The 72,089-nt window shown below is 50.8% G+C and overlaps 2 protein-coding genes across 2 annotated transcripts; one reads left to right on the top strand and one right to left on the bottom strand.

Annotated features, from left to right (window-relative positions):
* Window positions 1-29,936: 29,936 nt before the first annotated feature.
* Window positions 29,937-37,033, top strand: TRNT1 (tRNA nucleotidyl transferase 1). The gene is made up of 7 exons (XM_075321607.1): window positions 29,937-30,111; window positions 31,280-31,473; window positions 31,621-31,759; window positions 31,872-31,998; window positions 32,357-32,550; window positions 32,664-32,917; window positions 35,637-37,033. Exons 1-7 carry the CDS (start codon window positions 30,009-30,011, stop codon window positions 35,895-35,897), a joined length of 1,272 nt encoding a protein of 423 aa, XP_075177722.1. The 5' UTR covers window positions 29,937-30,008; the 3' UTR covers window positions 35,898-37,033.
* Window positions 37,034-39,812: 2,779 nt separating this feature from the next.
* CRBN (cereblon) lies at window positions 39,813-64,657 on the bottom strand. Its single transcript, XM_075321605.1, has 11 exons — window positions 64,535-64,657; window positions 64,067-64,170; window positions 60,750-60,952; window positions 60,235-60,384; window positions 59,612-59,777; window positions 54,714-54,776; window positions 54,530-54,614; window positions 53,457-53,572; window positions 53,314-53,378; window positions 53,092-53,223; window positions 39,813-40,612 (listed from the first exon to the last, which is right to left on the bottom strand). Exons 1-11 carry the CDS (start codon window positions 64,602-64,604, stop codon window positions 40,426-40,428), a joined length of 1,341 nt encoding a protein of 446 aa, XP_075177720.1. The 5' UTR covers window positions 64,605-64,657; the 3' UTR covers window positions 39,813-40,425.
* Window positions 64,658-72,089: the final 7,432 nt, after the last annotated feature.

The following is a 72,089-nucleotide window of genomic DNA, read 5'->3' as shown; positions in this document are numbered from 1 at the left end:
ATTTTATTGTACACTTGGCCTCAGTGTGTACTTCTTTCATCATCATCATCATCATCATCATCATCGTCATCAGTATGATTAAGATGGCAGGGTTGCATTGGGTTCTTCTTGTATTATTTGTTTTCTGAGCTGAAGGAGTTTTTTCAGCTCAATAGCTTCTCGTTATTTGTTCTTGGAGAAGCTCTCCACAAAGAAAAACTGTTCCCCATATACTCTGTCAAGCAGCCAAATCAGGTCTCCTGCTTTGCACTGATGAGAGGCAAACATCCTGGAACCTGTGTCTGCAAATCACTGCCAAATCAGGTCTTCTGCTTTGCACTGATGAGAGGCAAACATCCTGGAACCTGTGTCTGCAAATCACCGCCAAATCAGGTCTTCTGCTTTGCACTGATGAGAGGCAAACATCCTGGAACCTGTGTCTGCAAATCACGCCAAATTAGGTCTTCTGCTTTGCACTGATGAGAGGCAAACATCCTGGAACCTGTGTCTGCAAATCACGCCAAATTAGGTCTTCTGCTTTGCACTGATGAGAAGCAAACATCCTGGAACCTGTGTCTGCAAATCACCACCAAATCAGGTCTTCTGTTTTGCACTGATGAGAGGCAAACATCCTGGAACCTGTTTCTGCAATTGGATTTCCTGGCTTGGCTTCTTATTCTAAGCACTTTAAAAGTTCCATATTGACTTTCAGGATTCCTCCTTCCAATAGAGAGCACTAAACTTCCCATCAGGAGGGTGTTTGTTACTTTGATGTTCAATGTGTACAAATTCCAAAAACATAAAACATTTCATTCCAGTCCCCTGTACCCAAGAATCCTCTCAAAATATGTTGTATGTGACTAGTATGTTGTTGTTATGTATTTGTTTCATGTGTAGTATTCATCTAAGATATGTGTTACTTTTTATTAGCTGAAAAATGGCCCCAGGGTGGCCTTAAATCAAAAAGAAACTAAGATATGCTCCTGGATCCCCGCCAGTCCTCAGCATTAGTGCTGGTGCCCAATGCCGGTCCCTTTATATTGTCTTTTGCTGGGAAGTCATGTAACCGCTGCAACCAATCACTGGCCACTGCTTGACTGCAGTTGTCACTATCCATCTAAGCTGGAAGAGAGAACTAGGAGACAGTTTCTTCTGGCTCAGATGGAACATGATTGTGTCATAGTAGGTACATGGAAGTACCAAGCGAACGGCGTAAGGGAAGGTGACCCCTGCATCTAGGGAAGGAGAAGATGGTGACCCCTGACCAAACCTACCACAGGTCTCTGGGCTCCCTCACCAACCTAGATAAGTTCCTCGCCTATGCACTGAGCCGGATATCTGACCCTAGGTATCTCTAGTGCTGGACCCTAAATAGGAAATGGATGGGATGATCTCGTTGTCAACCCCACTAAACAACTATAGCTGACACAAGGAGGACACACGGGGAAAGCGCATGAACTTCTTATATACAGATGACTCAGGTGAAAGTTCAGCAAAGTTTCAGCCATGATACTACATATGAGTGCAAGCCACCTGTTTGCATCTAGAGCTTGAATGAACTGAATATCATCACTAGCACCTGTCCAGGAAAGATGGGAGTAATTATGCACAAAGGGAATACTGCTAATTAGCAGCTGGACGGAAGGAGAGCTCCGCTGGGTCCTAAAAGGGAAGAGATAAAAACCAAGCAGGAAAGCTACCTAGTAGAATGAATACTGACAGCAGGAACAATAGAAAGTCAGGGAGCATTTTGTGCAGACAGACGCTGTGACGTTCTATTGCTAGAAACCACATGACTGTCTGTCACCCGTGACAGATTGATGTCACCGATTTGCTGCTGTGTGTACACAATGACACCCGTTGGTAGACTAATAAAAAGTAGTTGACAACCCCTTTAATAAGTGGTTTCTCTTTATTGCTTCTCTCTGCTCTTTCATCTGGTTCTGAGTTTGTGAGATCTTTTCGGTTTTGGGCTAAGGATAACCAGGACTATCGGAATTAGTAGACTTTGATCCTGATAATTTGCTGTTAACCTTTCCATCAGATTGAGGGTATATAAACATCAGTAATATCCACACGCCGTCTATATATATATTGGTCTGTTACATTCGTGATGATGTATCACACTCTGCTACAATGTACAGTATCTGTAGGTCGTATACATTGTATGTCTTTTCTGCCTACAAGGCATTGTGCAAGTCAAACGTCCGCTCTTATCTGAGCCGTTATCTCCGACCGCTGAGAAACATCTTATCTTGGAATCAAAAGGGATCTGCAAAGAGAAGAAAACAACTTGCACAAGTGGTGGCGTTACACACACCAGAGGCAGCGCACGTACAGTATACAGGGTCACAAAGGCTCCGGAGAGGACTTAGGAGGGTGGGGTGCAGTCACAGAGAAATGCAGAAGACCTCCCTTAATAATTGCCATGTATAATGGTAGCGCATATGTGCAGAAGGCCAGGAAAGTTGGGCGATAACTATTATGGAATCCAACATGGTGTCCAGTTTGTTGTCACCCACCTTGAGGTTCTTTGGGGAAACATTCTTGAAGTGCAGATGCAATAAATGAGAGGGTAACGCTTCTTCTGTACACCAGGAATTCCCTCCATGACTTATGTGGTTGCTGTTTTTACTTCTAATATTCGCCTTTGTGACTCATTAGTGACTGAGAAGTGAAAGAGGAAGATGAGTCGACATCGAGTTTTCATAAAAAATATCATTTATAAAACCGGGCTCTGAAAAGCAGTATTTCATATACAGTATATGGCCGCTATGGATGCCATGATGCGTATACATGAACCTTTATACATCCTCCTGCTCCCTACCTATATACAGTGTGTCCACCCATATCCTGTCCACCGCCATTAACTTGAGAACGGCAGCAGCTACAGGCATAGAAGTGGTGTCTAGGTATAGTAAAGTAGCCATGTGCTACGCTATGAAACCACCTATAGCGCTATCTGGTGGAAAACAACGGAGTTAGCATTTTTATCTCGAAAACAGAACGAGATAGAGAAAAAAAGTGAATTACAAAGTTGTAGAGCATCATCAATTCAATACGAATCGACACCTTGCATACAGAAATGCTATGATTAGAACTGGTAAAACTCACAAGGCTGCGGACGTGAAGCGATACCTCATGGAGACCTTCCTACAAATCATTGGGTATGGTGGCTGTGTGGAGTAGCCTCCGCTCACCTGACCTGACCCCATTGGACTTCTTTCTGTGAGGTCACATCAAACAGCAGGTGTATGCGACCCCTCCACCAACATTGCAGGACCTATGACGATGTATCACAGATGCTTGTACAAACATGTCCCCTACCATATTGCACAACGTGCAGCAAGATACAGTATGCCGTCCAGAGTCCAGATGTGCATTGCAGCTAACGGTGGCCACTTTGAGCATCAAAGTTAACTGAGTGCGATATGCGTGACCACAATGTTTTGGGGGGTCATGGGTTTCATATCATAGCATTTCTGTATGCAAGGTGTCGATTCATATTGAATTGATGATGCCTACAACTTTGTAATTCACTTTTTTTCTCTATCTCGTTCTGTTTTCGAGATAAAAATGCTAAATCCGTTGTTTTCCACCAGGTGGCGATATAGGTGGTTTCATTGCATAGCGCATGGCTACTTTACTATATCTAGACACCACTTCTATGTCTATAGCTGCCGCCGTTCTCAAGTTAATGGTGGTGGACAGGATATGGGTGGACATGTGACGCCCTGGCAAAACCAGGTAGTCACAGTTAGGCCCCTGCATAACACCTTCCCTCACAAGGAAACACAAAGCCGACCAGAAACCCTAGTCACCCCCCTTAGGGACAGATAGACACACCAGTGGGCGTGACCAGGCGGTTGGAACACGCCCACCCAGGAGTCTAGACAGCCCAGGGCGGGAAAACAAGCAGATCAGCTTAGAGTTCAGTTTGGAGGGGAGTGTGGGCTGGAGCTAGGGGTCGCTCCAGCAGTGAAGTTCAAGTTGAACGGTGCCAGGGTTGGAGCCCTGGTGCCACTGGCTAGGAGGCAGATGGTGGTCTCCGTCAGCAGGAAACGGGAAGACGGGTCGGCAGAACCGAGGAGGCCCGGGACAGGGTTGTAGCCCGCCAGTACCTACACCGGGGACCCGACCGGAAACCGTGCACAAAGGGGGGTACTCGGACCCTGAAGTCAGTGCCAGAACCTACTGGAACTGGTTAATTAACCGATTGAGGTCAGGACTAGAGGTCCTGTCCCACCCAAAGTCCCTAATAGAAGACAACAGCCCACCGAATAGGGATAAGCGGTCACCGCCAAGGCCCAGAGATCCCACGGGCCAGCGTCTGCGGGCACAGCTCCTTAGGCCACATCCAGCCGGGAGCGGACTCCCGAGTTCCATACCGGGGAAGTCCATTGAACACAAAAAGGTGCAGGAACAGGATAGAGACCACCAGCCGGGTGGGGGACCCCAAACGCAACCGGGCGCGGCACTGGCCACCACCATCTTGGTTACCAGAGACTTGTGTGTGTTACTAATCGTGAGTACTCCAGCACCCCCTGCGGTCGCCATCCCCTGCACCGAGCCACCGGGACCCGGGGCCACCATCCCTGCCCACGGAGGGGATAACAAATTGCTGCGCAACATCTCCCCCGGGTGCCCCATAACAGCAGCGGTGGTGTCCCACTTCACCACACACCGTGGGTGGCGTCACAAACTCGTTACGGCCTAGCCCGTACATCTACGTCCACCCCATTTATTCGGCATGTCTGCGAGACCCCCGGGTCCGGAGACCCTCGAGCCACCACCCCTGAAGGCTCGGACCCAAGCAGTGCCGGCTGCTGGCATGAGGGCGGCACAGACACACTGTAGAATTGCTGGAGGTCATCTGTGCACCGCATCGTCATCACAGGACATTGTGTCACAATCCAGGCACCCATAGCCGGGCACCAAATATGATTTTTGGCTCATGCTGAGGCTGCTGCTTGAATTTTCTATGTCCAGGACCTATTATGTATTGTCTCACCTGGTGAGGTGGATCCTCAAAGAGGTTAGTGTGGATTATCGGCGATAGTGTGGTACGGACAGATGATGATGACGCTGTGAGCTGGACAGGTGGGAGCAATGGAGGTCATAATGGCTCCTCCGTGACTCAAGGAGAAAAGTAATAAACTACAGGGAAGCCAGACACTCAGCAAAAGGTGAACAATGAGGCAGAGTCGGGATAACAACATAGCACTTAACGATGTGGCAAAGCTGAGTAGAACAAGAGACTGGCTGTAGTGATGTAGCAGAACCCAGTAAGTAAAGGCGTTGAGGGCAGGTGTCTACCTGTACAAGAGCCGAGTGATGTAGCAGAGTGCAGTGACTACCATAGTTGAGTAGATCAGGAGTCTGAGGGGTACTTTGCACGTTGCGACATCGCTACTGCGATATCGTCAGGGTCAAATAGAAAGTGACGCACATCCGGCACTGGTAACGACGTTGCAACGTGAAAAACCTAGATGCGCCGATAAACGATCGCAAAAGCGTCGTACATCGGTGATCTGTGTAGCGTCGGACATTTTCATAATGTCGCACCAATAGGAGATACGATGTTGTTCCTCGTTCCTGCGGCAGCACACATCGCTGTGTATGAAGCCGCAGGAGCGAGGAACATCTCCTTACCTGCCGCCACCGGCAATCCGGAAGGAAGGAGGTGGGCGGGATGTTTACGTCCCGCTCATCTCCACCCCTCCGCTTCTATTGGCGGGCTGCTGTGTGACGTCGCTGTGACGCTGCACAACCCGCCCCCTTAGGAAGGAGGTGGGTCGTCAGCCAGAGCGACGTCGGAAGGGCAGGTAAGTGCATGTGAAGCTGGCGTAGCGATAATGTTCGCTACGGCAGCTATCACAAGATATTGCATGTGCGACGGGGGTGGGGACTATCGCACCCGGCATCGCTAGCATCGGCTAGCGATGTCGCAACGTGCAATGTACCCCTAACTGTTGCAGAGCCCAGTGATTTAGCATGGTTGACGTCAGGAGATCCAATGTAGCAGAGCCCAGTGATGTAGCATAGTTAACTACGTCAGCAGAGTCACTGTAGTAGATCCCAGTGATGTAGCATAGTTGACTACTTCAGGAAAGCCCAGTAATGTAACAGAGATGTGACAGTCAGGAGATTCACTGTAGCAAAGCCCAGTAATGTAGCAAAGTTAACTACATCAGGCGAGTCACTGTAGCAGAGCCTAGTGATGTAGCATAGTTAACTACATCAGGAGAGTTACTGTAGCAGAGCTTAGTGATGTAGCATACATAACTACATCAGGAGAGTCACTGTAGTAGAGCCCAGTGATGTAGGTGATGTAGCATAGTTGACTACATCAGGAGAGTCATTGTAGCAGATCCCACTGATGTAGCATAGTTAACTATGTTAGGAGAGCCCAGTAATGTAAGAGATGTGAAAGTCAGGAGATTAACTGTAGCAGATCCCAGTAATGTAGCATAGTTGATGTCAGTACAGTCACTATAGCAGAGCCCAGTGATGTAGCATAGTTGACTATGTCAGGAGAGGCATGGTAGCAGAACCCAGTAATGTAACAGATGTGAAAGTCAGGAGACTCACTGTTGCAAAGGCCAGCAATATAGCTGAGATGAGATGGTCAAGTGACTCCCTGTATAACTGTACCAGAGTACAGTGATGTAGCAGAGTTAAAAGGTAAGGTGACTCCCTGTATAACTGTACTAGAGTACAGTGATGTAGCAGAGTTAAAAGGTAAGGTGACTCCCTGTAGAATACTTGAGCCCAGTCAGGAGATTCACTGTAGCAGAGCCCTGTGATGTAGCATATTTAAAGTACCACTCCAGCGCTTTTTTTTTTTTATCCATATTACCTCTGGAGTGGTGCTTTAGATCTGTCTTCTCGCCCTAGTCTTATACTCACTCTTCAGGGGTCTGTGACATTAGGTGACATTATGGTGTATTGGCGGCCATATTGGTTGTTACCCAATTTCCCTAAAAACCTCCCTAAAAATTCAGTTTGTTTCTTTTCACCGCTTTTCTTTACATTTTGGGGTACGCACCGTTTATGGTCCCCATAGTGATGAAGAAGGGTGCAAAGGACTGTGCCTCTAGTGTCTGGACCCCAGGGATCCGGCACGGTGTTTCGCCACCTCTTATTAGTCTCTTCCCCTTAATTAGCAGTTACTCATTTGCATACAATTATGCGGTAATCCTGCTGAGTTGAGAAGACGCACGCTGACTGCGAGGTCTCACCCCTAATGATATTTACAGTTTCCGAGCTCACCTCGTTAATGAATTCCCATATTACACCAGTGGATATTCCCCTGTGACTACGAGCGGGGGACGATTATAGCTGAAATCCCCCACATTATATAGATCACAGGACATGAGAACCTCTGCAGCTCCCCCTGGTGGAGGACTCTGGGAGCACAGCACTTGGTGTTTTTTAAGAATATATTATCTTTAAGATGAATAAGTGATAGGAAGTTCCCCGACCCCAGTGCGCAGTGCAGGAGTTCTGTCACTTTGCAATAACCTTTATCTTTAGATACATCACCATTTTCAATATCTCTGCTTACTGCCAGTGAATGGGAACACTCAATATTTACATCAGCAGGTAAAATCATATGCTGAATGATTCCCATTACTCAGATACAATGTAACAAATTATCAGGACAGCACAGATTTGTTGTGAGGTTAGTATAAGGCTGCTTTTAAACCTCCGGTTTTTGCTATGCGGCACAATCCGGCACTTTGCAGGAAAACGCAACCGTTTTTTTTTTGCCGCCGGTTGCGTTTTTCCTGCATAGACTTTAATTAGTGCCGCATTGTGCCGCATGGCCTTGCGTTCGGTCTGGTTTTTGCCGCATGCGGCAGATTTAGCCGATGCGGCGGCCGGATGGAACGTTGCCTGGCACGTTTTTTTGTGCGGCAAAAAAAAACGCATCGCGCCGCATCCAGCCGATGCGCCGCTTTTCTCAATGCATCCCTATGGATGCCGGATGCGGCAAAAACCGCATCCGGCCGCCGCATGCGTTTTTTGCCACTGCGCATGCTCAGTAGCATGCTGCAAGCGGCAAAAAACGGACAGGCCGCATGTAAAAAACTTATGCAAAGGATGCGGTGTTTTCACCGCATCCGTTGCATAGGTTTCACAGCCGGATTGAGCCGCAGAGCTCAAACCGGATGTGTGAAAGCAGCCTAAGAGATCTGATAGACAGAAATGATACAAAAAGCAAAGACAGTATATGGGAAAAATACACACAGTGATGTCACAGTACAGGGATAATACACACAGTGATGTCACAGTACAGGGATAATACACACAGTGATGTCACAGTACAGGGATAATACACACAGTGATGTCACAGTACAGGGATAATACACACAGTGATGTCACAGTACAGGGATAATACACACAGTGATGTCACAGTACAGGGGTAATACACACAGTGATGTCACTGTACAGGGGTAATACACACAGGGATGTCACAGTACAGGGATAATGCACACAGTGATGTCACAGTACAGGGATAATACACACAGTGATGTCACAGTACAGGGATAATACACACAGTGATGTCACAGTACAGGGATAATGCACAAAGTGATGTCACAGTACAGGGATAATACACACAGGGATGTCACAGTACAGGGATAATGCACACAGTGATGTCACAGTACAGGGGTAATACACACAGTGATGTCACAGTACAGGGATAATACACACAGTGATGTCACAGTACAGGGATAATACACACAGTGATGTCACAGTACAGGGATAATACACACAGTCATGTCACAGTACAGGGATAATACATGTCACAACCACCGGGGGGGTCACTCAGAAATCCCCCGCGCTGGCTACCCGTACGTCACAATCGGGGGGTAACAAGTGGGGGGTCACCCCTCCTTTATACCTCCCGACCGACAGACAGAGCACGTGACGCGCTCTCTAGCGCCCCTCTTATAGTCAGGCCAATTATGGAATTGCCCGACAATAAGCAAGGAGGCCGCTATACTACTTATGCCGATTATTGAAGGGTCCCCGGTGAGAGTAAGGTATATATTCCCCCGACCTCTGCGGGCGGAATATATAAAATCTCCCCGAATCTCACTGGCCTCCCCACAATAATCCTCGGCACAATTCGCTGCCACCAACCGATTTACGGTAACTATTAGCCGAACACACAGACGTGGGATTCAAGATCGAGATAACAGAACAGCCCAAGATTAATTATATAATTTAATCAGCCTAAAGCACACTAGAACTACAATATATACAATAGGGAATCTACAGAATATACATATGTCAGAGTACAGTTACAATCAAAGCATGGGTTACAAACAGGCATACACAGTTCCAGCAGTTACCTTGTTGCGTCTGGCCACAGGGGGGCGCTGTACCCAGGTTTCTAGGATCCTTCCCACAGATGTTTCCTACACGTGCCCCCAGCGAGAAGAACCCTGGAAAATGGCCGAAGTAGGGTTATCAACCTGGGCAGATCCAGGTCCCCTCCTACCTTAGTGACCTCACAGGGAGCACTGCTCCACCCCTGGCTTGAGTTATGGACAATATCCCAACATGGAATATGGGCCATAACTTTGCCTGGGAGCGTCGTAGGCGGACGCCAATGCTCTCATTGTGACAGTTATGAATTTAGCTACAGAACGAGGGGACTCATGACCTGTCTGCCAGTTCCCCATTGGCTGATATCACGCCTGGGGCATTTCCCAATGTCCTGCTCCCATAAAAAGGGTGTGCCGGCATCGTCCGCATGCAGAGACACCATTTTTATGGTTGCCATATTTATCGGAAATATGGCTTGCGAGATATGAACCATTTTTTACTGGAGTCGTTCTGTCTGGCTATTTCCATAGCCTTGCTAATGAGATACAGCTCTTGTTACAGGGTGACGGCAGGGAGTCATCCTGTGTCCATTGTTCCCACACCACCTCATTTCCATATCACAGGACATGGCCATGGAGGTGTAAGTGGAACACTGAGAAAAGAAGGGAGGGGGCACTGCCAGGGAGTGATGAGGGACTATGACTGGAGTCATAATTCATCTTCATATCCCGGGATCTGCCTCACACCTCCCCCCTTTTGAGGGCGCTAGGGGGCAGCACACTCCGGTGTTCCCCCGTGCGCCCGTCCGCGACCTCTCCTTGTCGGGACAGCCCGTCTGCGTTACCGTGGTCACGGCCCCTTTTGTGGCGAATGGTGAAGTTGTATTGCTGGAGCGCAAGGCTCCATCGCAACAATCGCCCATTCGTCCCAGAGACGGTGTGCAACCAGCTGAGGGGATTGTGGTCCGTCTCCACGATGAAGTGGCGCCCGTATAGATAGGGTTGCAGACGCTGCAGGGCCCACACTATGGCCAGGCACTCCTTTTCCATCGTGGAATAGGCAACTTCCCTTGGTAACAGCTTCCTGCTCAGGTACAAGACTGGGTGCTCTTGGCTCGCAGAGTCCACCTGGCTGAGCACCGCACCGAGGCCGAAGTCACTGGCGTCGGTCTGTACTACAAACGGCCGCGTGAAGTCGGCTGCCTGTAGCACGGGCGGGCTGGACAGGGCGTCCTTTAGGGCCCGGAAGGCTGTCTCGCAGTCCATTGTCCAATCGACTGCAGAGGGCAGCTTCTTCTTGGTGAGGTCCGTCAGGGGCTTTGCCAGGCTACTATAGCATGGAACAAACCTCCTATAGTACCCAGCGGTCCCCAAGAAGGACATCACCTGCTTCTTGGTCCTGGGGGTGGGCCAGGATGCGATGGCCTCCACTTTCTCAGGCTCGGGCTTCAGTGTTCCCCCGCCTACCCGGTGACCGAGGTACTGGACCTCGCTCATGGCCAGCTGACACTTTCCCGGCTTGATGGTCAAACCTGCCCGGTGGATCCGCCTGAGCACCTGTGCTAGATGCTCTAGGTGGTCCTCCCAGGTGGGACTGAAGACGGCAATGTCATCCAGGTACGCGGCCGCGTACCCTTCAAGTCCCTTGAGCAGGGTGTTGACCATCCGCTGGAAAGTGGCAGGGGCATTCCTCATCCCGAATGGCATCACCGTGGACTCGTACAGTCCAAATGGGGTAATAAAGGCAGAGCGTTCCCTGGCCTTGCGAGTCAGGGGGATCTGCCAATATCCCCGGCTCAGATCCATGATGGTCAGGTACTGAGCCCCGGCCAACTGATCGAGCAGGTCATCGATGCGTGGCATTGGGTACGCATCGGCGACCGTGACCGCATTGAGCCCCCTGTAGTCCACGCAGAACCGAGTGGTTCGGTCCTTCTTAGGGACGAGGACTACAGGCGAGGCCCAAGCGCTGTTGGATGCCTGGATCACCCCCAGCTTCAGCATCTCGTCAATCTCCTGGCGCATGTGTTGCTGCACCTCCAGGGAGACCCGATATGCTGAACGCCGGATCGGGGGATGATCCCCAGTGTCCACGTGATGGACAGCCAAGTCAGTCCTTCCGGGCTGGTTGGTAAACAACCCCCGGAAGGGGTGTAGGGTGGCCCACAGCTGGGACCGTTGGTCCTCCAAGAGCTGGTGGCCAACCTCCACATCCTCAATGGATCCGCCTGCCCTAACCTGGGCTAGCATATCCAAGAGGGTTTCCGCTTCTCCCTCCTCGGGCAGGTTGCACACGGGGAGCGCACATGCCTCCCGCTCATGATGTGCCTTCATCATGTTCACATGGAAGGGCTTCCGCCTTCCACGGGCAGGGTCCAGGGTGACCAGGTACGTCACAGGGTTGAGCTGCTGGTACACGAGGTATGGGCCTTCCCAGGCTGCCTGAAGCTTGTCCTGTGGTACGGGGACCAGTACCCACACCTTTTGACCCACTTGGTAGGTCCTCTCACAAGCGTTCTGGTCGTACCAACGCTTCTGATCGGCCTGGGCTTGAGCCATATTGTCGTGTACCAGTTGCGTCAAGGCCTGCATTTTGTCCCGGAAGCGCATGACATACTCGATAACCGACACTCCAGGGGTGGCCAAATCCCCTTCCCAAGCCTCTTTCACCAGAGCCAGGGGGCCCCGCACACGTCGCCCGTACAGGAGCTCAAACGGTGAGAATCCTGTTGAGGCCTGTGGAACCTCCCGGTAAGCAAATAACAGGTGTGGGAGATACCGCTCCCAGTCACGCCCATGGGAGTCGACCAACATCTTAAGCATCTGCTTTAAGGTGCCATTGAACCGCTCGCACAGGCCATTAGTCTGTGGATGGTACGGGCTGGCCACCAGATGTCGCACCTGGACTTCCTTACAGAGGGCCTCCATCAGCTGGGACATGAATTGGGTCCCCCGGTCAGTGAGCATTTCCTGGGGAAAACCCACTCGGGAGAAAATCTCCAGCAATGCGGTGGCCACCTTGTCAGCCCGAATGGACGACAAGGCCACTGCTTCTGGGTACCGGGTGGCATAGTCCACTACCGTCAGTATGAAGCGTTTCCCGAAGCTGCTGGGGATGGCCAGCGGGCCGACCAGATCCACAGCCACCCTCCTGAAAGGCTCATCGATGATTGGCAGAGATACTAGTGGGGCTTTGGGGCGTGGCCCCGCCTTCCCCACTCTCTGACAGGTTTCACACGAACGGCAGTAGGCAGCCACATCGGCCCCCATTTTTGGCCAGTAGAAACGCTGGTTTAACCTGGCCTTGGTCTTAGCGATCCCTAGGTGTCCGGCCATCGGAATCTCATGTGCGATCCGCAACAACTCCGTCCGGAACGGATAGGGTACCACCAACTGTCGGTCCCTGGGCCACGCCTCCGGTGAACCCTGCTGGACCGTGGCCCGGTACAGCCGTCCTTGGTCCCAGACCACTCGCTCCGGGTCCGAGTCCGAGGGAGGCTGTGCCGCCTGCTCCTTAAGAGCTTTCAGGCTGTCGTCAGCTTCTAACGCTGCCTGAAACCCCTGACTAGATGTGGCCAGAATCGACGAGACTGTCACATCTTCAGTCAGTACCCCGGGACCTGTGTCCTGGCCTCCACCTGACTCGGCTGCCACTTGGTCAGAAGGGGAAGAGCTATCGGACCTCCGGGAGGCCCCTTGGCTCCCAGCACTCCCACTGCGGGTGACAGCGGCCACAGCCGCTGCGACCGTGGGTCGTGCCTGCTCCTCCTCCGTTCCTGACCAAGTCGCCGGTTCAGGCAGACCTACCTGGCTTCCTGACACCCCGGTTGTGGGGGAACCATGCACCGAGATCTTACCTGGGAGCACTTCCGCTCCTGGACCGGCCCCAATCTCACCTGCCTGTTCCCCTCCTGCAGCAACAGAACCCCGCTGTGAAATCTCTGGGGACCCCACATTTGCTGTGGTAGCCCCCACCCCACACACTGGTCCTCCCCCTGCAGCACCCTGCTCTCTGCTTATCCCTGCAGAGGGCAACAGATCCCAGCTCACAGGCTGGTTACTTGTAGAGGCATTGTCACACCTTTCTCTGACCCCCTCCCCTCCTGTCACAGCTGCAGCTGCGTGTGTGTCTATGGTGTCTATGCAAGCAGAAATATCAGAGTTCACTCCCTCCTCCCTTACATCATTCATAGATAACACATTAACATTGTCAGGAGTCATGTCAGTACTGGCTGAAGGTTCAGCCCTTGGTTGGGGCCCAAACTGGGAGGTTATCTGCCCCAAATCTGTCCCAAGTAGCACGTTTGCAGGGATCCGATCAGTTACCCCCACCTCCCTCACCCCTCGCCCTGCGCCCCAGTCCACATAAATGTCAGCAACAGGCAGCGCCGGGTCAGTGCCTCCAATCCCGGAGACAGCGAGGGTTTTTCCAGGGATCAAGTCTTGGGGGGACACCATCTCAGGCCGCACCAGAGTCACCTCCGAGGCGCTGTCTCGCAGTCCTATGGTCACAGACCGGCCGACGGTGACAGGTTGGAAGCTGTCCAGGGACCTACCACCACCCCCACCCACACAATACACCTTGGGCGGCCCTTGGGACGGGGACGGAGCCGGGGCCTTGGGACGCTGAGGGCACATGGCCTTGAAGTGTCCAGGTAGGTTGCACTGGTGGCACCGTCTTGGTTCCGCCACGGGCCTGGAGAGGGGAGTTGAGGGGGACACCCCCTGCAGTCTAGGGGCAGGTGGGGCAGTCGCAGAATTCATCTTACCCCCTCTCCAGGTGCTGCTGGTGGCTGCTCTCCTGGCTTCAGGGGCCCGGTTGTTGGTGTAGTCATCGGCAAGGGCAGCTGTAGCCGTGGACCCCTTTGGCTTCTGGTCTCGGATGAACTGGCGGAGATCCTCAGGGCAGTTCCACAAAAGTTGCTTCGTGATGAACAAGTCCAGGATCTCCGGTCCGGTGGAAAGCTGCAGGCCTTGGGTCCAGTGGTCGGCAGCTCGGGCAAGTGCCCGCCGGTGGTCAGCCCAGGAGTCCTTTGGTCCCTTCTGTAGGCTCCGGAACTTCTTGCGGTAGGACTCTGGAGTGAGGTTGTACTGTTGGATCAGGGCCCGCTTGATGGTGTCGTAGCCCTGATCTGCCTCAGCAGGCAAGTCCCCAAGGACATCTAGGGCCTTACCCCTTAAACGGGGGGTCAGGTATTTGGCCCACTGGTCCTTGTCCAGATGGTGCTGCAAGCAAGTCCGTTCAAAAGCAGTCAAGAAAGAGTCCAAGTCTCCATCCTTCTCCAGCACTGGGAAGTCCTCAACACGGACCTTTGGAAGTTTGGTGTCTCGAAGGTCACGTGTGGCTGATGAGGGCCGGAGCTGAGCTAGCTGCAGCTGGTAGTCACGGTCTGCCTGTCGCTCTCGCTCTCGCTCTTCACGCGCTGCCTGCCGCTCTCGCTCCGCAGCCTCACGCTCTGCGTGCCGCTCCGCAGCCTCAGCGTCACGCGCTGCCTGCCGCTCTGCCCTGCGCTCTGCCAGGAGTTCCTTGTAGCCCTTCTGGTCTCCAGCCTGGAGAAGGGCCATAGCCATTTGAAGAAGGCTATCCGAGCCTCCCAGGCTCGGTGGAATGGCACGTGGTGATCTGCGGCACGCTGCAGAGCTAGGCGATTCACTGTCCCTTTCAGAGCGGAGGGCTGGCATCTGGCTCGTTGAGGAACCTTGGGTGAGCTCCTCCTCATCTTGTCCAGCAGTGCCAGGTTGTGCAATGTCCTCGGCAGAACGGTTTTCTGGCGTCGAGCTCCTGGAGGACTCGTGGGCAACCTCCTCATTGCTGTCCACAGCACCGTCCTCCCTCTCTTCGGCTCCTGCCTTAGCATTGGCCAGTTGCATAGCTCTGCTCCTGGTGCCATCAGCCATTCTTGCAGACTTTTGGTCACTGACACAGAACTGACACCTGATGCCTCCACACACCTTACAGTATCTGCACTCTGACACTCTAGTGTTGAGCTAGTCTGAAGACCCCAGCAGCCACAGCTGCTGCAGGCAGTCTTTAGTGTCTGGGAGTATGGGTCTCACACTCACACACACTATTATCTCGATCCCACCGCTATGCCACCAATATGTCACAACCACCGGGGGGGTCACTCAGAAATCCCCCGCGCTGGCTACCCGTACGTCACAATCGGGGGGTAACAAGTGGGGGGTCACCCCTCCTTTATACCTCCCGACCGACAGACAGAGCACGTGACGCGCTCTCTAGCGCCCCTCTTATAGTCAGGCCAATTATGGAATTGCCCGACAATAAGCAAGGAGGCCGCTATACTACTTATGCCGATTATTGAAGGGTCCCCGGTGAGAGTAAGGTATATATTCCCCCGACCTCCGCGGGCGGAATATATAAAATCTCCCCGAATCTCACTGGCCTCCCCACAATAATCCTCGGCACAATTCGCTGCCACCAACCGATTTACGGTAACTATTAGCCGAACACACAGACGTGGGATTCAAGATCGAGATAACAGAACAGCCCAAGATTAATTATATAATTTAATCAGCCTAAAGCACACTAGAACTACAATATATACAATAGGGAATCTACAGAATATACATATGTCAGAGTACAGTTACAATCAAAGCATGGGTTACAAACAGGCATACACAGTTCCAGCAGTTACCTTGTTGCGTCTGGCCACAGGGGGGCGCTGTACCCAGGTTTCTAGGATCCTTCCCACAGATGTTTCCTACACGTGCCCCCAGCGAGAAGAACCCTGGAAAATGGCCGAAGTAGGGTTATCAACCTGGGCCAATCCAGGTCCCCTCCTACCTTAGTGACCTCACAGGGAGCACTGCTCCACCCCTGGCTTGAGTTATGGACAATATCCCAACATGGAATATGGGCCATAACTTTGCCTGGGAGCGTCGTAGGCAGACGCCAATGCTCTCATTGTGACAGTTATGAATTTAGCTACAGAACGAGGGGACTCATGACCTGTCTGCCAGTTCCCCATTGGCTGATATCACGCCTGGGGCATTTCCCAATGTCCTGCTCCCATAAAAAGGGTGTGCCGGCATCGTCCGCATGCAGAGACACCATTTTTATGGTTGCCATATTTATCGGAAATATGGCTTGCGAGATATGAACCATTTTTTACTGGAGTCGTTCTGTCTGGCTATTTCCATAGCCTTGCTAATGAGATACAGCTCTTGTTACAGGGTGACGGCAGGGAGTCATCCTGTGTCCATTGTTCCCACACCACCTCATTTCCATATCACAGGACATGGCCATGGAGGTGTAAGTGGAACACTGAGAAAAGAAGGGAGGGGGCACTGCCAGGGAGTGATGAGGGACTATGACTGGAGTCATAATTCATCTTCATATCCCGGGATCTGCCTCACATACACATAGTGATGTCACAGTACAGGGATAATGCACACAGTGATGTCACAGTACAGGGATAATACACAGTGATGTCACAGTACAGGGATAATACACACAGTGACGTCACAGTACAGGGATAATATACACAGTGATGTCACAGTACAGGGATAATACACATAGTGATGTCACAGTACAGGGATAATACACACAGTGATGTCACAGTACAGGGATAATGCACACAGTGATGTCACAGTACAGGGATAATACACACAGTGACGTCACAGTACAGGGATAATATACACAGTGATGTCACAGTACAGGGATAATGCACACAGTGATGTCACAGTACAGGGATAATACACACAGTGATGTCACAGTACAGGGATAATACACACAGTGATGTCACAGTACAGGGATAATGCACACAGTGATGTCACAGTACAGGGATAATACACACAGTGATGTCACAGTACAGGGATAATACACATAGTGATGTCACAGTACAGGGATAATGCACAAAGTGATGTCACAGTACAGGGATAATACACAGTGATGTCACAGTACAGGGATAATACACACAGTGACGTCACAGTACAGGGATAATATACACAGTGATGTCACAGTACAGGGATAATACACATAGTGATGTCACAGTACAGGGATAATGCACACAGTGATGTCACAGCACAGGGATAACACACACCGCGATGTCACAGTACAGGGATAATGCACACAGTGATGTCACAGTACAGGGATAATACACACAGTGACGTCACAGTACAGGGATAATACACACAGTGATGTCACAGTACAGGGATAATACACACAGTGATGTCACAGTACAGGGGTAATACACATAGTGATGTCACAGTACAGGGATAATGCACACAGTGATGTCACAGTACAGGGATAATATACACAGTGATGTCACAGTACAGGGATAATACACATAGTGATGTCACAGTACAGGGATAATACACACAGTGATGTCACAGTACAGGGATAATACACACAGTGATGTCACAGTACAGGGATAATGCACACAGTGATGTCACAGTACAGGGATAATACACACAGTGATGTCACAGTACAGGGATAATACACATAGTGATGTCACAGTACAGGGATAATACACACAGTGATGTCACAGTACAGGGATAATGCACACAGTGATGTCACAGTACAGGGATAATACACACAGTGACGTCACAGTACAGGGATAATACACATAGTGATGTCACAGTACAGGGATAATACACACAGGGATGTCACAGTACAGGGGTAACACACACAGTGATGTCACAGTACAGGGATAATACACACAGTGATGTCACAGTACAGGGATAATACACACAGTGATGTCACAGTACAGGGATAATACACATAGTGATGTCACAGTACAGGGATAATACACACAGTGATGTCACAGTACAGGGATAATACACACAGTGATGTCACAGTACAGGGATAATGCACACAGTGATGTCACAGTACAGGGATAATACACACAGTGACGTCACAGTACAGGGATAATATACACAGTGATGTCACAGTACAGGGATAATACACATAGTGATGTCACAGTACAGGGATAATACACACAGTGATGTCACAGTACAGGGATAATGCACACAGTGATGTCACAGTACAGGGATAATGCACACAGTGATGTCACAGTACAGGGATAATGCACACAGTGATGTCACAGTACAGGGATAATACACACAGTGATGTCACAGTACAGGGATAATACACACAGTGATGTCACAGTACAGGGGTAATACACACAGTGATGTCACAGTACAGGGGTAATACACACAGTGATGTCACAGTACAGGGATAATGCACACAGTGATGTCACAGTACAGGGATAATACACACAGTGATGTCACAGTACAGGGGTAATACACACAGTGATGTCACAGTACAGGGGTAATACACATAGTGATGTCACAGTACAGGGATAATACACACAGTGATGTCACAGTACAGGGATAATACACACAGTGATGTCACAGTACAGGGGTAATACACACAGTGATGTCACAGTACAGGGATAATGCACACAGTGATGTCACAGTACAGGGATAATACACACAGTGATGTCACAGTACAGGGATAATGCACACAGTGATGTCACAGTACAGGGATAATACACACAGTGATGTCACAGTACAGGGGTAATACACACAGTGATGTCACAGTACAGGGATAATACACACAGTGATGTCACAGTACAGGAATAATGCACACAGTGATGTCACAGTACAGGGATAATACACACAGTGATGTCACAGTACAGGGGTAATACACACAGTGATGTCACAGTACAGGAATAATGCACACAGTGATGTCACAGTACAGGGGTAATACACACAGTGATGTCACAGTACAGGGATAATACACACAGTGATGTCACAGTACAGGGGTAATACACACAGTGATGTCACAGTACAGGGATAATACACACAGTGATGTCACAGTACAGGGATAATACACACAGTGATGTCACAGTACAGGGATAATACACACAGTGATGTCACAGTACAGGGATAATACACACAGTGATGTCACAGTACAGGGATAATACACACAGTGATGTCACAGTACAGGGATAATACACACAGTGATGTCACAGTACAGGGATAATGCACACAGTGATGTCACAGTACAGGGATAATACACACAGTGATGTCACAGTACAGGGATAATACACATAGTGATGTCACAGTACAGGGATAATGCACAAAGTGATGTCACAGTACAGGGATAATACACAGTGATGTCACAGTACAGGGATAATACACACAGTGACGTCACAGTACAGGGATAATATACACAGTGATGTCACAGTACAGGGATAATACACATAGTGATGTCACAGTACAGGGATAATGCACACAGTGATGTCACAGCACAGGGATAACACACACAGCGATGTCACAGTACAGGGATAATGCACACAGTGATGTCACAGTACAGGGATAATACACACAGTGATGTCACAGTACAGGGATAATACACACAGTGATGTCACAGCACAGGGATAACGCACACAGTGATGTCACAGCACAGGGATAACGCACACAGCGATGTCACAGTACAGGGGTAATACACATAGTGATGTCACAGTACAGGGATAATGCACACAGTGATGTCACAGTACAGGGATAATGCACACAGTGATGTCACAGCACAGGGATAACGCACACAGCGATGTCACAGTACAGGGGTAATACACATAGTGATGTCACAGTACAGGGATAATGCACACAGTGATGTCACAGTACAGGGATAATATACACAGTGATGTCACAGTACAGGGATAATACACATAGTGATGTCACAGTACAGGGATAATATACACAGTGATGTCACAGTACAGGGATAATACACATAGTGATGTCACAGTACAGGGATAATACACACAGTGATGTCACAGTACAGGGATAATACACACAGTGATGTCACAGTACAGGGATAATGCACACAGTGATGTCACAGTACAGGGATAATACACACAGTGATGTCACAGTACAGGGATAATACACATAGTGATGTCACAGTACAGGGATAATACACACAGTGATGTCACAGTACAGGGATAATGCACACAGTGATGTCACAGTACAGGGATAATACACACAGTGACGTCACAGTACAGGGATAATATACACAGTGATGTCACAGTACAGGGATAATACACATAGTGATGTCACAGTACAGGGATAATACACACAGTGATGTCACAGTACAGGGATAATACACAGTGATATCACAGTACAGGGATAATACACACAGTGATGTCACAGTACAGGGGTAATACACACAGTGATGTCACAGTACAGGGATAATACACACAGTGATGTCACAGTACAGGGATAATACACACAGTGATGTCACAGTACAGGGGTAATACACACAGTGATGTCACAGTACAGGGATAATACACACAGTGATGTCACAGTACAGGAATAATGCACACAGTGATGTCACAGTACAGGGGTAATACACACAGTGATGTCACAGTACAGGGATAATACACACAGTGATGTCACAGTACAGGGGTAATACACACAGTGATGTCACAGTACAGGGATAATACACACAGTGATGTCACAGTACAGGGATAATACACACAGTGATGTCACAGTACAGGGATAATACACACAGTGATGTCACAGTACAGGGATAATACACACAGTGATGTCACAGTACAGGGATAATACACACAGTGATGTCACAGTACAGGGATAATACACACAGTGATGTCACAGTACAGGGATAATGCACACAGTGATGTCACAGTACAGGGATAATGCACACAGTGATGTCACAGTACAGGGATAATACACACAGTGATGTCACAGTACAGGGATAATACACACAGTGATGTCACAGTACAGGGATAATACACACAGTGATGTCACAGTACAGGGGTAATACACACAGTGATGTCACAGTACAGGGGTAATACACACAGTGATGTCACAGTACAGGGATAATACACACAGTGATGTCACAGTACAGGGATAATACACACAGTGATGTCACAGTACAGGGGTAATACACACAGTGATGTCACAGTACAGGGATAATACACACAGTGATGTCACAGTACAGGAATAATGCACACAGTGATGTCACAGTACAGGGATAATACACACAGTGATGTCACAGTACAGGGGTAATACACACAGTGATGTCACAGTACAGGGATAATACACACAGTGATGTCACAGTACAGGGATAACACACACAGTGATGTCACAGTACAGGGATAACACACACAGTGATGTCACAGTACAGGGATAATACACACAGTGAAGTCACAGTACAGGTATAATACACACAGTGATGTCACAGTACAGGGGTAAATCACACAGTGATGTCACAGTACAGGGGTAAATCACACAGTGATGTCACAGTACAGGGGTAATACACACAGTGATGGCACAGTACAGGGGTAATACACACAGTGATGTCACAGTACAGGGGTAATACACACAGTGATGTCACAGTACAGGGGTAATACACACAGTGATGTCACAGTACAGGGGTAATACACACAGTGATGTCACAGTACAGGGGTAATACACACAGTGATGTCACAGTACAGGGGTAATACACACAGTGATGGCACAGTACAGGGGTAATACACACAGTGATGTCACAGTACAGGGGTAATACACACAGTGATGTCACAGTACAGGGGTAATACACACAGTGATGTCACAGTACAGGGATAATGCACACAGTGATGTCACAGTACAGGGGTAATACACACAGTGATGTCACAGTACAGGGATAATACACAAAGTGATGTCACAGTACAGGGATAATACACACAGTGATGTCACAGTACAGGGATAATACACACAGTGATGTCACAGTACAGGGATAACACACACAGTGATGTCACAGTACAGGGATAACACACACAGTGATGTCACAGTACAGGGATAATACACACAGTGAAGTCACAGTACAGGTATAATACACACAGTGATGTCACAGTACAGGGGTAAATCACACAGTGATGTCACAGTACAGGGGTAAATCACACAGTGATGTCACAGTACAGGGGTAATACACACAGTGATGGCACAGTACAGGGGTAATACACACAGTGATGTCACAGTACAGGGGTAATACACACAGTGATGTCAAAGTACAGGGGTAATACACACAGTGATGTCACAGTACAGGGGTAATACACACAGTGATGTCACAGTACAGGGGTAATACACACAGTGATGTCACAGTACAGGGATAATGCACACAGTGATGTCACAGTACAGGGGTAATACACACAGTGATGTCACAGTACAGGGATAATACACAAAGTGATGTCACAGTACAGGGATAATACACAGTGATGTCACAGTACAGGGATAATACACAGTGATGTCACAGTACATGATAATGCACACAGTGATGTCACAGTACAGGGATAATATACACAGTGACGTCACACTACAGGGATAATACACACAGTGATGTCACAGTACAGGGGTAATATACACAGTGATGTCACAGTATAGGGGTAATACACACAGAGATGTCACAGTACAGGGGTAATATACACAGTGATGTCACAAAAAGAAAAAAAAATGAGCCAGAGCGTAAGATGGTTCACATGAACGTTATAAGCTCATGTTCACACTGACCATAAGACAAAGAAAACCCAAGATGAAAATAATATGGATGTATACCCTGCTGTAACTAAATAAAAGCATAGTGCATACAAATAAACATAGGGTACTTAGACTTAGGCCGGCGTCACACGGTACTTTCTATCGAGCGATCGCACCCGCCCCCATCGTTTGTGCGTTACGGGCAATTAGTTGCCTGTGGCGCACAAAGTTGTTAACCTCCGTCACACGCACTTACCTCCCGGACAACCTCGCTGTGGGCGGCGAACATCCTCTTCCTGAAGGTAAGAGGGAGGTTCGGCGTCACAGCGACGTCACACAGTGGCCGGCCAATAGAAGCAGAGGGGCGGAGATGAGTGGGACGTAACATCCCGCCCACCTCCTTCCGCATTGCCAGCGGGACGCAGGTAAGCTGCAGTTCATTGTTCCCGGGGTGTCACACGGAGTGATGTGTGCTGCCTCGGGAACGATGAACAACCGGCACATAGAAGGAGGAACGACATTTTGAAAATGAGCGACGTGTCAACGAGCAACGATAAGATGAGTTTTTTTGCTTGTTAACAGTCGCTCGTAGCTGTCACACGCTACGATATGTCAAATGGCACCGGATGTGCGTCACTAACGACGAGACCCCGACGACATATCGCTCGATATATCGTACCGTGTGACGCCGCCTTAGTAAACACTATTTTTGATCAAAAAGTATAAAGCCATCCCACCGTGACAAGGTGTACCTAAATCGGGACGGTACCTACACTCTCTAATATTAAAAACATCACCATGGGTCAGAACAGATCTGAATCTGAATAAGGGCAGAGAGTGACTGGGTCCCGACTACCGACTATAGGCACACAGCCATGGGAAGCCCTAGATGAAATGTCCAGCTCACTGAGAAGGGGGGCCGCACCCTATTTGTACAAGACACTACAAAAATCTGATTCATACACTCGTGTGACCCCGGACGATTACAGTAGTACCAGATTTATATACCGTATTTTTCGGACTATAAGACGCACCCTGGTTTTAGAGGAGGAAAATAGGAAAATAAAATTTTAAGCAAAAAATGTGGTCATGACACACTTATGGGGCGAGGATCTGCTACTGACACTGTTATGTGGGTAATGTCCCCAAATTCTCTACTAAGGTACCCCATCCTGGTAATGATCCTTCTGCCTTGTATATACAGTATATGTCCCTCATCCTGGTATAGCCCCAATCCTGCTATATACCGTCATCCTGGCATATGGCCGCATCCTGCTGTACAGTGGCATATGGCTGCATCCTGCTATATACCCCATCCTGGCATATTGCCCCATCCTGCTATATACCTCCATCCTGCTATATACCCCTATCCTAATATATACCCCCATCCTGCTCATATACCCCCATCCTGTTCATATACCCCCATCCTGCTATATACCCCCATCCTGCTCATATACCCCCATCCTGCTCATATACCCCCATCCTGTTCATATACCCCCATCCTGCTATATACCCCCATCCTGCTCATATACCCCCATCCTGTTCATATACCCCCATCCTGCTATATACCCCCATCCTGCTATATACCCCCATCCTGCTCATATACCCCCATCCTGCTCATATACCCCCATCCTGTTCATATACCCCCATCCTGTTCATATACCCCCATCCTGCTATATACCCCCATCCTGCTCATATACCCCCATCCTGTTCATATACCCCCATCCTGTTCATATATCCCCATCCTGTTCATATACCCCCATCGTGCTACAGTGCCTACAAGAAGTATTCAACCCCCTGCAGATTTAGCAGGTTTACACATTCGGAATTAACTTGGCATTGTGACATTTGGACTGTAGATCAGCCTGGAAGTGTGAAATGCACTGCAGCAAAAAAGAATGTTATTCCTTTTTTTTTTATTTTTTTAAATTGTGAAAAGTTTATTCAGAGGGTCATTTATTATTCAACCCCTCAAACCACAAGAATTCTGTTTGGTCCCCCTAAAGTATTAAGAAGTATTTCAGGCACAAAGAACAATGAGCTTCACATGTTTGGATTAATTATCTATTTTTCCAGCCTTTTCTGACTAATTAAGACCCTCCCCAAACTTGTGAACAGCACTCATACTTGGTCAACATGGGAAAGACAAAGGAGCATTCCAAGGACATCAGAGACAAGATCGTGGAGGGTCACAAGGCTGGCAAGGGGTACAAAACCCTTTCCAAGGAGTTGGGCCTACCTGTCTCCACTGTTGGGAGCATCATCCGGAAGTGGAAGGCTTATGGAACTACTGTTAGCCTTCCACGGCCTGGACAGCCTTTGAAAGTTTCCACCCGTGCCGAGGCCAGGCTTGTCCGAAGAGTCAAGGCTAACCTAAGGACAACAAGGAAGGAGCTCCCGGGAGATCTCATGGCAGTGGGGACATTGGTTTCAGTCAATACCATAAGTAACGTACTCCACCGCAATGGTCTCCATTCCAGACGAGCCCGTAAGGTACCTTTACTTTCAAAGCGTCATGTCAAGGCTCATCTACTGTTTGCTCATGATCACTTGGAGGACTCTGAGACAGACTGGTTCAAGGTTCTCTGGTCTGATGAGACCAAGATCGAGATCTTTGGTGCCAACCACACACGTGACGTTTGGAGACTGGATGGCACTGAATACGACCCCAAGAATACAATCCCTACAGTCAAGCATGGTGGTGGCAGCATCATGCTGTGGGGTTGTTTCTCAGCCAAGGGGCCTGGCCATCTGGTCCGCATCCATGGGAAGATGGATAGCACGGCCTACCTGGAGATTTTGGCCAAGAACCTCCGCTCCTCCATCAAGGATCTTAAGATGGGTCGTCATTTCATCTTCCAACAAGACAACGACCCAAAGCACACAGCCAAGAAAATCAAGGCCTGGTTCAAGAGGGAAAAAATCAAGGTTTTGCAGTGGCCTAGTCAGTCTCCTGGCCTTAACCCAATTGAAAACTTGTGGAAGGAGCTCAAGATTAAAGTCCACATGAGACAGCCAAAGAACCTAGATAACTTGGGGAAGATCTGCATGGAGGAGTGGGCCAAGATAACTCCAGAGACCTGTGCCGGCCTGATCAGGTCTTATAAAAGACGATTATTAGCTGTAACTGCAAACAAGGGTTATTCCACAAAATATTAAACCTAGGGGTTGAATAATAATTGACCCACACTTTTATGTTGAAAATTTATTAAAATTTAACTGAGCAACATAACTTGTTGGTTTGTAAGATTTATGCATCTGTTAATAAATCCTGCTCTTGTTTGAAGTTTGCAGGCTCTAACTTATTTGCATCTTATCAAACCTGCTAAATCTGCAGGGGGTTGAATACTACTTGTAGGCACTGTATATACCTCCATCCTGCTATATACCCCCATCCTGCTCATATACCCCCATCCTGCTCATATACTCCCATCCTGCTATATACCCCCATCCTGCTCATATACCGCCATCCTGCTCATATACCCCCATCCTGCTCATATACCCCCATCCTGCTCATAATATACCCCCATCCTGCTCATAATATACCCCCATCCTGCTCATAATATACCCCCATCCTGCTATATGCCCTCATCCTGCTATATGCTCTCATCCTGCTATACACCCCCATCCTGCTATATACCCCTGTATATCCTGGTATACGGCCCGCATCATGTGGCACATAAAAAAAAATAAACGTTCATACTCACCTTACCTCACTCCCTGCAGCATCGCTCCTCCTCCGTCTGTGCCAGCAGCAGCGCTGGAGTGTGGAGCCATCCACGATCCCTGCAGCACCGCGATGTCCTCCTGTCTGTGACGGCGGCGGCTGCATGTGGACACGTGCGCACAGCGATGACATCATCGATGTGTGCACCGCTAGTCTGCACACAGCCGCCGGCGGCACAGATAGGACATCGCGGTGCTGCAGGGATCGCGGCCAGTGAGTGTACTGATTCACTGCACCCCTCGCTGATGATGATGCACGAGGGGCAGTGAATACAGCCACACATGATCACTCCAGGCTGTGGTTGCCAGGGGTGATCATGCGGGCAGGCTGTTTACTATGCGTGCCCCCCCGCCCACCTGTCAGCGCTGGCTTCAGTGCTAAGAGATGATGGGCGGGAGGATGGGCGTGCATATTAAATGAGCGGGTCCACGTGGTTATGGCAGGCGCTGCTACAGCCTGTTTATGCCGCCGATGACCAGCTCCACCGCAGCACCCTCCTTCCCCGCCGCCCTACATTCAGACTATAAGACGCACCCCCCACTTTCCCCCAACATTTGGGGGGGGGAAAGTGTGTCTTATAGTCCGAAAAATACGGTAGATCTTTTTATGTTTAGCTACTTTTACCGGATTTTGAAGGCTATAGGTTTTTTTTATTTTTTTGACGACAGTCATATAAGGGCTCTTTTTTTGCGGTATGAGTTGGAGTTTTAGGCCACATTTTTTATTGCTTTCTATTCCACTTTTTGTGAGGCAGAACCAAGAAGAAACAGCAATTCAGGAATTTTTTGTTTGTTTTTTTACCTAAACGTGATGACAGCTTTATTCTTTGGATCAGTATGAATACAGCGATACCACATTTATATAGTTTTATTTTGTTTTGCCCCTTTTAAACAATAAAATCAATTTTATAGAAAAAAAAAAATAGTCTTTGCATTGCTGTATTCTGATGGAGCTACAAGGCAATTTGTTTTTTTTGCAGGAAGAAATGACATTTTCAGTAGTACGGTACCATTTTTATTTACAGATGACTTTTTGATCTCGTTTTATTCCACTTTTTGTCCGTTCTAAGATAAATAGACATAATTCTTGCTATGATTTTTAGTTAGTTTTTTTACGGTGTTCACTGAAGGTGTTAACTTTGGGTGACAGTTTTATAGCATGGGTTGTTCCGGACACAGCAATACCAAATCTGTGCACTTTTTTGGCTTATTTTACATAAAATGTACATATTTATTGCTATAAAAAGGTTTTCATTTTTTTGGTTCTTTATTTTCTGATTTTTTTGTAATAATTTCAGACTTTTTTTTTTCACTTTTTAACTTAGTCCCTATGGGACAGTAACTTTTATCACTCTGATCGCCTGTGTAATATATTTCCATGCACAAGCCTGGCAATATATTATACATTATACTTGTCAGTGTAGAACGCCTATTAGACCATGCTCCTGACATGGTCTAACAGGGCACCGTAGCCTGGCAGACCTGGAAGTCATCATTTGACTTTGGGTTGACATGACTGAGCCCCCGTCATCACATTCCGGGAGTTGCAATCACTATTGATAGCGGCATTTACAGGGTAAAACAGCAGGGAAGGTGCATACTGTGATAGCCGAAGCTCGGCTATATCTAAGACCTCTTTCACATGTTCGTGAAAAACCACGCACGTTTTTCATGGACGTGTCAGAGGTGCGTTTTGCCCTCCGTGAGCCGTGTTTATGGCACACGTGTGTTCTCCGTGTGTTATCCATGATAACACAAGGAGAACGGGAACTCTCTACTCACCTGTCCCTGGCGTCGCTGTCCGTGGTGCTGATCTGCGGTCTCCGGTCCTGCCGACTCCCCGCTTCTACTGCTTCCGGCCGCAGTGAAGGGAATATTCAATGAGCGGCGGTCGGCAGCAAGTGACAGCAGTGGCAGAGACAGCAGGGCAGGAGAAGGTGAGTAAAGTTTTGTTTTTTATCTCTCGCAGACACGTCTTTTCTCCGGCGCGTGTCACACGGAACACATCCATGTGGTCCATTTGTGTTACGTGTGACCTGTTTGTGTTCCGTGTGACACCCGTGATGCCGGAGATAAAACGGACATGTTGCCGTGAGAAAAACACGGACACACGCAAGTACGGAACGGACACACGTTCCATGTGTAAATACATGTGTCCAACTCCATTTGAAAACATAGGTCTACGTGTGTACGTGTCTCCGGTACATGAGGAGACGCACCAGACACGTACCGGAGGCACGAACGTGTGAGAGAGGCCTGACACCGAGCTCCCAGCGGCAATTGTGCAGACACAGGCTTTGTGCCGGTCTGATCGCCATGACATAGGTTTACGTTAATTTCTGGAACCCTCTTTCTGCACTGGTCAGGTGGGCGATCTCCTCAGGAGGCCGGGGTCCTGGGAGCCGGACAGTGTAGAGCCCAATGTCCGCAGTAGTCAGGTGGGCGATCTCCTCAGGGGGTAGGGGTCCTGGGAGCCGGACAGTGTGGAGCCCAATGTCCGCAGTAGTCAGGTGGGCGATCTCCTCAGGGGGTAGGGGTCCTGGGAGCCGGACAGTGTGGAGCCCAATGTCCGCAGTAGTGAGGTGGGCGATCTCCTCAGGAGGCCGGGGTCCTGGGAGCCGGACAGTGTAGAGCCCAATGTCCGCAGTAGTCAGGTGGGCGATCTCCTCAGGGGGTAGGGGTCCTGGGAGCCAGACAGTGTGGAGCCCAATGTCCGCAGTAGTCAGGTGGGCGATCTCCTCAGGAGGCCGGGGTCCTGGGAGCCGGACAGTGTGGAGCCCAATGTCCGCAGTAGTCAGGTGGGCGATCTCCTCAGGAGGCCGGGGTCCTGGGAGCCGGACAGTGTAGAGCCCAATGTCCGCAGTAGTCAGGTGGGCGATCTCCTCAGGGGGTCGGGGTCCTGGGAGCCGGACAGTGTGGAGCCCAATGTCCGCAGTAGTCAGGTGGGCGATCTCCTCAGGAGGCCGGGGTCCTGGGAGCCGGACAGTATACAGCCCAATGTCCGCAGTAGTCAGGTGGGCGATCTCCTCAGGGGGTCGGGGTCCTGGGACGCAGCCTGGAACCGAAGCTGAAAACACAGCCGACCATTACTGAGGAGATGGAGAAAAAGATGGCAGTCAGGACAGACAGTGCGGAGGGTGACTGTCACACTCAGGTACCACACAGCCACGATAATAATCTGGAAAGGCCGGAAATAACGATACCAAATACCGCCCGGTGTGCACAAGGCTTGGGAGCAGCGCGCGAAAGTGCTGTCTGCACTTGTCCGTACAGCCGGACTCCTCCCACACACGTGGCTGATCACATGATGTCGACGTCATCTAAGGTCCTTCAGCTCAGGAGGTAAGTGACGGCCCGGTGTCCGGCTCCTCCCACATGTGAGGTTGATCACATGATCCTGACGTAATCAAAGGTCCTTGTGCTCACTAGGATGCAGCACCTAGAGCTCGGGAGACGGACGACTTCTTGATGCTCGGACGATTCATAGCACAGAGCCGCCGACTGTCCACTATGGCGGTGCAGAGCCCCCAGTTCAAGGCTCTCTTCACGGAAGGCCTCAAAACTCTGACAGGTGGGAACTAATGGGAGAGGGTGTGACATTGAACAGGTGAGGAGGCGACTGTACGCGCTGATGAAGATTAGGAGCAAGTGACTGTACACTGGGTGAGGAGGCGGAGACTGTACACAGGGTGAGGAGGATCAGGAGCAAGTGACTGTACACTGGGTGAGGAGGCGGAGACTGTACACAGGGTGAGGAGGATCAGGAGCAAGTGACTGTACACGGGGTGAGGAGGCGGCGACTGTACACGGGTGAGGAGGATCAGGAGCAAGTGACTGTACACTGGGTGAGGAGATGGCGACTGTACGCGGGTGAGGAGGATCAGGAGCAAGTGACTGTACACGGGGTGAGGAGGAGGCGACTGTACGCGCTGATGAGGATTAGGAGCAAGTGACTGTACACTGGGTGAGGAGATGGAGACTGTACGCGGGTGAGGAGGATCAGGAGCAAGTGACTGTACACAGGGTGAGGAGGATCAGGAGCAAGTGACTGTACACAGGGTGAGGAGGCGGTGACTGTTGAGGAGGCGTCGCCTGTACACGGGTAAGGAAGCACCTGTACATGGGTGAGGAGACGGCGACTGTACGCAGGTGAGGAAGATAAGGAGCAAGCGACTGGAGGATGAGGCGGCGAGTGTACTCGGGTGAGGAGGAAGAGGTGGTGACTACTCAGATAAGGAGCAAGCGGCTGTACACGGGTGAGGAGGAAGAGGCGGCGACTGTACTCAGATGAGGAAGATAAGCAAGCGACTGTGGAGGATGAGGCGGTGAATGTACTCAAATGAGGAGGATAAGGAGCAAGCGACTGTATGCGGGTGAGGAGGAAGAGGCAGTGACTACGCAGATGAGGAAGATAAGGAGCAAGCGACTGTATGCGGGTGAGGAGGAAGAGGCAGTGACTACGCAGATGAGGAAGATGAGGAGCAAGCGACTGTATGTGGGTGAGGAGGAAGAGGCAGTGACTACGCAGATGAGGAAGATAAGGAGCAAGCGACTGTAGGCGGGTGAGGAGGAAGAGGTGGCGACTGTACTGAGATGAGGATAAGGAGCAAGCGACTGTACGCAGATGAGGAGGGGGAAGAAGCGGCGACTGTACTTGTATATGCACTATACACAGGTCAGAGTTGTCTGTACACAAGCCTTATACGCAGGTAATGGCATTTTACATCCTGTTGCCGCAGGCTTATTTGCTCGGGAGAAGTATGAGTTGCGGATCGCGGGAGGAGCCGTCCGGGATCTTCTCGCTGGGAAGCAGCCGCACGACGTGGACTTTGCCACCACGGCCACCCCCGATCAGATGAAGGATCTGTTCCTAAAGGAGGGAATCCGGCTGATCAACAATAAAGGCGAGAAGCACGGCACGGTGACCGCGAGGGTGAGCCACTCACCAAGTTGTTTTCCTGACTGGACGGGCAGTCTCTCCTTACGGCTCCTTCACACTTGTCCTCAGATTTCTTGGGTCGGGGGAGGGTGGCTCGAGACCTCGGGATTATTTTGTGGTGTTTTACGATCTTTTCTTCAGATTAACGATCAGAACTTTGAAGTCACGACGCTGAGGGTCGACCTGCGGACGGACGGACGCCATGCGGAGGTGGAGTTCACTACAGACTGGGAGCAGGACGCCGAGCGGCGGGATCTCACCATCAACTCCATGTTTCTGGGTAACTGGGGGAAGGGGTCGGGGTCCGCACAGTGCTCACTGATGTAGGTCAGATGTTTGTGGAACTATGTGACAACTCTAGTTTGCATTATTATAGTTCTGTGTCTTCTCAGGATTTGACGGCACGCTCTACGATTATTTCAATGGTTACGAGGATTTGAAGAACCGATGCATCCGATTTGTGGGCGATCCGGCCAAGCGGATCCAGGAGGATTATCTGCGGATTCTGCGCTACCTCAGGTGAACGGAAATTCTCAAGAAGAGCTATGGAGTGTGTCGGGCGCCAGGACAAGAACTGCTGAACGAAAAGTGTTGGCTCTGAAGGACTCATTCCTGTAATACTTAGTATGTTCTGTAATATTCAGAGCTGCGTTCATACTTCTGCTGGTGCCTTGTCCTGCTGCGCTGCATTGTAGGAGATATAGTGTGCATAGCAAGCAATTTACAGCATTCTGGGGTAAACAAAGGCTTCATCTCCTGCAGTGCGGCACAATGTAGGATTTCTGCTGAGTGTTTGAATATTTCCACAGCTGAATTATGAGTTTAGCTCTGGAGGTGACTTAAGTATAAGACATGATGTAAATTCAATGCCCTACAGGTTTTATGGACGGATAGCAGAGAAATCCGGAGAACACAGTCCATCCACTCTGGACGCCATACGAGAGAATGCTCCTGGGTTGGGCGGAATCTCAGGGGAGAGAATCTGGGTGGAACTAAAGAAGATTCTGGAAGGAAATCACGTCAATCACCTGATCCAGCTGATCTACCAGCTGGGAGTCGCTCCCTATATTGGTGGGTGTCACAGGGATCAGACCCCCATAAGATGTCGGGTCCTTAGATCCTCCAGGAGCAGTTTTGTATTTGTGGATCGGTTTAGTTTTGATCCAATTCTGCATTTATTACAGGATTACCGGAAAATGGAAATCTGGAGGAGTTTACTCGTATCTGCTCCCAAGCCGGGCACTTGTCTCCTAAACCGATGACTCTTCTGTCTGCATTGTTCTCACGCCCAGATGGGGTCCAAAAACTGGATCTGAGGCTGAAGATTTCACGGGAGGAGAAGGGGCTGGCGTTATTCTTACTGAAAGAACGAAAGGAGCTGACCGCGGATCACACTGAGCACGAACCACTGAAGCCATACCAGGACTATGTGATCGATGTGAGCAACATGGGGTTAAACTCATAGATTGGATTATAGATCCTAGCTGACCGCAGACTCTACTGGGTCCCTTACCTGTCCCAACCTCAGATCTTACTGGGCCCCCTTGCCTGGCCCGACCTCGGGTGCCACGGGGCCCCCTTGCCTGGCCCCACCTCGGGTGCCCCTTGCCTGGCCCGACCTCGGGTGCTCCCTTGCCTGGCCCGACCTTCGGGTACCACGGGTCCCTTTGCCTGGCCCGACCTCGGGTGCCCCTTGCCTGGCCTGACCTTCGGGTGCCACGGGTCCCTTTGCCTGGCCCGACCTTCGGGTGCCACGGGTCCCTTTGCCTGGCCCGACCTTCGGGTGCCACGGGTCCCTTTGCCTGGCCCGACCTTCGGGTGCCACGGGTCCCTTTGCCTGGCCCGACCTTCGGGTGCCACGGGTCTTTTTGCCTGGCCCGACCTTCGGGTGCCACGGGTCCCTTTGCCTGGCCCGACCTTCGGGTGCCTCCAGGCCATTTAACTGACCTTGCTTGATCTCTACTGGGTCACAGTAGATAATGTGACTGCAGTATTGTATATAGACTGTACAGGATATTAGACCAGTGACCCTCTGGCTGTTGCTCAGCTACATCTAACATCATGCCCAAACTGTTGGGATAATGGGAGTTGTAGCTTTATCACAGCTTTAGAGCCACAGGTTCAAGAACGTGGTATCCTACCCTTGAGCTACTATTTCAAATCAGTCATCTGTGTATACGGTGTTGCTTTTCTGCCTTTTGCAGGGATTATTGAAACCGCCATTCTCTGTATAATCCGTCCCACTCTATAAAGTGAAGTATTAGCCCATTGTGTGCGCTAGTGGCCACTGAGAATAGCAGCATCTGTATATTACTACTGTTTCCCCAAAAATAAAGCAGGGTCTTATTTGTTGCTCTGGGCTTATTATCAGGGGATGTCTTGAATTTTCCCATGAACAACAATCCACATTTGTTCAAATATAATCATGTCATCACATTCTGGTAAAAGATATACTGTTATAATTTATTCATGGCTATACATCATTTGAATACTCCACTCAGGGTTATTACGGTAATGTATATGTTCATACCTTTCCCTATTTGTTGCATGTGGTGCCATCTACTGGCTAATTGATAAAATGTATTGAAAAATATATCTAAATTTTGTTAATACATTTTGTGTTACTCCTATTACTGGGTCAGATGCACATTTTCTTATCTGATCCGCTATTCTCATGGTGCAGAACCCGTCCTATAGTGGTGGGTACACTGCATACATATCATATTTACACAGGTTTATATTACCTGCTTACATTTATTATTTTCTATGTACTGCTAAGTTTACGCCCAAAAGAAAGCAGACACCCCTTAAAGGGAACCTGTCATCAGAAATTTTGCAGTAAACCTAAAAGATTCCCCCTCTGCAGCTCCTGGGCTGCATTCTAGCAAGGTTCCTGTACTTTTTGTGTCCCCTTTCTGACCAAAATAAAGACTTTATAAAGTGGTAGCTTTTTGTATTCAGATCTTGATAATGGTACACGGGGGCGGGCTGTCTGGTGGCCGTTAGTCTGCCTCCGTGTCGCATTAGGCCGTCCCCCATCACGCATTTTCAAAGAGGTGACGTGAGGTAAGCTGGCCAGTGCTTGCACAGAACGGTGGAGGCGGCGGTGAAAGCGCGAGCACGAGATTATGGGCGGGTACTTGCTGATGAAAATCGGAGTGCCGCCCATAATCTCGCGCATGCGCCGTGCCACTCTCGCGGGACTGTGCACAGTGTGACCGCTGGTGATGTGTTGCGCATGCGTGAGATTATGGGCGGCGCTGTGATTTTCATCAGCAAGTACCCGCCCATAATCTCGTGCTCGCGCTTTCACCACCGCCTCCACCGTTCTGCGCAAGCACTGGCCAGCTTATCTCACGTCACCTCTTTGAAATTGCACGATGGGAGAGGAGAGAGAGCCCGCCCCCGTGTACCATTATCAAGATCTGAATACAAAAAGGTACCACTTTATAAAGTCTTTATTTTGGTCAGAAAAGGGACACAAAAAGTACAGGAACCTAGCTAGAATGCAGCTCAGGAGCTGCAGAGGGGGAAACTTTTAGGTTTAGTGCAAAATTTCTGATGATAGGTTCCCTTTAAAGAATCACACTTACCAGACCCCAAACAATTATAGCTGGGAAGTGAATGGGCTCTCACATACAAATCTGCGTCGCTGTCTGGTTCCACAGTGGACGCTCCCCCTGCTGGCCGGAAGCAGTATCACCTGCTTGGAGTTAGCGAGAGTGGAGTGATACTGGAACCTAATCTGTGTGTGAGAGCTGCAATGCAATACAGCGAGGAACCTGATAGCGATGCAGATCTCTGTGTGAGAGCCAATCCACCATCGGCACTTGACAGCTGTTTGGGGTCTGCTGAGTGTGATTCTTTTTTTTTTTCTTTTCAGGGGGCATCTGCTTTCTTTTGGGGTGTCTGCTTTCTTTGAAGGGTTCTGCTAAAACTTTTGTTAGCTACTTGGACACTTCTTTATTGAAGTGCAACTAGGGCTTAGTTTTGGAGTAGGGCTTATCTTTTAAGCCTACTTAAAGCCCAAAAACTCGTGCTGGGGCTTATTTTTGGGGAAACACGATAGTTATGACATTTGTTACTCGGTGCCACTGAACAGTCAGGATTTTATTTTCCTGTTCTCTATTTGATTTTTTTTCTACTTCTCCTTTCAGTGCCGAGAGACGGACGCCCATAAGAGGGTCTGTGAACTACTGAAGTACCAGGGGGAAGAACGACTACTGACCCAGATGGAACAATGGACTTTGCCCCGCTTCCCTGTCAGCGGGCACGACCTGCGGCGTATGGGCATCTGCTCGGGGAAGGAGATCGGGAGGATCCTGCAGGACCTGCGGGAGCGGTGGAAGGAGAGCGGCTACAAGGTCGACAAAGAGGAACTGCTAAACTGTGTGTCCAGGAGCGAAGGCGCCGAGTAAGGCCGGAAGCCATTCCTGGGTTTGGGGAATAGAGATGGTGGAAGAAGAATCCCCATCTGCAGTGTCAGGAACGACTGAGATAGCTGGACGCTGTGAGATCAATCTCATCCCTTCTCTCATACGGGGGGCAATGGGGGGAGGGGTCTCCAGTTTTGTGATACAATAATTCTACAGTAAGAAAAGTTCTGCAGCTTTCTAATATATGCTGTGTTTCACTTCGCATCACAACATTTCTGCTTGCTGTCAGTGAATGGAAACATTGTTTTCAGCAAGCCAATATCCAGGAAGTAGAAATCTACGGCAAACACCATCCAATATTCCAAAGTGCTTTATTCTAACATTATGTGCTGTGTTAAAAGTAGCGGGGAGAGAGAGATGAGTGCAGGCTCCCTACGGACGACGAACGTTTCGCACTTCCTTGTGCTTCAACGGGTCCCAATTATTTACAGCAAGTGCAATGTTTCTCAGCATTCTCTTATTTTAACTTGCAGAATTTCTTTAAGACTGGAACAAAGTTACAAAGCAATGAGGTTAGAAAGTTTTTATTCACTGCCAGTAATAAGAAATATTGCAAATGGTGAGGTGAAATAAAAAAAAGTTTAGCGTTTAACAAACATTTTTTCCCCAATAATTGATATCATCTCCATAAGTGTTTCAAAAATGGATGATGCTTAGAAGTTGCAGAAGTTTTCACGATGCAGGGTGTGCTTCAAGCTGGACTCTACGTTCCTGACATCAGACGGGTGGAAATAACTGACCAAATTTCTCCTGGTTTATACGCCGCGTCCTCCTCATGCTCTTAGTAAAGGTTTTGTTTCTTTTAATTTCAGTTGTTTGTGTTGCTCAGTGCAGCCAAACCCGGCATAAAAGGATGAAACCTTCCAAGGCCTTGTTCACACAGGATGGGTTTTGCATGAGATTTTACGAAACAAGTTTTTACTGAAATGTTACATTTTTCATGAAACTTCCATAGCATGTGTGTGTGAATATGAAGGCAGGTTCTGGGATTTCATATTTATGGTCTAATGTTAGGCAGCCAGCGAAGTGGAGACCTTAAAGGTCATGTGCGCACGCTGCGGGTTTTGCTGCAGAAAATGTTTAATGTCTCTGCAATCCTTCTCCTGCAAAATCTATGGGGATTAAAAAAAAAAAAAAAAAAAAGCTGTGCGCACACTTATTTTTTTTTGTCCCTGCAGATTTACCCGCGGAATTTCTGCTGCGGAATTAATGTTTATGTCACTTCTTTTCTGCAGGTCCCTGCAGTTTTGCCATTAATTATTGGTAAAAAAAAACCGCAGGGACCAACCTGCAGCAAATCCGCACCAAAACTAGGCAAAACCGCATGCGGATTTCATTGCGGTTTTGGTGCATTTTTTTTTTACCATAGTTGTGGGATTCTTTCACAGGGTCTGTTTTTTTTTTCTTAAGAAATGTCATTTTCTAGTGCGCACATAGCCTAAGGCTACATGCGCACGCTGCTTTTTTTTCCTGCTTTTTTGGCTGCAGTTTTGTCAGCTGAACTTTCTGACATCTGACTTCCCAGCAAAGTCTATGAGAAGTCAGATTTGTCATGCGCACATTGCAGTTTATTTGTCAGCGTTTTTTTTGTCAAAAGTTTGTGACAAAAAAAATGCAGCATGTTCATTCTTCCTGCGTTTTTGTCAACATTTGTCACCCATTGAAATCAATGAGGGCATCAAAAACGCAGGAAAAATGCATGCTAATCAAAAGTGGTGCATTTTACCTGCCTTTTACCTGCGTTTTTGCTAGCAAAAACGCAGGTGATTTGTCAGGAAGTGAGGTCAGGCAAGTGGTCCCGTCCCGTCCTCCATGTGTTCCCCGAAGTACCGCTGTCCCCAGGGGAGATGATGTGGAGGACGGGGGACTATCAGCGGCGGCAGCGAGAGGGGGATGGACATTGGCAGCTGAAAACATTGATTTTTATCTCTCTCTGCTGCCGCCGCTGATAGTCCCGTCCTCCCCGAAGTACCACTGTCCCCAGCATGCACGCACAGGGGAGATGATGTGGAGGACGGGGACTATCAGCAGCGGCAGCGAGAGGGGGATGGACATTGGCAGCTGAAAACATTGATTTTTCCCTCTCGCTGCTGCCGCCACTGATAGTCCCGTCCTCCACGTGTTCCCCGAAGTACCACTGTCCCCAGCGTGCACGCACAGGGGAGATGATGGACCCTTCTCACTGCCACCGCCGCTGAAAGTCCCGTCCTCCACGCTCCTGCCGGATCCACGCAGTAGCGCGATCAGCTGAGCTGTCACTGAGGTTACTCGCGGCCACCGCTGGATTCAGCGGTGGCCGCGGGTAACCTCGGTGACAGCTCAGGCTGATCGCGCGGCTGTCTTCATTAGCTGCATGGAGGTGACCGGAGCGGCGGTGTCTACTGCTTCTCCGGTCACCTGCATGCAGCAGAGCTGGATGCGACGCTGGAGCATGCTGGATTACGCCGGACATGGAGGGCTTTGTCGGGGTTAATAAATTGGTGATGAGGGAATGTGTTTGTGTTTTTATTTCTAATAAAGGATTGTTCGGGTGTGTGTTTATTTACTGTAACTTGCAGATTAATCATGGAAGGAATCTCATAGACGCCTGACATGATTAATCTAGGACTTATTGGCAGCTATGGGCTGCCATTAACTCCTTATTACCCCGATTTGCCAACGCACCAGGGTAAATCGGGAAGAGCCGGGTACAGTCCCAGAACAGCCGCATCTAATGGATTCGGCCATTCTGGGCGGCTGCTGACTGATATTGTTAGGCTGGGGGGCTCCCCATAACGTGGAGCTTCCCATCCTGAGAATACCAGCCTTCAGCCGTATGGCTTTATCTGGCTGGCATTAAAATTGGGGGGGGGGGGGGGGGGACCGCACGCCAGTTTTTTTTAATTATTTATTTATTTCTAATTTTTTTTTTTTTCAATTCAACAAGCTTTATGGGCTTGTTTGAACTGAAAAATACATGAAACAATTGTTGACAAAACTGCAGCCAAAAACGCACCAAAAAAAGCAGCAAAAAAGCACCTACATTTTTTGTGACATTTCCAGGCTCTCTCTGACAAGGTGCAGTTTTGGCTGCAGTTTTGGCTGCAGTTTGTGAACACGAAAAAGAAGCAGCGTGCGCATGTAGCCTAAAAGGGTTTTGGCATCTTTTGAGGAAGCGCACCTCTCCTGTGGTCCTGCTTTGACAATCCTAACTAGCCCCACAATTGTGCTACTAGTCCAAACTATGTGGCCTTCCATACAAAGATACATAACTATGTCTGCAGCCACCACTAGGGGGAGCTTCCTGTGTACAGAGATATGTAAGATCCTGTCTGCAGCAGTCACCACTAGGGGGAGCTCCCTGTGTACAGAGATATGCAAGATCCTATCTGCAGTCACCACTAGGGGGAGCGCCCTGTGTACAGAAATAAAGGAAAATATTCCGTCTACAGCCACCACTAGGGGGAGCTCCCTGTATAGAGATATAAGATATTGGTTGTAGTCACCACTAGGGAGAGCTCCCTAAACTCTATAATCTGTTTCCCACTAGTGGTTATAGGGAACATATAAAAACCCCCTACCTTTGGCGTCTTAGATAAGACACTGCTGCTTTTTGCCCTTCTCACTATGTCTGGCAGGTTTCTAGGAAAACATAGTAATCTCTTTGATGTCCAGAAATTTCTGAACATCTGTGTGAACACAGGCATTTCTGCATCCAATGTGCTATATTCTGGGTGTCCCTCTATAGTTCCTCTGGGCAGAGCGCACATATCCTCTTTGACCCCTGATTTTGAGCTGCCAGGAGGAGCAGTAGAGGGTAAAGTCTGCATCATTGACGCAATGAATATTACCACTCAACAACCCCCAAATTCTTTACCACTCTGTATAGACCAGAATGAGATCAGGCTCACACCAGAATCATGAAAACCAGGAATTTCCAGTTTTATATAATTACAGCTTAATGCATAAAAGTTTTAACAACTTTCCCATATATTCTATATATTTTTAAGATCTCTGCTTGCTGTCAGTGACCACTTTTAATTGCAATGGCCCCCAATACTTCTCTCAGGCGAGCCTTGAAGCCTTTGACTCTGCGACCACTGAGAAGAGCGCTGCAGACTATTTTCCCTGTGCACTGGTAAGTTTACTACAACGTATCAGTCCGGGGTGTTTCCATGCACTGACAGCAAGCAGAGATCTCGCTTAATGTATATTCAGATTTTCCTTGACGATATGGATTTATTTACAGACTATTTTCTGCACAGGATCCGTTCGCACACATTGGGACTCGCTGATGTCCGGGACGCAGCTCTTGGGTCAGGGCGGCTGCATAGCGCTGCGATCACAGTATGATTAGTGTCTATGCACAGAGCAGGTAAAGTGTCAGACAGAAGAGCGTGGTGCAGACAGACGTGCGGCTCACGGGAAGCGGAGCCCCCTGCCCCATATCTGCGGACTGATCCCCGGGTCACATGCAGGGGGCTGCACCCATCACAGTCTAGAGACAAAGCCTCACAATGATATATGCCAGTCACAGGCAGAGAATCGGCGACTGCTCCAGTCTGGCCTCCTCCTCCTCTGGCACTGGGATTCGAGGTTGCAGGGCGGAACGCGTCAATCCCCAAAATCTCTGCGGAGACAAATCCTTCCGGACGGCGGTGAACTTCCAGCCCATGTGGCTGCGGCACACCCTGCACTGTGCGATTGTCCAAGCGTATCTGCAAGGGGAGAAAAAGGCGAGAGAGGCTGATCCACAGTGACTAAAGCAGACCGCCTAATAGTGGTACAGAACCCTCGGCCCGAAGTGCCCACGGGACAATGCACCCGCGGAAAACCTGCGGATTTATCTGGATTTTCTAGATAAATCCGCAGGTTTTAGCAAGCACAAACACTCCCCATGTTATCCTATGGGACATGGGGAGTGCTGTGTCCACGCTGCGGTATGTGCGGCTGCGGAATCTCCTGCGGATGTCCCGCAGCCGCACGTAACTGCATGTCAAGTATTCCTGCGGAAATCCCGCCTCTCCACTATGGAGATAGAGGCCGGGACTTCCACAGGTAAGTCGTATGAATGTCCGCAGATATTTTGCTGGAATCTTGCCGTTATGGATAGCTGCGGATTCCGCTGAGGTGCTGCGGGAAACCTGCGGCCGTATCTGCAGGTATATCCGCAGGTACATAGTCTATGTGCCCACAGGACTATTCCCTACATATAAGGCTACCATCTGATAACCCAGAATATCTGATAATCCAGCGCCCAGCAGGGGACGGGGTCATATGTTTTGTTTCTAGAGAGCAGGAGCTGCTACATGGAGTGGTACAATGTCCATAGGTCAGGAACCTGTTGTAAAACTACATCTCCCAGCATTCCCCCCACCAGCTGTCAGGGCATGCTGCGAGGTTAGGGTGCGCTCACACGAGCGTACGACTCGCACGATTATTGGATCACATCACCCGATGCGGCTGCCTTCTCTCCCCACAGGAGCGGGTCGGCTGCATGTATTTCTATGCAGCTGAAACGCTCCTGTCCAGAGTGTGCGGCCGCAGCGGGTGATGCCGATGTCAGATTCGCAGTCACTTGCGAGTGTGACTCTGGCCATACACAGATAACCCTGATGACTTTTGGCACTGACTGTTCCCAACAGAAGATCAGGCCTGATGGGTTCTGCTGTGACCGATACTTGGTTGTTTATCCATCAGAATGGGAAGACGGAGATAGAAGTCCCAGAGGAAAAAGGGATGACAGAAACCGAGGAGCCCCGGGGGAGAGAAAAGAAAAAAGGAAGGTGGGGGGGGGGACAGAAAGAGGGGCCCCAGGCACAAAAAACCCCCAAAACACCGACAGGCCCCAGGAAAGAAAGGGAGGACAGCGACTGAGGAGCCCCAGCAGAAGGAAAAAAAAAAAAAAAGGGAGGACAGAGACAATGGGGCCCTAGGGGAGAAAAGGGAGGACAGAGACTGAGGAGGCCTAGAGAAAGAAATGAGGGAGGACAGCAACTGAGAGGCCCAAGAGGAGGAAGGGAGGACAGCGACTGAGGGGCCCAAGAGGAGGAAGGGAGGACAGCGACTGAGGGGCCCAAGAGGAGGAAGGGAGGACAGCGACTGAGAGGCCCAAGAGGAGGAAGGGAGGACAGCGACTGAGAGGCCCAAGAGGAGGAAGGGAGGACAGCGACTGAGAGGCCCAAGAGGAGGAGGAGGAAGGGAGGTCAGCGACAGAGGCCCAAGAGGAGGAGGAGGAAGGGAGGACAGCGACTGAGAGGCCCAAGAGGAGGAAGGGAGGACAGCGACTGAGAGGCCCAAGAGGAGGAAGGGAGGACAGCGACTGAGAGGCCCAAGAGGAGGAAGGGAGGACAGCGACTGAGAGGCCCAAGAGGAGGAAGGGAGGACAGCCACTGAGAGGCCCAAAAGGAGGAGGAGGAGGAAGGGAGGTCAGCGACAGAGGCCCAAGAGGAGGAGGAGGAAGGGAGGTCAGCGACTGAGAGGCCCAAGAGGAGGAGGAGGAAGGGAGGACAGCGACTGAGAGGCCCAAGAGGAGGAGGAGGAAGGGAGGTCAGCGACTGAGAGGCCCAAGAGGAGGAAGGGAGGACAGTGACTGAGAGGCCCAAGAGGAGGAGGAGGAAGGGAGGTCAGCGACAGAGGCCCAAGAGGAAGAGGAGGAAGGGAGGACAGCGACTGAGAGGCCCAAGAGGAGGAAGGGAGGACAGCGACTGAGAGGCCCAAGAGGAGGAAGGGAGGACAGCGACTGAGAGGCCCAAGAGGAGGAAGGGAGGACAGCGACTGAGAGGCCCAAGAGGAGGAAGGGAGGACAGCCACTGAGAGGCCCAAGAGGAGGAGGAGGAAGGGAGGTCAGCGACAGAGGCCCAAGAGGAGGAGGAGGAAGGGAGGTCAGCGACTGAGAGGCCCAAGAGGAGGAGGAGGAAGGGAGGACAGCGACTGAGAGGCCCAAGAGGAGGAGGAGGAAGGGAGGACAGCGACTGAGAGGCCCAAGAGGAGGAGGAGGAAGGGAGGTCAGCGACTGAGAGGCCCAAGAGGAGGAAGGGAGGACAGTGACTGAGGGGCCCCAGAGGAGGAGGAAGGGAGGTCAGCGACTGAGAGGCCCAAGAGGAGGAGGAGGAGGAAGGGAGGTCAGCGACTGAGAGGCCCAAGAGGAGGAGGAGGAGGAGGAGGAAGGGAGGTCAGCGACTGAGAGGCCCAAGAGGAGGAGGAGGAAGGAAGGACAGCGACTGAGAGGCCCAAGAGGAGGAGGAAGGGAGGACAGCGACTGAGAGGCCCAAGAGGAGGAGGAGGAAGGGAGGTCAGCGACAGAGGCCCAAGAGGAGGAGGAGGACAGCGACTGAGAGGCCCAAGAGGAGGAGGAGGACAGCGACTGAGAGGCCCAAGAGGAGGAGGAGGAAGGGAGGACAGCGACTGAGAGGCTCAAGAGGAGGAAGGGAGGACAGCGACTGAGAGGCCCAAGAGGAGGAGGAAGGGAGGTCAGCGACTGAGAGGCCCAAGAGGAGGAGGAGGAGGAGGAAGGGGGGACAGCGACTGAGAGGCCCAAGAGGAGGAGGAGGAAGGGAGGACAGCGACTGAGAGGCCCAAGAGGAGGAGGAGGAAGGGAGGACAGCGACTGAGAGGCCCAAGAGGAGGAGGAGGAAGGGAGGACAGCGACTGAGAGGCCCAAGAGGAGGAGGAGGAGGAAGGGAGGTCAGCGACTGAGAGGCCCAAGAGGAGGAAGGGAGGACAGTGACTGAGGGGCCCCAGAGGAGGAGGAAGGGAGAGCAGCGACTGAGAGGCCCAAGAGGAGGAGGAGGAAGGGAGAGCAGCGACTGAGAGGCCCAAGAGGAGGAGGAAGGGAGGACAGCGACTGAGAGGCCCAAGAGGAGGAAGGGAGGACAGCGACTGAGAGGCCCAAGAAGAGGAGGAAGGGAGGTCAGCGACTGAGAGGCCCAAGAGGAGGAGGAGGAGGAGGAGGAGGAAGGGAGGACATCGCCTGAGAGGCCCAAGAGGAGGAAGGGAGGACAGTGACTGAGGGGCCCCAGAGGAGGAGGAAGGGAGAGCAGTGACTGAGGGGCCCCAGAGGAGGAGGAAGGGAGGGAGGACAGTGACTAAGGGGCCCCAGAGAAGGAAAGGAGGACAGTGACTGAGGGGCCCCAGAGAAGGAAGGGAGGACAGTGACTGAGGGGCCCCAGAAGAGGAAGGGAGGACAGTGACTGAGGGGCCCCAGAGGAGGAAGGGAGGACATTGACTGAGGGTCCCTAGAGGAGGAAGGGAGGACAGTGACTGAGGGGCCCCAGAGGAGGAAGGGAGGACAGCGACTGAGAGGCTCAAGAGGAGGAAGGGAGGACAGCGACTGAGGAGCCCCAGAGGAGGAAGGGAGGACAGTGACTGAGGGGCCCCAGAGGAGGAAGGGAGGACAGCGACTGAGAGGCTCAAGAGGAGGAAGGGAGGACAGCGACTGAGGAGCCCCAGAGGAGGAAGGGAGGACAGTGACTGAGGGGCCCAAGAGGAGGAAGGGAGGACAGTGACTGAGGGGCCCAAGAGGAGGAAGGGAGGACAGCGACTGAGAGGCCCAAGAAGAGGAGGAAGGGAGGTCAGCGACTGAGAGGCCCAAGAGGAGGAGGAGGAAGGGAGGACAGCGACTGAGAGGCCCAAGAGGAGGAGGAGGAAGGGAGGACATCGCCTGAGAGGCCCAAGAGGAGGAAGGGAGGACAGTGACTGAGGGGCCCCAGAGGAGGAGGAAGGGAGAGCAGCGACTGAGAGGCCCAAGAGGAGGAGGAGGAGGAGGAAGGGAGGTTAGCGACTGAGAGGCCCAAGAGGAGGAGGAGGAAGGAAGGACAGCGACTGAGAGGCCCAAGAGGAGGAAGGGAGGACAACGACTGAGAGGCCCAAGAGGAGGAAGGGAGGACAGCGACTGAGAGGCCCAAGAGGAGGAGGAAGGGAGGTCAGCGACTGAGAGGCCCAAGAGGAGGAGGAAGGGAGGTCAGCGACTGAGAGGCCCAAGAGGAGGAGGAGGAGGAGGAAGGGAGGACATCGCCTGAGAGGCCCAAGAGGAGGAGGAAGGGAGGACATCGCCTGAGAGGCCCAAGAGGAGGAGGAGGAGGATGGGAGGTCAGCAACTGAGAGGCCCAAGAGGAGGAAGGGAGGGCAGTGACTGAGGGGCCCAGAGGAGGAGGAAGGGAGGGAGGACAGTGACTGAGGGGCTCCAGAGAAGTAAAGGGAGGACAAAGCCTGAGGGGGGCCCAGAGAAGGAATTGAGGGAGGACAGCGACTAAGGGGCCACGGCAGCAGAAAAAGAGGGCAGAGACCAAGGGGCCCCAGTGGAGGATAAATGGAGAACAGAAACCAAGTGGCATAGAGATTGAGGGGCACCAGCGGAGGGCAGAGAAACAGAGGCCGGAGAAGGGAGGGAAAAGTGCGGAGACCTCTGAGGAAGCAGGAAAGCTAAGAGGAGACCGAGGACCAGGAGAGGGAAAGGAACAGAGGAACCTGGCTGCAAGTTCCCCCCACACTGCATATGGATCCAGATCTATCGAAGGATCTGTTCACATTTGAGGTGTTTGTAGATCTTGTGCTCCCAACTGATGCCAATAATAATGGCCATTGGGAAACATCAGTGCTGTACATATCGGTGTACTGGTGGAGGGACACAATATGGAGGGTTTTTTCTTTTTACAGTAGCGTCCTGTTGAGGAGCCCTGTGCTGACAGCCACCTTCGGAGACAAGCAATGATCTGCCAGATATTAGAGGGGATCATCATCTGCTGCTCGGTCATCATTACGTGGGCAGACAGTGAATTATGTAACATCCATTGATACCGCACTAAGTGCCTGCACAGACCCGGACGTGTGCTCCTGCCATATACACACGTACACCATACTCTGCAGCGCCCCTCTCAGGAGCAACAATTCCACATCCGGCCCATGCTCTAGATTATGCACAGCTCAATAATAAATACATGCCCTTCCTTCTGCTTTATACTCAGCCCCATCATCACCTCTGTTTTCCATAATCTCCATCTAACAGTGGCTCTTTATATTTAACCCCTTGATGACTTGCGCCAAACTATTTCAGCACTGCAGCCTGGACATGGGCCCGGCGCTCACAAAAATCAGCCGGGGTGGTAACGACCCACAGATCGATTACAAATGGCAGTGTCGTCAAGGGGTTAACACTAAAAAGAGAAGCAATTTTAGAATAGACTTTCCATTTTAGTCTCTCAACAATTTCAAGATCCTTGTTTGCGATCAGTAAATTTCCAGAGGTTGAAGACTTATCCTGACGATTCTCACAGCTGAAGGTTTGTTACAGTGCCATCCAATGTGGACTGTCTATATTGTGTCTACACTGATACATTGTAACTATCCGGATGAGACAGACCTGTACTGCTGTGTTTTCTTCCAAGAGAACCAGAGTGCCATTTATTATTTATCGCCAAACTAAATGCTCTAGTGCAGCCACTACTTTAGGCCCTGTGCACACTAGGCGTTTTTTGCGGCGTTTTTTACCGCGTTTTTGTGCTGAAAACATTGTGACATTGCTTCCCCAGCAATGTCTATGGGCTTTCAGAAGTGCTGTCCGCACACAGCGTTTTTTTGTAGCTGCGTTTTTGTGGCGACCACAAAAACGCAGCATGTCAATTATTTCAGTGTTTTTCACTCATTGAATGCAGTGCACAAAGAAGGGAATTTTGTTACTTACCGTAAATTCCTTTTCTTCTAGCTCTTATTGGGAGACCCAGACGATTGGGTGTATAGCACTGCCTCCGGAGGCCACACAAAGCAATTACACTAAAAAGTGTAAGGCCCCTCCCCTTCTGGCTATACACCCCCAGTGGGATCACTGGCTCACCAGTTTTAGTGCAAAAGCAAGAAGGAGGAAAGCCAATAACTGGTTTAAACAAATTCTCTCCGAGTAACATCGGAGAACTGCAAACCGTTCAACATGAACAACATGTGTACCCGCAAACAAACCAACAATCCCGAAGGACAACAGGGCGGGTGCTGGGTCTCCCAATAAGAGCTAGAAGAAAAGGAATTTACGGTAAGTAACAAAATTCCCTTCTTCTTCGTCGCTCTATTGGGAGACCCAGACGATTGGGACGTCCAAAAGCTGTCCCTGGGTGGGTAAAGAAATACCTCATGTTAGAGCTGCAAGACAGCCCTCCCCTACGGGGAGGCAACTGCCGCCTGCAGGACTCTTCTACCTAGGCTGGCGTCCGCCGAAGCATAGGTATGCACCTGATAATGTTTGGTGAAAGTGTGCAGACTCGACCAGGTAGCTGCCTGGCACACCTGTTGAGCCGTAGCCTGGTGTCGTAATGCCCAGGATGCACCCACGGCTCTGGTAGAATGGGCCTTCAGCCCTGATGGAACCGGAAGCCCAGCAGAACGGTAGGCTTCAAGAATTGGTTCTTTGATCCATCGAGCCAGGGTGGCTTTAGAAGCCTGCGACCCTTTGCGCTTACCAGCGACAAGGACAAAGAGTGCATCCGAACGGCGCAAGGGCGCCGTGCGGGAAATGTAGATTCTGAGTGCTCTCACCAGATCTAACAAATGTAAATCCTTCTCATACCGATGAACTGCATGAGGACAAAACGAAGGCAAAGAGATATCCTGATTAAGATGAAAAGAGGATACCACCTTCGGGAGAAACTCCTGAATAGGACGCAGCACAACCTTGTCCTGGTGGAAGACCAGGAAGGGAGCCTTGGATGATAGTGCTGCCAGCTCAGACACTCTCCGAAGAGATGTGATCGCTACCAGAAAAGCCACTTTCTGTGATAGTCTAGAAAGTGAAACCTCCTTCAGAGGCTCGAAGGGCGGCTTCTGGAGGGCAACTAGTACCCTGTTCAGATCCCATGGATCTAACGGCCGCTTGTACGGGGGTACGATATGGCAAACCCCCTGTAGGAACGTGCGCACCTTAGGAAGGCGTGCCAAACGCCTCTGAAAAAAGACGGATAGCGCCGAGACCTGACCTTTAAGGGAGCCGAGCGACAAACCTTTTTCTAACCCAGATTGCAGGAAAGAAAGAAAGGTAGGCAATGCAAATGGCCAGGGAGACACTCCCTGAGCAGAGCACCAGGATAAAAATATCCTCCACGTTCTGTGGTAGATCTTAGCGGACGTGGGCTTCCTAGCCTGTCTCATGGTGGCAACGACACCTTGGGACAATCCTGAAGACGTTAGGATCCAGGACTCAATGGCCACACAGTCAGGTTCAGGGCCGCAGAATTCCGATGGAAAAACGGCCCTTGGGACAGTAAGTCTGGTCGGTGTGGGAGTGCCCACGGTTGGCCGACCGTGAGCTGCCACAGATCCGGATACCACGCCCTCCTCGGCCAGTCTGGGGCGACAAGTATGACGCGGCTGCAATCGGATCTGATCTTGCGTAGCACTCTGGGCAAGAGTGCCAGAGGTGGAAACACATAAGGGAGCCGGAACTGCGACCAATCTTGCACTAGGGCGTCTGCCGCCAGCGCTCTTTGATCGCGAGACCGTGCCATGAAGGTTGGGACCTTGTTGTTGTGCCGTGACGCCATTAGGTCGACGTCCGGCACCCCCCAGCGGCGACAGATTTCCTGAAACACGTCTGGGTGAAGGGACCATTCCCCTGCGTCCATGCCCTGGCGACTGAGGAAGTCTGCTTCCCAGTTTTCTACGCCGGGGATGTGAACCGCGGATATGGTGGAGACTGTGGCTTCCACCCACATCAGAATCCGCCGGACTTCCTGGAAGGCTTGCCGACTGTGTGTCCCCCCTTGGTGGTTGATGTATGCCACCGCTGTGGAGTTGTCCGACTGAATTCGGATCTGCCTTCCTTCCAGCCACTGCTTAGGGCAAGATACACTGCTCTGATTTCCAGAACATTGATCTGAAGGGTGGACTCCTGCTGAGACCACGTACCCTGAGCCCTGTGGTGGAGAAAGACTGCTCCCCACCCTGAGAGACTCGCATCTGTCGTGACCACCGCCCAAGACGGTGGTAGGAAGGATCTTCCCTGTGATAATGAGGTGGGAAGAAGCCACCACTGCAGAGAGTCTTTGGCCGTCTGGGAAAGGGAGACTTTCCTGTCCAGGGATGTTGACTTCCCGTCCCATTGGCGGAGAATGTCCCATTGAAGTGGACGCAGATGAAACTGCGCAAACGGAACCGCCTCTATTGCCGCCACCATCTTCCCGAGGAAGTGCATGAGGCGTCTTAAGGAGTGCGGCTGACTTTGAAGGAGAGCCTGCACCCCAGTCTGTAGAGACCGTTGCTTGTCCAGCGGAAGCTTCACTATCGCTGATAGAGTATGAAACTCCATGCCAAGATACGTTAGTGATTGGGTCGGTGACAGATTTGACTTTGGGAAGTTGATGATCCACCCGAACGCCTGGAGAGTCTCCAGTGCAACATTCAGGCTGAGTTGGCATGCCTCTTGAGAGGGTGCCTTGACCAGTAGATCGTCCAAGTAAGGGATCACAGAGTGTCCCTGAGAGTGCAAGACTGCTACCACTGCCGCCATGATCTTGGTGAACACCCGAGGGGCTGTCGCCAGACCAAATGGCAGAGCTACGAACTGAAGATGGTCGTCTCCTATCACGAAGCGTAGAAAGCATTGGTGCTCTGTAGCAATCGGCACGTGGAGATAAGCATCTTTGATGTCTATTGATGCTAGGAAATCTCCTTGAGACATTGAGGCAATGACTGAGCGGAGGGATTCCATCCGGAACCGCCTGGCGTTCACATGCTTGTTGAGCAGTTTTAGGTCCAGAACAGGACGGAAGGAGCCGTCCTTTTTTGGAACCACAAAGAGATTGGAGTAAAATCCTCGCCCCCGTTCGTGAGGGGGGACAGGGATCACGACTCCTTCTTCTCTTAGAGAGTCCACCGCCTGCAGCAGGGCATCTGCTCGGTCGGGGTGTGGGGAGGTTCTGAAGAACCGAAGTGGAGGCCGAGAACTGAACTCGATTCTGTACCCGCGAGACAGAATGTCTGTTACCCACCGGTCTTTGACCTGTGACAGCCAAATGTCGCAAAAGCGGGAGAGCCTGCCACCGACTGAGGATGCGGAGGGAGGAGGCCGAAAGTCATGAGGTAGCCGCTTTGGAAGCGGTTCCTCCATTTGTTTTCCTGGGGCGTGAGTGAGCCCGCCAGGAATCTGAGCTCCCTTGTTCTTTCTGAGTCCTTTTGGACGAGGAGAATTGGGCCTTGCCCGAGCCTCGAAAGGACCGAAACCTCGACTGCCACTTTTTCTGTTGAGGTTTACTTGCCCTGGGCTGTGGTAAGGAAGAGTCCTTACCCTTGGACTGTTTTATGATTTCAGCCAATGGCTCACCAAACAGTCTGTCTCTAGATAATGGCAAGCTGGTTAAGCATTTTTTGGAACCAGCATCTGCTTTCCAGTCCTTTAACCACAAGGCTCTGCGCAAAACCACAGAATTGGCGGACGCCATAGCGGTACGGCTCGTAGATTCTAGGACAGCATTGATAGCATAGGTCGCAAACGCAGACATTTGCGAAGTTAGGGACGCCACTTGCGGCACTGCTGGATGTATGAAGGCATCCACCTGTGCTAAACCAGCTGAAATAGCTTGGAGTGCCCACACGGCCGCGAATGCTGGAGCAAACGACGCGCCGATAGATTCATAGACAGATTTCAACCAAAGGTCCATCTGTCTGTCGTTGGCATCTTTAAGTGAAGCGCCATCCTCTACTGCGACTATGGATCTAGCCGCAAGCTTGGAAATTGGGGGATCCACCTTTGGACACTGGGTCCAGCGTTTGGCCACCTCAGAGGGAAAAGGATAACGGGTATCCTTAGAACGTTTAGAGAAACGCTTGTCTGGATGAGCGTCGTGTTTCTGGATCGATTCTCTGAAGTCAGAGTGGTCCAAAAAAGCACTTAATTTACGCTTGGGATATAGGAAATGGAACTTCTCCTGCTGTGCAGCTGCCTCCTCTGCAGAAGGGGCTGGGGGAGAAATATCCAACAGCCTGTTAATTGCCGATATAAGGTCATTAACCATGGCGTCACCATCAGGGGCATCCAGATTGAGAGGGGCCTCAGGATTAGAATCCTGGTCACCGTCCTCAGTCTCATCACAGAGAGACTCTTGTCGCTGAGACCCTGAACAGTGTGAAGACGTGGAGGGTCTTTCCCAGCGAGCTCGCTTAGGCTGCCTGGGACTGTCATCTGAGTCAGAGACTTCAGCCTGTGATGCTTGAGACCCCCTTGAAGTACGGATTAGTTCCAACTGAGGGGGACCGGCGAGCATAGACACAGCAGTGTCCATGGTCTGAGCAACTGGCCTGGACTGCAAGGTTTCCAGGATTTTTGCCATAGTCACAGACATTTTGTCAGCAAAAACTGCAAAGTCTGTCCCCGTCACCGGGGCAGGGTTCACAGGCGTCTCTGCCTGGGCTACCACCACATTAGGCTCTGGCTGACGGAGTGCCACTGGGACTGAACATTGCATACAATGTGAGTCTTTGGAGCCTGCCGGTAGATCAGCCCCACATGCAGTACAAACAGTGTACACAGCCTGTGCCTTGGCACCCTTGCGTTTTGCGGATGACATGTTGCTGCCTCCTCAGAGCAGTACAGGGTGTTCAGCCAAGAAGCGACCTTACAGTGCACTATATAAATATATATATATATATATATATGGTACCAAGAAAAACGTACACTAATATAACACTGAGGCACTAGAGGGGCCAGCACTACTGTGCTGCTTACCACCCGCTTAGGAGCGGTGTGTGGACGCCAGAAATCCCTCTAGTCTGGGTCTCCCAGAGCCTGCTGCCTTTCCCCAGCCAGCCGCATGTGTAATGGCTGCCGGCGTCCTTGTGGAGAGGGGGGGCGGGCCCTGGGCGTACACCGACGAAGAGCGGGAAGTCTGCTTCCCCCTGTGCCTAGTGAGAGGGGCTGGAGCATGTAAATAAAGCTCCAGCCCTCGGCGCTGTTAATTGAGCAGCGTCTCTCCCCTACCCTGATTGACAGGGTGGGGGCGGGAACGAAGCGGCACTAGGCCGCAGAAGCCGGGGGCTAAAGTTAGAAGCGCCGCCGCCGTAAAAGCGCGGTCGGCGCCAAGTCCCCGGCGCACTACAAGTCGCAGCTGCGTCGCCGCTCCAGGAGCGGTCGGCGCAGTAGTTCCCAACATGAAACGTCACTCAGCAAAGCTGCAGTGACCTAACCCCAGCGCACAGCGCTACTGTCCCCGGCGCACTATAACGCTCAGCAAGCCTGAGAGTGTCCGTGCCTGCCGGGGACACAGAGTACCTGAAAGTTGCAGGGCCTTGTCCCTGAACGGCACTCCCGCTCCAAATCCAGCAGGTTCTATGGGTCTGTGGATGGAGCCCGGCCCCAGGGCTTGGGGGCCGGCAAGATCCCACTTCCACAGAGCCCTCCAGGGGATGTGGAAGGAAAACAGCATGTGGGCTCCAGCCTCTGTACCAGCAATAGGTACCTCAACCTTACAAGCACCAACCGCGGGTGAGAAGGGAGCATGCTGGGGGCCCCATTTTCTTCCATCCGATATAGCCAGCAGCTACTGCTGACTACAAACAGTGGAGCTATGCGTGGATGTCTGACCTCCTTCGCACAAAGCAGAAAACTGGTGAGCCAGTGATCCCACTGGGGGTGTATAGCCAGAAGGGGAGGGGCCTTACACTTTTTAGTGTAATTGCTTTGTGTGGCCTCCGGAGGCAGTGCTATACACCCAATCGTCTGGGTCTCCCAATAGAGCGACGAAGAAAAACGCAGTAAAAACGCCGTGGGTTTTTTTTGCCGCGGGTGAGTTTTTGTGAACAAAAACACACAAAAAGCGCAGCGTGGAAAAAACGCCTAGTGCGCACATAGCCTTAGGCATGATGGGAGTTGTAGTTTTATGACCACACACCTGGGGCTTCAGTGTCTAATTTCATCATGTCCATGGCAGAGTTATGGTCATTCTCTATACTCACTATAACTAGATCCTGGGAGATTGGGAACATTAAAGGGGTCCTCTGCAATAGACTGCGTCCTAGACCACAGGGGGGTTCAGATATTAGAGAGCTCAACCCACCCAAGGTAGTCAACGACTAACCTTGTGGGACAGGGCTCCTACCCCATCAGAATATAGGAGGATGCCCTGCAAAGTAAGAAAGGGAAGAATTCCAAAAAGTATCTGCCCCTAACTTGTCCTCTCTGCCTTGTAAGTCAAGGGTCTTTGTCACGTTGTGTCCCACTCACCCTGGGAACCAGCTGTTCTCTATGGACGCACGGCCCACCAGGCTCAGGTTTAAGGCTTTGTAGACGGTCAGGGTCTCGTGTACGTAGCCGTGAGGGTTCACATAGGCGGCCATGGGGCCACAGAGCGAGAGGCTGCAAGAGAGGCGGCAGAGGGAGATTATGGATGACGGATAAATCCATAGATGTTTCTATCCTGGCCGTCCCGCTTTCCCATCCGCTCACCTGAAGATCTCGTTCTTAGTCGTGATCTCCGTGTCGTGACAGTGTTTACAGCAGAGCGACGTGCACTGGAATGAGAGGGGCAGGGGTCATCATAGGGGGACACGACTGATCGAGGGGGCTTTTGTGCATTCGTCGGGACTCACTTTGCTCATGATGTCCAGCTCGCAGCGCAGCCGCTGGATGGCGTTTCCGATCTTCAGCAGCTGGATGCGCAGCGTGTCATCGATAGGCAGGCAGGCCGCTACTCGGTAGGAGAAATCTGACCGCAAAAAGGGAGACAAACATTACATACTGAGAGGAACAATTAAAAGGCAAGTGCTCCAAATATCATCGTAGAAAACTACATCTGCACTTGAAACGATATCTGATTCCAGTCACATCCAGAGCTGCATTCACAATTCTGCTGGCCTTCAGACAGCTCCGGGGCAATTTTTACCTGCAACTGCTGCATACATGTGTATATTATTGTGCATTGTTGGGATTAATCGTGCAGTTGTATATTTTTATGGCATTTACCGTACAGGTTCAGTCATTTTATATTTTGACTTTTAGACATAAAAATACCAAATATGTTATTCTTAAGTTTAAAGGGAACCTGTCACCACCTTTTTTTTGGCTATAAGCTGTGGCCACCACCACCGGGCTCTTATATACAACATTCTAACATGCTGTATATAACAGCCCAGGCCGGGGGTATATAACATAAAAAAACACTTTATAATACTTACCTAACGGTCATGCGGTGGGCCTTATGGGCGTCTCCGTTGTCCACTGCCGCCTCTTTTGGCCATCTTCATCCTCCTTTTCTAGCCACAGTGCACGACACGTCCGACGTCATCCACACTCGCCGGCATTCAGGTCCTGAGCAGGGCAGATCAATGTATTGTAGTGCGCCTGCGCAGGATCGGCGAGTGGGTATGACGTAGGACGCGTCATGCACCCAGGCTTCAGAGAGAGGACGAAGATGGCCGAAAGAGGCGGCGCCAACACCAGACAACGGAGACGCCCATAAGGCTCACCACACGACCATTAGGAAAGTATTATAAAGTGTTTTTTATGTTATACCCCCGCCCTGGGCTCCTATATACAGCATGTTAGAATGCTGCATATAAGAGCCCGGTGGTGGTGGCCGCAGCTTATAGGCCAAAAAAGTGGTGACCGGTTCCCTTTAATTGATTGATTAGCCGAATAAGTGAGAGACTCCTCCGCGTCTCACCTATAGGATTAGCCGGCAGAGAGTCGTCCCGCAGATTCTCGTCCCATTCGTGCAGCTGTCGCTTCACTCGCTCCATGAGAGAATCCTAATGACAGATTTACACGGGTTGTATCAGTGCAGGACCGATGCCCCCAGCACCTCCCCTACACACATCCCGTCCGAGGAGCTGACAATCCCTACTCACAGCATCGTAAAGGGCGTACAGCCACGACGGCCAGGACGTCAAATTGGCACCAAAAAACTTTCTCTGGGGAAAAAAAAACCAAATTGACATTAACATTGACAAAAAAAAGAGAGGATGAGCATAAATAAAAACAATTAGGCTAAAAGAGGCTCTAAAATTTCAAACATTTTCTGAGAATGTAGCCCAATAACTTTGCAAAGGATCCAAAGTAAAAAAAAAAACGTTTCCTTTCTTTCTACAGCACCTCTGCCAACTGATGTGTTTCTATAGTAACAGACCACAAACAAGCCCTACGTTGTCAGATCCTGCAGTCATCGGCCTTCCACCAAATAAATGAGACTGGCGAAACACACTGCAGAATGTGTTTACTGTCTGGTACCAGAGACATATAACTAACTTTAGACACAAAACGGTAGGAAAAGGGCAAGTACTTAATGGTAATTGATTTTCCTGATTAGTGTGAGATCATTTTGCCAAAAGGAAAGACCTGAAATATCTCATCTCTACCCTGTGATGTCAAATCTGTAAATGCACTTTGACCCTGCACAGATGTAAATATCAAACGTGGGGTTAAAGCTCCTACAATTAAGCAGGAGGGCTCTGGGAAAAGACAGAGGTGGTTTTATTGCAGCTTGTCTTCTCTTATTGCCAGTTACACTCAAATAGCGCCACATAGGTTACAGAAGCATCAGCGCCATAGTGATCACATGATCAATAGGTCCCTGCCGAGCAGATTAGCGGCACAGCAGGGACGAGGTTTCCCCTGTAACCTGGACTTATATGGATGCCAGTTACTGTGAAAAATGATGAATAAAGAACATCTGCCCCCTTGCAACAAGCTCCCCTCCCTCCGATGTATAACATGCGGCCCCCACACTCCCCAATGTATAGCAAGGTCCCCTCCCTCCGATGTATAACATGCAGACCCCTCACTCCCCGATGTATAGCAAGGTCCCCTCCCTCCGATGTATAACATGCGGCCCCCTCACTACCCGATGTATAGCAAGGTCCCCTCCCTCCGATGTATAACATACGGCCCCCTCACTCCCCGATGTATAGCAAGGTCCCCTCCCTCCGATGTATAACATACGGCCCCCTCACTCCCCGATGTATAGCAAGGTCCCCTCCCTCCGATGTATAACATACGGCCCCCTCACTCCCCGATGTATAGCAAGGTCCCCTCCCTCCAATGTATAACATACGGCCCCCTCACTCCCCGATGTATAGCAAGGTCCCCTCCCTCCAATGTATAACATGCGGCCCCCTCACTCCCCGGTGTATAGCAAGGTCCCCTCCCTCCAATGTATAACATGCGGCCCCCACACTCCCCGATGTATAGCAAGCTCCCCTCCCACCGATGTATAACATGCGGACCCTTCACTCCCCGATGTATAGCAAGCTCCCCTCCCACCGATGTATAACATGCGGACCCCTCACACCCCGGTGTATAGCATGGTCCCCTCCCTCCGATGTATAACATGCGGACCCCTCACACCCCGGTGTATAGCAAGGTCCCCTCCCTCAAATGTATAACATGTGGACCCCTCACACCCCGGTGTATAGCAAGGTCCCCTCCCTCCGATGTATAACATGTGGACCCCACACTCCCCGGTGTATAGCAAGCTCCCCTCCCACCGATGTATAACATGCGGCCCCCACACTCCCCGGTGTATAGAAAGCTCCCCTGCCTCCAATGTATAACATGTGGACCCCTCACACCCCGGTGTATAGCAAGGTCCCCTGCCTCCGATGTATAACATGCGGCCCCCACACTCCCCCGATGTATAGCAAGCTCCCCTGCCTCCGATGTATAACATGTGGACCCCTCACACCCCGGTGTATAGCAAGGTCCCCTGCCTCCGATGTATAACATGCGGACCCCTCACTCCCCGGTGTATAGCTAGCTCCCCTCCCACCGACGTATAACATGCGGCCCCCACACTCCCCGGTGTATAGCAAGGTATAGCAAGGTCCCCTGCCTCCGATGTATAACATGCGGACCCCTCACTCCCCGGTGTATAGCAAGGTCCCCTGCCTCCGATGTATAACATGCGGACCCCACACTCCCCGGTGTATAGCATGGTCCCCTCCCTCCGATGTATAACATGCGGCCCCCCTCACTCCCTGGTGTATAGCAAGGTCCCCTGCCTCCGATGTATAACATGCGGACCCCTCACTCCCCGGTGTATAGCAAGGTCCCCTGCCTCCGATGTATAACATGCGGACCCCTCACTCCCCGGTGTATAGCAAGGTCCCCTGCCTCCGATGTATAACATGCGGACCCCTCACTCCCCAGTGTATAGCATGGTCCCCTCCCTCCGATGTATAACATGCGGACCCCACACTCCCCGGTGTATAGCAAGCTCCCCTCCCTCCGATGTATAACATGAGGACCCCACACTCCCCGGTGTATAGCAAGCTCCCCTCCCTCCGATGTATAACATGCGGACCCCTCACTCCCCGGTGTATAGCAAGGTATAGCAAGGTCCCCTGCCTCCGATGTATAACATGCGGACCCCCTCACTCTCCGGTGTATAGCAAGGTCCCCTCCCTCCGATGTATAACATGCGGACCCCACACTCCCCGGTGTATAGCAAGCTCCCCTCCCTCCGATGTATAACATGCGGACCCCTCACTCCCCGGTGTATAGCAAGGTCCCCTGCCTCCGATGTATAACATGCGGCCCCCTCACTACCCGATGTATAGCAAGGTCCCCTCCCTCCGATGTATAACATGCGGCCCCCTCACTCCCCGGTGTATAGCAAGGTCCCCTCCCTTTGATGCATAACATGCGGACCCCTCACTCCCTGGTATATGGCAAGGTCCCCTCCCTCCGATGTATAACATGTGGCCCCCTCACTCCCCGATGTATAGCAAGGTCTCCTCCCTCCGATGTATAACATGCGGACCCCTCACTCCCCGGTGTATAGCAAGGTCCCCTGCCTCCGATGTATAACATGCGGCCCCCCTCACTCCCCGGTGTATAACATTCAGCCTCCCACCATGCTGTGTCTTTACTGCCATGTGACAGAGTGGCCGGTGGTGCAGAGCTCACTGATACCAGCGCAGTCATGTAGTTGGAGTCATTACGATAACCAGCTTGTCCATGATATTTCTTCCACCTGTGAGTGATATTACTGAGAAGTGGAAGGAACCGCAGCAGCTCAGCCACGAAGTAGAGACCCTGTAACGTTACAGAGCGGGGGGCCGAGAGCTGAGGGTAGATAAGTCACCAGCGCTCTGCTGTCCCCATAACTTCAAAGTCCAGACCTCCTGTGGTAACATCAACACGAACACTGCGACCGCTGGGAGATTCATAGCAGAGCAGCTGCAGCAGCCGTACATCACCAAGCACAATGCCGAGCATCGGATGTTTTATGATGATGCACTGCTCAGTCATTGACCGCTGTAGCCAATCACAATCAGCAGTGTTCTTACGGCTGGTGTAATGGTGACATCAGCCCTTCCTGTCTCTGGCCAGACCACAAAGCAGCCTCCACTGGCCAAAGTTTCATTTATTTACAGATTCCGTCCCCTGAGCAAAGATTTATTTCGCCTAAACAACCCCTATTAGGCTGGTTTCAGACGTCCGTGTTTCAGGTACGTGTGACATCCATTTTTAACATGGGTGCCAGACGTACCCATGTTATTATTTGCGGTTACTCACACATCCGTGTTTTCACACGGACCGTGTGACCCCTCATGGCCCCACACGCACAGGCATGTCCGTTTTTTGTCTGATAACACGGGTGTCACATGGATCTCACACTGATGTGATTGATCCCTGTGACATCAGTGTGACATGTACAGGAGAAAACGTTTTGTTTTTTTTAATAAAAAAGATTTTCTATATTTACCTGTATCCAGCGATGCTGCCTCCCGCTCCTGATCCCCGCTTATTATACTCACTGAATATTCAGTGCTCTGTGGAGCTGGAAGCCGAAGCATCGCAGGGACTTCAGTGCCAGGGACCGCATTGCTGGGTGAGTATACATATGTGTGTGTTCAGTGTATACATGTATGTGCACTGTGTGTGTTGTGTGTGTATGTGCTCGGTGTGTGTGTGTGTGTGTTGAGGACCTAGAAGCTGTAACATCGCGGGGACAGCATCGGGGGACTCATCACAGTTCCCAATGAACTCTGATGAACCCGTGAAGCTGTAGCGCGGGTGTCGCGGGGTCATCAGAGTTCATTGGGAACTCCAATGACCTCCTGGATGTCCCTGTGCTGGAAGAATACTCACCTGTCCCCGCGGTGCAGTTCTCGGCGGTGGTGTGCCCGGTGCTGTCCCCGTGATGCTCCAGCTTCAAGGTCCTGAGTGCGGTGAATAATCGATGAATATAATGAGCTGCAGTCAGGAGCGGGAGGCAGCAGAGCCGAAGAAAGCAGGTAATATGGAAAATCTTTTTATTTCACAGGTTTTCTCTGATACCTGTCACACGTATGCAAACACGGATGTCACACGTGTGACCATAACCATGCGTGTGATTGGTACCTGATTAAACACGGACGTCTGAAATCGGCCTAAGTGTGAGATGACAGGATATGAGAGGAGGGATATGTATACAGCAGGACTGCTAGTGCAAAGTTACATCTCAGGGGTCACATTCGCTGCAGTCCCTGCTGCTGCACATGTGTGGCTCTACAAGCCGCAGGCTCCTCTGTCCAGAGGACAACACTGAAGGAGGAGGTGGGTGCAGTCTTTCTGCTCTGGGCTTCTTATCCTGCTGCAAGGAATGACTTCTCCTCTTACTGTTGCTGTTATGTATGAGGGGAAAGATTCCACTTATGATTTTGCACAGTTCTTCTATTTTTTAATTCTAGGTTCTTTTAGGTAATAAAAAAAATAAATAATTTCAGCGGTGGACACAGCCTGGAAGCCATGTAGTGTCCCTCACCCTGCGGTACTTGTGCAGCCACTCGCTGCTGTTCTGGGGGCTCCGGGAACCGACGGCTTTAGTGCACGGTAAAACTTGATGGCGACTCTGAGAATCCAGCAGGATTGAGGTCATTGGACATGGCAGGACCCTCTCCGGTAAGATCTGCACCCGAGCGAGCAGAATCCTGGTGAAGCAAAGATATAATTAACATGAAAATGTCCGTTGCAAGCCAGGGACCCCTACAGGGCCGCCTCCGCACCCGGGACCCCTACAGGGCCGCCTCCGCACCCGGGACCCCCCACAGGGCCGCCACCACACCCAGGACTCCTGCGCCCGAGACCACCACAAGGCCGCCTCTGCACCCGGGACCCCCACAGGGCCGCCTCCGCACCCGGGACCCCCCACAGGGCCGCCACCACACCCAGGACTCCTGCGCCCGAGACCACCACAGGGCCGCCCCGCATCCACTTGGGTTATCAACGGGCCCACAGTAGAAAACTATCAGAGTGGGGGAGATGTCACTACACAGCCAGCACAATCTTGCGTCCCCCTCTCCGCAGCAGAGAGTACTCATTCCTGGGCAGAGAATCCGGGCATGGAGGTTATTTTGCTATTTTTTTGCCAGTTTCTCCCCCTCTCACCCATCTGCCTGGGTTCTCATTTCCAGCACTTGGAATCGCTGCCGCCCGATGGCTTTCACTTTCACTGTCTCGATGCCGTACTCCTGCTCCTCCCGATAAGCGTAGATCTCTGCAGTCGTTCCAAAGCGAGCGTCCCTCTGCAGACCCTCACTGCGATATAAAATGTATATTAACGCACCCACTGTGATGGCGCCGCTGATTATGCACCGATATTGCTTTCATCCCACACCATAAAGTGCCAATTGATGCGATTACACCACTTTAAGAACATAGATGAGTGCAGGGCGTGGGGCGAGTGTTATACACCCTACACCCATCTATAACTGTAGTTTAGCTTAATAAGAGAGTGAGGAATTGAAGCGGTTATACTTTTATTTAAACAATGTATCCTGTATAGTCACAGCCAATAATTAAAAAAAATATATAAAAACGCAACGAGCCCTAATATGTGCAGGCGTAAAAGAAGAGGGAAGAATGGGTTAAAGGGATTTGTACTGTATACCCTCCTGACAGACCTATAGGCCAGCACTGCAAATGTCCTGTCCCGCTGGATGAGGCCCCGCACCATGCTGACCTCCTGCGGCCTGGAAAGGTGGAGCGGCAGCGTCTGGCCGGGAATCAACATCACCTGGATGTGCGGCAGCACCGGGATCAGCTGACAGCTGTCATCATCATGCAGCGTTCTCCCGTGAAACTCTTCCATGTCCACGCCCAGGTACTGCGGAGGAGGGCAAAAAACACGCTATGGTCACTTCTATGGAGGGGATCGGACGACCTTGTGGGGTTAATTTGTGTTTCAATTCCTCGCCATTATCAAGACCTCTGCTTGCAGTCACTTTAAGGGAATCTGTCACCAGGGTTTTCCACCTAATCTGAGAGCAGAATAATGTAGCTGCAGAGATCCTGATTCCAGCGGTGTGTTACTCCACTCCTTAGTGTAGTTTTGATAAAATCGCTGATTAATCAGCAGTAGAATATCATTAAAGGACTACTTGGCGTGCTGCAGGTAGCCCAGCATATTCATGAGCTTTGTATAACTGCTAGATCTGCAGCAGAGAAAACATTGATTTTCTCAAAATGACAGCAATCAGCTCAGTAAGTGACATCGCTGGAATCAGGGTCTCTGTCTCCACATTATGCTGCTCTCAGATGGGGGAGAAAAAACCTGGTGACAAATTCCCTTTAAGGCTGCTTTCACACTATGTTTTTTTAACATCCGTCATGAACGTTTTTTTAACGCAAAAACGGATCCAGTGCAAATACGTTTTCATTTCAATGCATTTGCAATGGACTCGCGTCAACATGCGTTCACATGCGTTTGCGTGCGTTATAGTGAGGATCCAGCGACTTGCAGTTTATCTTTTTTCAAAAACGCTACTTGTAGCATTTTTGAGCTGCGTCCAAATACTGCAAATTGCTGGATCCCGACTATACTGCATGCAAACGCATGTGAACGCTGGCATGCTGATAGACAGGATCCTGCTTGCTCTACTGAGCACGCCCAGAAACCAGCCTCGGGTGATCAGTCCCTCTCTCCCCCTCCCTCCCTCCCCCTCCCTCCCCCTCTCCCTCTCTCCCCCTCCCTCCCTCTCTCCCCCTCCCTCCCTCCCTCCCCCTCCCTCTCCCTCCCTCCCTCCCCCTCCCTCTCCCTCCCTCCCCCTCCCTCTCCCTCCCTCCCCCTCCCTCTCCCTCCCTCCCTCCCCCTCCCTCTCCCTCCCTCCCTCCCTCCCTCCCCCTCCCTCTCCCTCTCCCCCTCCCTCTCCCTCTCCCTCCCTCCCTCCCCCTCCCTCCCTCTCCCTCCCTCCCTCTCCCTCCCTCTCCCTCCCTCCCTCCCTCCCCCTCCCTCTCCCTCCCTCCCTCCCTCCCTCTCCCTCCCTCTCCCTCCCTCTCCCTCCCTCTCCCTCCCGAGAGCTGCAGACGCTCGTAACCAAGGTAAACATCAGGTAACCGCGGTCTTCGTTACCCGATGTTTATCTTGGTTACGTGTGGTCCCGGGTGCAAAGGCGGCGCTGTAGGGGTCCCTGGCTTGCAACGGACATTTTCATGTTAATTATATCTTTGGTTACGTGTGCAGAGAGCAGCAGCCCTGCTCCTAGCAGCTGCAGATGCTCGTAACTAAGATAAATATCGGGTATCCAAGCAAGTTACCTGATGTTTACCTTGGTTACCAGCCTCCACAGCTGTTAGATGCCGGCTCCCAGTCTATCACTTCAGTTTCCCTCACTCCCGATCACATGACTCCAATGCCCGCCCATAAACTTAAAGTGACAGGATCCTGCAAAATAACACATGCGTTTGCATGCGTTTTTTTGCTGTAAAAGCAGGATCCGCTTTTGCAGCAAAAAACGTTCATGACACATGTTAACAAAATGTAGTGTGAAAGCAGCCCAAGTCCAGAGGTGGCATAAGGCCATGTGCACACGTTGAGTATTTGGTGAGATTTTTTTACACCAGTATTTGTAAGCCAAAACCAGGAGTGGAACAATAATAAAAACACAGGCACCTCTTCTGCATTTTTCCTCCCACTCCTGGTTTTGGCTTACAAATACAGTGGTAAAAAAACCCTCACCAAATACTCAACGTGTGACCGTGGCCTTACGCTTCTCACAGCTGAGTGGTGTTATAGCCTGGACCCCAGACCTATAATTCAGCATGGATGCATTGTCACAAAGTATAAGATGAGGAGTGCACAATATCTGCTGGGGGTGGGTTTTTCGTCCTGTCAAAAACAAGGCCTCGAACAGGTCTGGTCAGAAGACAAGAAAGTGATGGCTCTGGGAAGAAGAAGAGGAAACAAAAGCGCAAAGACGAGAAGCAGTTTTTGGGTTGATCCCTTTTTATCCAGCATATCTTTTTGCCAATTTGGTCTCATGCCTATGGTTTGTACTGGTGGAGATCCCTATAGGGGAATGGTGCCCTACTAATTTTTTGGTTGATCCCTTTTTGTCCAGCATTTTTTTTTCTATTGGGAAGAGGTTAAAGGGCTCTCCCCGTGAGCGGCCGAACTCCGGGGCATCCCGCAGGGGAGGTGCAGTGATGGGCGGAGCTGTGATATGCACCACCCCCTGCAATCTTCTGACAGATGCACTGCGACTCATGCGGGTGCCGGATTGGCTACAGTTCTGTCCAGCAGACTCGACCATCCCATCTAGCGGCAGCAGGATCAATTCCGGACCACCCTATATACAACTGCACCAAAACCTCTGCTGTGATATGCCCCACCCCCTGCAATCTTCACACGGACGCACAGTGTTGCATGCAGGTGCCCGATCTGCGGCTATTCTGTCCAGCAGACCCAACCATTTCATCTAGCGGTAGCAGAATCACCCCCGGACCACCCTCTATACAACTGCACCAAAACATCTGCTGCGATATGTTCCACCCCTGCGCTCTTCAGATGGATGCACAGCGGCGCGTGCAGGTGCCGCATCTGCGGCGGTTCTGTCCAGCAGACCCAACCATCTCATCTAGCGGTAGCAGAATAACCTCCGGACCACCCCATATAGAACTGCACCAAAACCTCTGCTGTGATATGCCCCACCCCTGCGATCTTCACACGGACGCACAGTGTCGTGTGCAGGTGCCAGATCGGTGGCGGTTCTGTCCAGCAGACCCAACCATCCCATCTAGCGGCAGCAGGATCACCCCCGGCCCACCCTATATACAACTGCACCAAAACCTCTGCTGTGAGAACGACTAGTTACGAAGTTACGATTTTCAGCCTCTGGATATAAAAAAAACAAGAAAGTTAAATAATTAGATTGCATTCACTGACAACAAGCAGAGGTCATGGCAGCGGCAGCCCCTTGTAAATTAACCCCGTGTTACGCACGGCGTGAGACGTCGGCAGGCTGGTGTCAAAGTTGATGATGTTGGGCGCTTCCTGGTCTCCGCCATCAGGGTCCTCCATCTCCACGTCATCGTCCTCCTCGCTCTCTGTTGGGGGAGAAGCTGGTTAATTGTTGAGACATTTACACCAGAAGTCGCTGTTATGTGGAAATACAAACAACAAGATCCAGAGCAGGGAGCGTCCAGGTAACACAGCAACCACAACCTCCACCAGGGGCAAAGCATGATGGGAAAGAGTCCTATGGCCCCTTCATAAGTAACAGCCAATCAGATTCTAGGTAACATTTTACCAGTAGAGGCTGGAAAATGAAAGCAACGTTCTGATTGGCTGTCTGCTACAACTGCGCCGTCTATGGCCGAGAAACAGGACGTGATGCATTATGGGAAGCAGTATAACCACAAAAAGAGATGCGACAGCGGTGCCCGCCATCATGACCGTGTTATACGTTACCGGGGATGAGCTGCAGCTGGTTGCCCATGTTATTTACACCGGGATCGCCCTCCTCTTCCTCATCCGCCATATCTGTTTACCAGCGGTGCATGCTGGGAGACAGCGAGGCAGACACCTTGTCAAACCACGCCCCCTGTCATGTCGCCGAAACGCGCACAGAGAAAAGCTGATTGGCTGGTCCGTAAGCCACGCCCGTAGTGTCCTGTACCCATAGCAACGGCAAACTAGAGGAACGAGAACGAGCGTCTAACTACAGGGAAACAGATACAGGTGCAGGAGAACGAGAAGGGCCGTGATCATCATCAGGCTGATGTGCTCCCCCATAATAGCGCTCCCCACAGCCCATGTAATAGAGCCCCACAGCCCATGTAATAGAGCCCCCCACAGCCCCTGTAATAGAGCCCCCCACAGCCCCTGTAATAGAGCTCCCCACAGCCCATGTAATAGAGCCCCCCACAGCCCCTGTAATAGAGCTCCCCACAGCCCATGTAATAGAGCTCCCCACAGCCCATGTAATAGAGCTCCCCACAACCACTGTAATAGAGCCCCACAGCCCCAATAAGAGCTCCCTACAGCCCCCTATAATAGAGCCCCCTACAGCCCCTTTAATAGAGCTCCCCACAGCCCCTATAATACAGCCCCCACAGCCCCAACAATAGAGCCCCCACAGCCCCTATAATAGAACCCCCACAGCCCCCTATAATAGAGCCCCCACCACAGCCCCAATAATGGAGCCCCCACAGCCCCTATAATACAGCCCCAATAATAGAGCCCCCACAGCCCCTATAATACAGCCCCCATAGCACCAATAATAGAGCCCCCACAGCCCCAATAATAGAGCCCCCCACAGCCCCAATAATAGAGCCCCCACAGTCCCTATAATAGAACCCCCACAGCCCCCTATAATAGAGCCCCCACCACAGCACCAATAATAGAGCTCCCCACAGCCCCTATAATACAGCCCCCACAGCCCCAATAATAGAGCCCCCACAGCCCCTATAATACAGCACCCACAGCCCCAATAATAGAGCCCCCACAGCCCCTATAATAGAACCCCCAAAGCCCCCTATAATAGAGCCCCCACCACAGCACCAATAATAGAGCTCCCCACAGCCCCTATAATACAGCCCCCACAGCCCCAATAATAGAGCCCCCACAGCCCCAATAATAGAGCCCCCACAGCCCCTATAATAGAGCCCCCACAGCCCCAATAATAGAGCCCCCACAGCCCCCTATAATACAGCCCCCTATAATAGAGTCCCCTGCAGCCCCCCATAATACAGCCCCCACAGCTCCTATAATAGAGCCCCCCACAGCTCCTATAATAGTGCCCCCCACAGCCCCTATAATAGAGCCCCCCACAGCCCCTATAATAGAGCCCCCCACAACCCCCTATAATAGAGTGCCCACAGCCCATATAATAGAGCCTCCACAGCCTCCTATAATAGAGTCCCCACAGCCCCCTATAATAGAGCCCCCTACAGCCCCCTATAATACAGCCCCCACAGTCCCTATAATAGAGCCCCCCACAGCCCCTATAATAGAGCCTCCCACAGCTCCTATAATAGAGCCCCCCACAACCCCCTATAATAGAGCCCCCTACAGCCCCCTATAATACAGCCCCCACAGCTCCTATAATAGAGCCCCCCACAACTCCTATAATAGAGCCCCCCACAACCCCCTATAATAGAGTGCCCACAGCCCATATAATAGAGCCTCCACAGCCTCCTATAATAGAGTCCCCACAGCCCCCTATAATAGAGCCCCCTACAGCCCCCTATAGTACAGCCCCCACAGCCCCTATAATAGAGCCCCCTACAGCCCCCTATAATACAGCCCCCACAGCCCATATAATACAGCCCCCACAGCCCCTATAATAGAGCCCCCCACAGCCCCTATAATAGAGCCCAACACAGCCCCTATAATAGCGCCCAGCACAGCTCCTATAATACAGCCCCAATAATAAAGCCCTCCAAAGCCCCTATAATAGAGCCCCCACAGCCCCCTATAATAGTGCTGGCTCCACCACGACCCCTATAATAGAGCCCCCCACAGTCCCTATAATAGAGCCCCACAGCCCCTATAATAGAGCCCCTCACAGCCCCCTATAATAGTGCTAGCTCTCCCACGTACTCTAATAGAGACCCCCACAGCCCCTTATAATAGATCCCCCACGGCCCCCTATAATAGTCCTGGATCCCCCATGGCCCCTATAAAAGAGCCCACACACAACCCCTAAAATAGAACTCCTTTTCAGGCCTTATAATAGTGCTAACCCCCCACAGCACCTATAATAGAGCCCCTACGGACCCTTTAATAGAGCCCCCAACAGCCCTTATAATAGTGACGGGCCCCCTATAAGTAGTCCTGGCTCCACCACTGCCCCTATAATATAGCCCCCCACATACCCAATAATGGAGTCCCCCACAGCTCCTATAATAGAGTCCCCCGACACCCCTATAATAGAAACCCCCCAACAGCCCTTATAATAGTGCCAGCCCCCTATAATAGTGCTGTTTCCACCACAGCCCTTATAATAGAGCCCCCCACAGTTCTTATAATTGAGCACCCCACAGCCCATATAACAGTATATAACATAGTATATAGTATATAACAGTCTTCGATAGCTCCTATAACACAGACCCTTACAGCCTCTATAATGGAGCCCCCATTGCTCCTATGTTATCCCCTACAGCCTCTATAATGGAGACTCCCTTAGAGATCTTTTGGGGAGTAGTGATGAAGAAACGCCTCGTTCTTGGGGGCTCTCTGTGGCTCCGGTAATGTCTATTTCTTGTGTTAGATTTTATGGGGTCCCCCCGGCTGCGCTCCCTCCATGCTGGGCAGAGGGATATTAATGTCCTGTATAGCGGGACAGATCTCTGCATAGTTTCCTTGCACACAGTGGCCAGCAGATGGCGCTCTCTCTTTATTAGAATCTTGGATCCTGGGATTTGTGCTTCTATTATAAAGATGAAAGGGTCCTGCTGCTCAGATTGATCTCGGTGTAGACCCTCATCATCTGTCACATCCCTCAGTCAGAAGATCCCGGAGTCCTTACATCTCCGTGTATTATCATCTGGCAGCATTCACAACAGAAAATTAAAGCATCTTAGATCTGATACTTTCCCTGCATTAATGTAGCCATAAAACTACAAAGACATCATTGGTCCTAAGCCTGCAGGGCCCGTATAAGTGACCATGATCAGCATAGGTAGAATAGATGCCTCTTAAACAATTTGGCACATCCTTTGGCTGTCTGTGCGAGCAAAATGCACATTAGTTTCAGCTATTTGCCGTGCAATTTACATTAAATGCTGGTGAGTGGGAGGCCCCATAAAATCCCACCCAATTTTCTGGCATTGCAAAAAAATCTCCAACACTTTCAGGAGTCTGAGAGGTGGCTCCTTCTTCAGGGTGTCTGGGAGGTGGCCCCTTCTTCAGGGTGTCTGGGAGGTGGCCCCTTCTTCAGGGTGTCTGGGAGATGGCCCCTTCTTCAGGGTGTCTGGGAGATGGTCCCTTTTTCAGGGTGTCTGGGAGGTGGCCCCTTCTTCAAGGTGTCTGGGAGGTAGCCCCTTCTTCAAGGTGTCTGGGAGGTGGCTCCTTCTTCAAGGTGTCTGGGAGGTGGCCCCTTCTTCAAGGTGTCTGGGAGGTGGCCCCTTCTTCAAGGTGTCTGGGAGGTGGCCCCTTCTTCAAGGTGTCTGGGAGGTGGCCCCTTCTTCAAGGTGTCTGGGAGGTGGCCCCTTCTTCAAGGTGTCTGGGAGGTGGCCCCTTCTTCAAGGTGTCTGGGAGGTGGCCCCTTCTTCAAGGTGTCTAGGAGATGACCCCTTCTTCATGGTGTCTGGGAGATGACCTCTTCTTCAGGGTGTTTGGGAGATGACCCCTTCTTCAGGGTAGGTGGGAGATGACCCCTTCTGGGTGTCTGGGAAGTGGTACCTTCTTTAGGGCTTCTGGGAGGTAGGTCCTTCTTCAGGGTGTCTCAGAAGTGGCTCCTTCTTTAGAATAACTAGGAGGTGTCTCCTTCTTTTGGGAGGTGGCCCCTTCTTCAAGGTGTCTGGGAGGTGGCCCCTTCTTCAAGGTGTCTGGGAGGTGGCCCCTTTTTCAGGGTGTCTAGGAGATGACCCTTTCTTCATGGTGTCTGGGAGATGACCTCTTCTTCAGGGTGTGTGGGAGATGACCCCTTCTGGGTGTCTGGGAAGTGGTACCTTCTTCAGGGCTTCTGGGAGGTAGGCCCTTCTTCAGGGTGTCTCAGAAGTGGCTCCTTCTTTAGTCTAACTAGGAGGTGTCTCCTTTTAGGAGGTGGCTCCTTCAGGGTGTCTAGGAGGTGGCCCCTTCTTCGGGGAGTCTGGGAGGTGGCCCCTTCTTCAAGTAGTCTAAAGGTGGCCCCTTCTTCAAGGAGTATGGGAGGTGGCCCCTTCTTCAAGGTGTCTGGGAGGTGGCCCCTTCTTCAGGGTGTCTAGGAGATGACCCCTTCTTCATGGTGTCTGGGAGATGACCTCTTCTTCAGGGTGTTTGGGAGATGAACCCTTCTTCAGGGAGTCTGGGAGATGACCCCTTTTTCAGGTTGTGTGGGAGATGACCCCTTCTGGGTTTCTGGGAAGTGGTACCTTCTCCAGGTCGTCTGGGAGGTAGGTCCTTCTTCAGGGTGTCTCAGAAGTGGCTCCTTCTTTAGAATAACTAGGAGATGTCTCCTTCTTTTGGGAGGTGGCTCCTTTTTCATGATGTCTGGGAGGTGGCCCCTTCTTCGGGGAGTCTGGGAGGTGGCCCCTTCTTCAAGGAGTCTAAAGGTGGCCCCTTCTTCAAGGAGTATGGGAGGTGGCCCCTTCTTCAAGGTGTCTGGGAGGTGGCCCCTTCTTCAGGGTGTCTAGGAGATGACCCCTTCTTCATGGTGTCTGGGAGATGACCTCTTCTTCAGGGTGTCTGGGAGATGAACCCTTCTTCAGGGAGTCTGGGAGATGACCCCTTTTTCAGGTTGTGTGGGAGATGACCCCTTCTGGGTTTCTGGGAAGTGGTACCTTCTCCAGGTCGTCTGGGAGGTAGGTCCTTTTTCAGGGTGTCTCAGAAGTGGCTCCTTCTTTAGAATAACTAGGAGATGTCTCCTTCTTTTGGGAGGTGGCTCCTTTTTCATGATGTCTGGGAGGTGGCCCCTTCTTCGGGGAGTCTGGGAGGTGGCCCCTTCTTCAAGGAGTCTAAAGGTGGCCCCTTCTTCAAGGAGTCTGGGAGGTGGCCCCTTCTTCAGGGAACCTTTGAGGTAGCCCCATCTTCAGGGAGCCTGGGAAGTGGCTCCTTCTTCAGGGAGTCTGGGAGATGGTTCCTTCTTCAGGGTGTCTTTGAAGGGTGGCTCCTTCTTCAGGGAGTCTGGGAGGTGGCTCCTTTAGGGAGTCTTGGAGGTGGCCTCTTCTTCAAGGAGGCTTGGAGGTGGCCCCTTCTTCAAGGAGACTGGCTCAGCGGTGAGGTGGCTCCTTCTTCAGGGTATCTTGGAGGTGACTCCTTCAGGGAGTCTGGGAGGTGGCTCCTTCAGGGAGTCTTGGAGGTGGACCCTTCTTCAAGGAGGCTTGGAGGTGGCCCCTTCTTCAGTGAGGCTTGGATCTGGCTTCTTTTCTCTGAGGCTGTGAGGTGGCTCCTTCTTCAGGGAGTCTGGGAGGTGGCTCCGTCAAGGAGTCTTGGAAGCGGCCCCTTCTTCAGGGAGACTGGGAGTTGGCTCCTTCTTCAGGGTGGGAGGTGGCTCCTTCAGGGTGTCTGAGCGTGGATTCTTCTTTCGAGGGAGGCTGGGAGGTGGTTTCGTCTTCAGGGAGTCTGGAAGGTGGCTTCTTCTTTCGAGGAGGGTGGAAGATGGCTTTTTCTTCTGGATGTCTGAGAGGTCATCCTTTCTTTTGTGAGTCTTGGAGGTCTATTCTTCTTCTTCTGGAAGTTATATAAGTTAAGGAGTCCATTGTGTTTGGCTGTTTTATTCTATAGCATAATCATACAGAACCCCTTAAATTCACAGAACCCTGAAATGTTTGCTCCAGCTCCGCCTGCAGAGTATTAACCCTCTCGGCAGCACATTATCTTTCCTCCTGTCTCCATAGATGCTCATCCCTCATTGTGACGCACCTCACCTAGGACTGCAGATCCCTCTAGACTGCAGGGACACCTTATCCTGCAATAACAATGACTCATCAAGGTGACCTCCAGAAACCGCAAGAGATTCCATCATCTCCCCGTACTCCCATTTTCGCTCGTCTTCCCGGTAGTCCAGCGCTGCCTCTCCCTGGTCATTAGTGAGAACCTTCATTGCCGTCTACTTCCTCAAAGCGGTGGTGATGAGCCCTGTGAGACTCTCGGAGTTGTGTTGTCTCTCTATATATAGCTCTTCATGAGTCAGGAGAAGATTCTGCGGCTGTTGCATTTTCTTCTTTCTGATGAGCTGTTACCCTGTGGAGTGTTTCTCCACTATATCCAGGTAACGATCACCTGCAGCAGCGGCGTATGCCCAGGAGCGGCCCTCACCTGCGGGGTGTCAGAGCTCTGCAACAGCAGCAATTCCATTAATTGTGGCATCATTGGCCCTCACTCATGTAAAGGGCAACTCCAGTCACTGCTCATGTTAACATCAATGACGTTATCATCATTACAAGGTAATATTTCGGAAAATATCCTCCCTACATGACCCAGGAAAAAGCACAGATTTACCATGTTCTTTCCACTGGGATAAACCTTCCCCTGTGCTTAGTGTCACCGCCTGCTGCATAATGCATTGTGCATGAGCTGCCGAGAAGAGAGAACGAAGGGAGAGACAAAAGCGCAGAACTGTGGCTCATAACTATTATAATACTGCCCCCTATGCACAAGAATATAACTACTATAATACTGCCCCCTATGTACAAGAATATAACTGTTATAATACTGCCCCCTATGTACAAGAATATAACTTCTATAATACTGCCCCTATGTACAAGAATATAACTACTATAATACTTCCCCTATGTACAAGAATATAACTACTATAATACTGCCCCTATGTACAGGAATATAACTACTATAATACTGCCCCTATGTACAAGGATATAACTACTATAATACTGCCCCCTATGTACAAGAATATAACTGTTATAATACTGCCCCCTATGTACAAGAATATAACTACTATAATACTGCTCCTATGTACAAGAATATAACTACTATAATACTGCCCCTATGTACAAGAATGTAACAACTATAATAATGTCCCTATGTACAAGAATATAACTACTATAATACTGCCCCTATGTACAAGAATATAACTAATATAATACTGCCCCTATGTAAAAGAATATAACTACTATAATACTGCCCCTATGTACAAGAATATAACTACTATAATACTGCCCCTATGTACAAGAATATAACTACTATAATACTGCCCCCTATGTACAAGAATATAACTACTATAGTACTGCCCCCTATGTACAAGAATATAACTACTATAATACTGCTCCAATGTACAAGAATATAACTACTATAATACTGCCCCCTATGTACAAGAATATAACTACTATAATACTGTCCTCTATGGACAAGAATATAACTCCTA

The sequence above is a fragment of the Anomaloglossus baeobatrachus genome, chromosome 8 (assembly GCF_048569485.1).
Source record: "Anomaloglossus baeobatrachus isolate aAnoBae1 chromosome 8, aAnoBae1.hap1, whole genome shotgun sequence".
NCBI classification, from domain to species: domain Eukaryota; kingdom Metazoa; phylum Chordata; class Amphibia; order Anura; family Aromobatidae; genus Anomaloglossus; species Anomaloglossus baeobatrachus.
The sequence above is the reverse complement of the archived record's forward strand: the minus strand, read 5'-3'. Positions and strand labels throughout refer to the sequence as shown.

What these genes read in the sequence shown, in the direction of transcription:
- CRBN (XM_075321605.1), bottom strand. Translation starts at nt 64,604, where the DNA reads ATGGCGGATGAGGAAGAGGAGGGCGATCCCGGTGTAAATAACATGGGC. An exon ending in GCCTGCCGACGTCTCACGCC is followed by an intron (nt 60,953 to 64,066) that starts GTGCGTAACACG and finishes CCTCCTCCGCAG; the next exon opens with TACCTGGGCGTGGACATGGA. An exon ending in TTTGCAGTGCTGGCCTATAG is followed by an intron (nt 60,385 to 60,749) that starts GTCTGTCAGGAG and finishes TTTATATCGCAG; the next exon opens with TGAGGGTCTGCAGAGGGACG.
- TRNT1 (XM_075321607.1), top strand. Translation starts at nt 30,009, where the DNA reads ATGCTCGGACGATTCATAGCACAGAGCCGCCGACTGTCCACTATGGCG. An exon ending in AGGCCTCAAAACTCTGACAG is followed by an intron (nt 30,112 to 31,279) that starts GTGGGAACTAAT and finishes CTGTTGCCGCAG; the next exon opens with GCTTATTTGCTCGGGAGAAG. An exon ending in ACCAGGACTATGTGATCGAT is followed by an intron (nt 32,918 to 35,636) that starts GTGAGCAACATG and finishes TTCTCCTTTCAG; the next exon opens with TGCCGAGAGACGGACGCCCA.